This window comes from Nyctibius grandis, chromosome 3 (genome assembly GCF_013368605.1).
Source record: "Nyctibius grandis isolate bNycGra1 chromosome 3, bNycGra1.pri, whole genome shotgun sequence".
NCBI classification, from domain to species: Eukaryota; Metazoa; Chordata; class Aves; order Nyctibiiformes; family Nyctibiidae; genus Nyctibius; species Nyctibius grandis.
In genome coordinates this window covers 87,256,386-87,328,474 of record NC_090660.1, presented here as the reverse complement: position 1 = coordinate 87,328,474, position 72,089 = coordinate 87,256,386, and the positions used below count along the sequence as shown (strand labels likewise).

Here is a 72,089-nt window from a genome sequence, read left to right as displayed (position 1 = left end):
CTATACTCTGCATTTTTCTTGCTTTTTCTTTCTACATCTTCCATTTACAGACTTTTCCCGTGACTCTCCTGAGCTGAGGAACTCTACAGATTCCTTAGTGAGGGACCAGGACATGCACGTGGATCTGCTTGCTTCTTAGATTCATGGACATAGACCTTCTTTATATTCGGAGAGGTTTCTTTCATGCCTCACAGACACCTTTATTCATCTGCTGTTTGTGGACTACAAAAAGAGGCATTTCAGAACAGGAGAAAGGAGTATCTAGCCCAGGCCTTGCTTCTAGCAATGATATTTTGTTCTTCATTACAGTATAGGAGGAAATATTTCTGTTTTCTCATGGGATATGAAAGCAAAACACACAGTTTAATCTTGCTCTGATTAGCCTTCCTGAAAGATCTGAGGATTCTTGTCCTAAAAGAAGCAGGAATGATCTGTGCAGTAGGGAGATAAGCTTTCTGAGCAACTGTGTGATAGAAGGGAAATTTAAGAAGCCTATAACCATGACATGGAAAAGTGGTGGTGACGTGGGCTAAGGGCTTCAAGTGCTATATGGAAACATATGGGGACCAGGTCAGACGGCTATCAGAGCTTCAACAAACCTCCCGTTTCTCTTCTTCCAGTGTTCACAAGAGCTCCACAGCCTGGATGCAGGGGATGCCTCCAATACATGGGCTCCATGTCACAGAAGGGATAACGGCAGCAACCTGGAGCAAGAGATGTGCTGCTCAGTGGGCACAAAGACGCTGGAGGTGGCAGAGCCAGTAGCTGCTGGACAGCACTGCCACTACCTCACTGCTCCCTACATGCCCTGCATGCTGCTCGGCAGCTTACAGGACCAGAGACCAGCAGTAGCTGGTGACACCTGGAAGACACCACAGCTCCTTATCTTGTGTCTCTGGCTGCTGTATCTCCAGCAGCAAGTGAGACTGTCTGTGCATCTTAGGTTAGAGTCTATTTTCAAATGCACCCCAGTAACAAACTCATTACTTTGGTCCCAGAGCAAACACCTTTCAGGAGAAATAGGTCAAAGAAGTAATTCCACTCAAAGTGCTTTGCAACATATAATACATGAAAAAATAAATTTTGATAATTTTGGTGGTGTAGCAAGAAGTTATGACAAGAATGGTGACAGAAGTTTTAGCTGAAGGTGCCTGTTCTTTTTGACCTGCTTGAGATGTGATGATTGCTCGTATCCCAGACACCGTAAGTCATATGGCAGCAACCTCATCGTCACCAGCATTTTTTTGTCATTCCACCAGAAGATGGTGATAGATTACTGGATTACTGGCCTGAGATGTTTCTGTAAATTCTTTAGGGCCACATTGAAAGACCCATATACTTATGTGAGAGAGCGTGGGATGTCCTAGCAGTTGCAAAACAGTACAGAGAAGGGTCCTTAAGGGGACAAATGGGCATGGGACAACAAGCACCAGCAGCATCTGGATGTTCAAAAATTAAAATAAAGATTACAAGGTGATTTAGCTGATGAAAACTAGCCTGTCAGTAATCTCAAACTCTTTTTCCCTGTATTTGAGAGACAAACAATATCATCAGACCCCAGGAAATCAGAGGATTAAAATGCAAGAGTTAAAAGCAGATACAATTGACAGAAGGCTCATGTTTATGTGGTGCGAGACAATACTAATGCTTCGTGGATATTGAGGTAGCTCTCTGTCCATGAAAAATACAACAGGCCAGGGACCTTTATTTTTTTATGGGAGGGTACAGACCTATTCGTTATGCAACTTAGACCTAGGAAGTGGTATTGGGTTGGTTTGGGCTTCTTTGACATGGTTTTGGATAAGATTTTGATATGTGGGCTTAAATGGAGCTCAGATTGCAAGCTTCAAGAATTCATCATTTTTAGTGGCTTGCAAAAGTGGTCCAAAAATGAAATCCTGTGGGACAACTCATGTTTGAAGAAACACCGCAATTAAAAATGAAATAAGGAACATGAAGTAGCTATTGGAAAATGTGGTTCATTTTATAATGTGATTGAATAATAGAACAAACACTTATGAATCCGCAACTAAGCCTGAAAGTGTGGGACACGGTTTTAGATAGAAATAATATGCAGCCAACTGTTTCAGAAATAAGTGAAGTGCTGTAATTGGTGAGGTCCTGAAATACGTGTGCTGCCAGTTTTTAAATGCACTAGGCAAACTTGAATTTGTATTTGTTTTGACTCAACCCCCTGAAATAAATTTGGATCAGATATTTAAAATCCAATTATGCTATCTGCCATATTTCGAATGCTAAAATAAACCCCCCAAAAGGAAATAAGGTCTCCTTACTGCTTTCAAGTGGGTATTAGTGCTGGGAACAACTGAAGAACACTATCATCTTGGTATCCTCTTGGTTAACACGATGGTTTCACTTCACTTTTGACTCCCACTAAAGCAATGGTATATTGGAAAAAAAACACAGGAACTTCTTTCTCCCCAGTAAAAATATACATGATGCTCATTAAAACCCAAATGGGTTGCCAACGCACCCACATGCTTTACAGTTTGTTTTGTGTTTTCCAAGTGAAAACTTCTCAAGCATTTGAAATTGAAAAAACAAATTCCAATTTTTATTTTTTCTTTTTTTTGGTAGTGGAACTCAAGAAAAAACAAAGGACTGGGGCAAATTTTCCGCAGTAAGCCTATTGCCCCCTTGCTTGAAGTAGGACAAAATTTATCATGTACCTTGCTGCTTCTTTGGGACCACTGGTTCTCACATACTTTGATAATACTGGAAATAAATAGAAAAACATGGAAAACAAAAGGCAGGTGTTTCATCCCTTTCCTTTCTTTTTTTCTTTTTTTTCCAGCATGGCTCTCAGTGGGATTCAGTGATGCTCCTCGGGAACTTTTGAGCATGGACATGAAGAGGACACTAGTGAATGCTCACTAAAAACAGCCAGATACACAACTGAAGTGCATCTCCCAAAGGAGCATCACATCCGTTGCATTCTGCCAGCTTGGCAGGTAGACCTGGAAGAGCTCTGGGGTGGAGACCATAAACTATTCTGTTTATCCTTCCCAGTGCACTTGGGAGCATTTTGCTGTCATGTAAGCATTCGTCTCAAATGAAAATCTCCTATGAAAAATCATTTTACTAGTGATGAAAAAAATACTGATACCTAATTCAGTGTATTAATTGTAGAGGTTTCACTCAGACTAAGAGGAGCTCCAATTGTACTGCATTGAATTGGTTGCTTCAGCTTTCCCTTAATTCTCTATTGTGAGTGGAACAAAGGATTTTCCAAAATTTTTAATTGCAATTTTCCTTTAACATGGGCTTAGCAGGAACATCATCTTGTACCAGCAATTTGCCAGTTCTCACAGTCGTCTCTATAGTAGCATTGATGGCAGTCTGAAAAAATGTGAGGTATCTCTGGGTTTAAGTACTTGTATCAGATTTGGACCTGTCTGGCCTCAGTTCTGCTGCTGTTTGCCTCCCCTGCTTGGCTTTGTGGTGATCCTTCTGTGGATGGAGCCCCAGACTGAGAGCACCCTGCTTGGTCAAGGCCCTACCCCACCCTCTAGGTAAATAATTGTTTCACCCCAACTTCTCCTATTATTTATTTGGCGGAGGTAAAATTCTCCCACCTTCTTTGGACTAATAGTCTAAAATGTTTTGTTTCATGTATCCACTTGCACTGACGAATTCGTCCTTAGCTCCTGCATCCTGCTGGCTCCAGCCTGGCCTGTGTCCACAAGCTGTACTCCGTGTCTGGGCTGTAAAATTTCCTTTCTTTCCTGACATTTCTGAGCAGGCTTCTCCTCAACTACAAGAAATCCACTTACCGTGTCCCAGGCTTTAAGAAACCAAGGGACCCAACTTCCCTTTGGCTGCCAGTCTTGTTGCTGGAGCTCTTCCTTCTTTCCTCTTTCTTTTTTGCCCCTATGACCTGTGGAGCTTTTAAGTCTTGTACTGTTCAGCTGGGGTCTTAGATATCAAACACCAGACCATCTTTAGCATTGTGTTGTACCTAAAACAGCATCATACTCTTTATTTGCCCTGTTCTGGGTACTGAGAGCTGTAGTGTGGAGAGCAAATACCTTTCCTAGTATTTCTAAAGGTTGAAATAAATAATGAAAACAAGGTTGGAAAGGTTGTCATCCTCTCCCAGACTTTCCACTCTGAAACAGTGAATTGTTTCTTCTGTTTATTCCATAAGAAATCTAGGCAGAGATTTTCTGCAGCCTTCTCCCAACACCTCGCAATCCAATGCTTGAGGCATGTCACCTAAGATCTGGGCCACCCACACCACCATCCCAGCTGCCCCAACACTGCTTTCATGTTTTCTCCATTCCTACACCAGCACTCTTTCCCGTAAAGAAATGATTCTCCTGCAAACTCAGTGTTAGTCCCCCCTGAAACCGAATGACTCCAGAACTACATTTATTTGAACCTTTTGTACATGCGTAAGGATCAACCTTATGACATTTTTTTGCTATGTCTTTCAGTTTTGAATGGACATGCAAGAAAAACACTGCACCAGTGCTGGCAGCCTGTAATCACAGATAGTCCCCTTTATGTTACCACTTCCTTCCAGATTTTTGTCATTGTTGGGCACAAACACAAGGAGCGGGTTGTCTCATCATTTGACCTTCCACATCTCCTGTGACAGTAATTTTCATCTGACCCACATCTAAACATGTGGGTTGGCATCCAGCTAATTTTATGCAAAATTCGAAAATTCCTTAAAGTAATTTCATTTCCTCTGGAGCTGAGCCAGTTAAGCCTCTCCCTCTGTTTGTCTTGCTCATCTTGAGTGCTCAGATACTTTTCTGCCAGTTCCAGAATGGGCAGAGGAAGGAAGGAAGGAAGGAAGGAAGGAAGGAAGGAAGGAAGGAAGGAAGGGAGGGAGTTTGATCAAACTGTACAGTAACATAATGCAAGCAATAATTCTTCAGAATATTAATCCACTTCTGGCAATTTTTACTGAGCAAGAGTAGGACCCTACTAGCTGGCTGCACTCGGGTGTTTTGAGGTGATGTTTAATGTCTCACGGGTTGAAACCTTTTATGAAGGGTGAAGGCGTTTTCTACAGTGACTTGACCAGGCTTATCTACCCAGATGGTGTTGAGAGTGAACATGCCTGATTTTAAAGGTAGGGCTTAAGTGGTCGTGGATTTAAGAACCTCACAGCTTTAATGAAGCCTGCTGCATAGAAGTACCTACATCATACACATGTATTTCATACCTTCCAATTTTTTAAACTTACTTTACTTCAAATACCTAAAAGAAGCAATTCCCATGTTCCCAAACTTATTTTAACATTGATACTATTTTTTACCCAGATAAAAGTGAAGGCTCTTTCTGATCATTAAGAAGAATAAAAAGTATTGGCACACATTTAAAACCCCGGGAGCTTTCAAGTAATACTAAATCATACCTTTAATAAACTTGTGATTTCTCTCAACTGACTTAATTATCTGAGGACTGCCTTACCTGAGCAACTAATCAGAAGCATTATTTTAAAAAAAAGATCTGAGTTTCTGCACTTCTGACTCACCTTTTTGTGAAGTTCTTAGGACACGCCACAAATGTGAACTTCCGCAACGCTGTAACATCATCACCTGCACATTTTATTGCATCCATTTCACACAAGAGCACTGACACGAAGAAAGTGTTAAGTGACTTGCCTGGTAACAGAGAAATCTTTTTTTTTGGGGGGAGGCGGGGTGAGGCAGGAGTAAAAATACAATTAATTTATTTCACTGTCAGTAAAATAATTAATCGCATTCTTTATCTTAAAGTTATTGCTGACTTTAAAGGATTACTTTTATCTTTGCAGTCAAGTAGGTGCCCGAGTTGTTAGCAGGATCAGGCTTCCACAGTATAAATCCCTTAGGAGAGGGTCCTATAGCGTTCTTTCTTTGCACTCGCTTGGCATGGCAGAGACAGTAACTGGGCCCCAGCCAAAGGCTCCTGACTTCCAATTTTTGGCTATGTGTGAGACCTCACCCTCTCCACAGAGACTGGGAATACTATGGAAGTGAGCAGCGAGGGATCTGTCAGGAATGCTGAGCGTCGTAAACGCAGCCAGCGCTCCCTCATTCTAGGGATTGAAACAAAATATTTCTTCATCACTTCTGAATTTTAGAGCAAATACAGAATAAGCACATGGTCTCTCCAAACCTCAGACAATTTACTTTGGCTACCAATACACCCACAGAAAGAGTTTTGCGATTTATATATTTATCCTTTCCTTACTTAGTATTGATTCTAAATAAAGAGGAAACCATGCTTGACGGGAAACCTATGAGTAAGGACATATGAATTAAAGAGTTTGTTTTATCTACCCACTTTCCTTTTACTGCTGCCAAAGAAAAAGTTTTCTTCTTTGTAGTAAAAGTAATGGTGCTCTGCATATAATCACTATGATATAGATTGAGCAGAAGCTTCTTTCTCAGATATTGAGTACTGAAAAACTATTAAATTATTATTCATATTTCATTGATCTTACCAAATCTTCCCAACAAGGAACATTTACTGACAAGCATTCATAAAATTCACCTTTCTTATTTGCCTATAACTACAATCTGTCATTTTATACGTCTAATATATTTAGTTTAAATGTGTCAGATTTTATGTCTGCAGCAGAAACAAAAAGGAGATACTTCTGTGACAGCAAGTGTCATGGAGGAAATCAATCTGAAGAGACAACACTCATGTTTCTAAAGTTCTAATAATTTTCATTTACATCCATATGCTTCTATCAGTGGTAAAATGCAGCCATTTTTCCTCAATGGATAAGTTTAAAACAATATTTTTGTTATGTCTGTGGAGAACTATAATAACCTTGAACCAGCACTCCAGATGCAGGTTGCACTATATAATTAGGTACTCTAGATAAACATTACTGTAGAAGTTAGAACTGAATGAACTTTTAAGGAATGGAAAGAAAGGGAATTATGATCCAGTGGTAAGAATACACTTCGGGTGATGGTCATGTAACAATGTTTTCCTGATGATAGTTTTACCCATTTGTTTTAGTAAATAAGAAAATATGCTTGGAAAAAGAATTAGGACCTTTTTTTTTTATGCATGCTCACTCCTTGTTTTCAAATTTCAACACAATATGTATTACTGCAAGATGGGAAGAAAAAGCAGTTCAGCCCCTAAGCACTTGTATGCATCCAGTTTTCAGCTTCCTTAGAAATTGCCGTGTAGTTTCACTGATATAATTTCAACATTTGTCACTATTTTACCTTATAGAAATGGCCATCAGGCATATGTGGGACTTGATGATGGGGCTAATGGGAAGAAGAATAAAAATATTCCACAGAGAAAACAAAACACCACAGGAAGATGCTAGCGGGATGCAGAACAGTCAGTACATTTATACGTGCCAAGTTATCTATTCTCCATCCAGGGGTATGAAATAAGGGTGGCTGCTTCTGTGCCACTGTGGCTTTGGGGTCTAGGCGATACACTTGCTCATCTAGGCAACAGAGATGAATATAATGTAATGTTGCTCCATGCAAGTAAAAAGAGCTAGAACTATTGCTGTGGCATTGCCAGTCGTATGGGCACACTTGTGTGGAGGCCAAAAACCCTGCTGAAGTCAATCCTGCTGATTTCTAGAGGTTTTGGAGGAGGCCTCGTGGTTAAACAATGCGCTGTGAGAGATCTATGCTACACAGATGAATGGTCCTTCCATGTGTCTGGCCCAAATAAATAAAGAGGTAATTTTTTACTCCTTGGTGTGAGTCTATAAAGTCGAAACTCAATTTAAAAAATTATTATTTCCTCCTATGCCAAAATAAAGCTGCCTTTGTGGCAGCTCTGAATCACCTTGTCATGTTGATAATAAGGTTTCACTGGTAGTAATGGAGGGCATCTACTCCTCACCAGTGCTCATACTCCTCATACCATTTTCCTTACTCATGCCTTCATTTTAGTTCTGGGAAAGTGGCCCATACCTAAATTTGACATGAAGGAAATGGGTGCCTGCAACTGAAATAAGACTGTAGAAGGAGAGAAACTTGAAAGTTTTCTTTTTAAAAAAAATGGAAAAAAAGAGGACAATGCTTGTGGATTAGACAGTGCCAGAGGTATTCTCACTAAACTTGAGCAGCAAATGTAAGAGGATTTCTGAAGTGGATATGAAACTTCCAGTTTAACTTCTGTGAACTGTCAGGGGAAAGCTGGTCCATGGCATAAATCTAGAAGTGACACATACTCAGTTCAGTTTTGGTGGACGTTTAAGGATGGATGCCTAAGTCAGTTGACTCCAGTGTGTTAACATGTACTAGTTCAGCCAGGACATGGAGTGTCCTATAAACTACCTCAGGTCCTTAAATTAGTGAAATTAAAAGGATTTGTTTATGGTTGAGTGTCATTTCAAGATCTTTTTCCAAGAGAAGAGCAGTGAAGTTAGGGGCGCCACACACAGACCATCTGCCTGCCACAAAAACTTTAGTAACTTACATACCCAGCCTACATCAGACAGATACACACAAAATCAGGTACTTTAGCTATAGAAATTACTATAGCAATCATCAAAGTTACATTGCTGTGTTCCCCTTCTTGTACAGTAAGTAGCCTGGATAATCTAACATCTCCCAGGTGCCCCACAGTGCTGGCTTTCTTGCTTGTTTTTTTTTCCTTTTTTTGTGTTTTTTCTAGCCAGATTACTTGGAAATGGATCCCTGAACCTTGATGTATATGATCCTTGCGTGATGATATATAAAGGCTTTCTGAAATCATCTCTTCTGTTTTTTCCCTTGGAGAAGCAATTGTCATCCATCAGGGCCCAAATTTCCTTTAAATCCTATCACACCACTGCCAGGAGAAACAGCAAAAAAAAAATCATAGGTTTGGAGTCTCTGAAAATCGTTTTCAGAGTCTTGCTGCAGTGACAGGAGCCTTTAATGTTCATTCCACCCTTAACCCTGTGCCTCTCTGAGTCATGATTCCCTTCAAAGGAGGTGATAAAAAGAAAAGTATAGAAATTGCCTTTAGATCAAAAAGCAACTGGAGAATCTTTATTTCTCCTGTGGGAGATCCTTCATTTTCAAGACAGGCTCATCTGTCAAAATAAACTATGGTGGCATTTAAATACTTTTCATTAGTAATTTGTTTCACTTTGCAGTCTTGTAATTAGTTGTTATTTCTAATATGCAGTGGCTGCAAAATTCTACATGCTCATAACTCATGGTAGAGGTCTTGACACAGGACGTTTCTTTGTGTGGAGGGGAAACACAACTGCTTCTGTCTTTCCAAACCATAGGTTTGGTGAGCAAGGAGCAGCAATTTGTCAGTGACTGGAATAGTATGGCCTGAAGGTGAGTTGCAGAAAAGGTGATCTGAAAAACGCAATGTACATTAGTGTTCAAAAAAACCCTTCATAATTTTTTAATAGACACTCCAAATATCCACAGTGCAAATGATTGGACTATAAGTAACCGTACAACAGGAAGCAAAGTATTGGCAAAGATTTAGAAATGGTTACACAGGGGGAGGTCTGTTCCTTAGCACAGAAAAGAAATAAACCGTGGTGTAAAGCCAGGGATTGTTTCTGGGACCAGGGCTATCTCAGGCGCTGACGATCTGTGAGAGGAAGCAGGCAGCCACCAAATTAAAGTCTGCTGATGACTAAGTTGTTTTCAGTAATAAAAACTATGGAGGCTTGTGAGATGCTAGATGGATTTATACACATTGGACATTTCCCACATGATTGACTTGTGTAAATATATTGATGTCAATGTGCTTTAAACAGAAACACCTTTTCCAGAACATAAAGGACCCATAAACTGTCAGAAATTTTTACAGAAAACCTCAAGGATATCGTGACATTCTCCTTGATGATCTGAAGAGCAGACCTGGCCTTTACAGGTGCAGATCAAAAACCAAGATGAGTGCCTGTGTGCCTGAAAAACCAGGGTCTCTTGCGCAAGAGCACATCCCCAGCCACAGAGCTGGAAGGAAATGCCTGGTGGGGCAGAGGGATACCCTGCACCGGTGGCTGCTGGTGTGCTCCACACCACCTGGGCTTACCCACGGCATCCCCACAATGGCACCAAAAGCGGAATCATCGTGGCAAACAGAGAAACCCAAAGACCACAGTGTTTACCTGCAACTTCACTGTGCAAGTAGTGATGCCACAGTAAGGTCAAGCGAACTGGACATCCGTTTGGCTGCCTGCCTACTCACTCAGGTAGAGACCCATCACCTCAACCTCAAACTTCAATACCACATTTAGCTGATGTCAACGGGAAGCAGCCTCTGACAGTGAGGTGGCGTTGAAGAAGGAGGCTATATATAGGTGTATACTCAGAAATGGTGTGTACTTTTGAAGGGCGGGTTCAAGGAACCAGGGTAAAAGTTTCCACCAAGCTAGGAGGAGATGGGGAAGCCTGCAAACCAGTCTGAGTCAGGCCTTCAGAGAAGCCTTGGGGATGCAGCCTGTGGACACTCACATCACTTTTCTCTCTCCTTTGTTGTTGTCAGAAGAAGGTTTTTCTCCACAAGAGGTGGCCCTGGAGCAGACAGCTCTGGCCAAGCCCTGGCAGGGCTATGCCTGCCAGCAGGGTGCCTAGGGCAGCCGCAGGGCTCTGCTGCCCACAGCGTCCTCCAATGAGTCCCTTTTCCAGTGCCCCTCCTTTCCTCATAGCCCTTTGACTACCATCCCTTTTGGTATGACCACCCATCTCGTTTCCACCGCTCGATGATCCATTTCACAAGAGTTTCCGTTTCACAGATTTCCAGTTTGTGTTTTGTTGCTTGTATCTGGAGTTTCACTCAACTGGCAATGCAGTCTGTGCAGGGCACTTATTAAAGAAACCTTTACTAACTCCTTCCCTGCTGTTCTCATGCAAAATAGCAGAACATGAAATATAAACCCCTGTTTAGTCTTCATAAGTATAATGCTTAAGAAGCGGTAAAGCATCGAGAACATTGAAATCACTGAAGAAGATAAAGAAAACAGACAGGACTTGTTTTCCTTCATAGATACCAAGACATTTTCATTTGCTTCTTTCTATTAACTGTTTTTCCTTGACTGTGTCCACAGCGATCTCAATTGTAATTATGTAGCAGTTAACCTGTTCCCCATGCCTAACATAACCCATAATTAGTTGTCTTGTGTCCACAGTTTATGACTCAACTCTGTGTGGTTTTTCTATATCAAAGGCTTGGTTACCAGATTTTTTTTCTTTACCACAGTACTTGTGCCTGCACTGGCAGAGGGCAGCAAAACCTGAGCACATCTGTTTTGTTTGAGGACAAAACCACCAGAAAACCAGTTAGTTTTAAGAAGATCTTACTTGGGTGCTTTCCAAATGCTACACAATCTTGTAGGAGAAACTGTTTTCTTGAGGAACGACCTGTATATTTATATATTCAAGTCTTCACTTGGACATAGAAGTAAAACCTTCTCAAATCAAATGCTATCTTTGTGCCTTATCTGGAGATGAGAGAGACAGAAATAAACATCTTGGGATGGGGATGAGCTATTCTCCATTGACAGGCAAGTATTTTATATAATGAATTCATAAACCTCTACATTAATTGTGTTTCACTATCTCTTAGGGCTCCTCATGTGGACGGATAAGATCATTCTGTATGAGAAAACAGATTACTTTGATAAATAGATAGCTTTGCTGAATATGAGTGAACATTTTAATAAATGTTTAGGCAAGTTTTCCATTTGATTAACTTTGTGGTGACAATTGGGCACAAGAGGTGTGCATATAACAAACAGGTCATTTAGAGTAGTTTGAGAATACAGCCAACCACTATTCAAGAATGCTTAGATGAGAACAATTAAACGAACTGATCGAAATGTTAGCTGTATGGTCTGTGTTTCAAGGCAAGCTTTCAGACCACCCCAGACACTGCATGCTCAGCTGCTGCATCCGAGAGGTTGTTGCAGCAGAGGAGTGGTGTCATTGGCACTGAACTATGTCCTCTCCACCAGACTGGAACAGATACTGCTGGGAAAGTTTCACGTTGTTTATCTTTGCAGGAGGGATGTATTTTCTCTCATTAAATCGCAGCTGGGGACATTATCTCAGAGCTGTGATGTAGCCATTGTCGAGTAGGCCTCATTAACGAGTCTTGTGGTTAAAGGAACAGAACGGTTATAAAGCTCCAATATCAGATAAGAAAGAAAAGTGCCCTGGGAATGACTTCTTTTTTTCCAAATGAGTTGGCAGTTTATATGAGATTTGTTTGTTGAAGTCTCCCATTTGACCGTCAAGACTGTGTGTTTTCGTTCAAGGAGATGATAAGCAAAGTCTGATGTATGCCTTTGGTGCTTTTGCAGATTGGGCAGTCTGTCTTGCCCTGACTTTCCATTTCTTGAGTATAGTTCTTCTGGCAACAGAGCAATGAATACAAAGACCCTTGTATAGTTTTCCTGGCAGCAGGGAATAAATGATGTACTAATGCTTTGGTTCTTGAAGGATTATTGATTAACACACATGAATAACTGAAGTGTACTTCAATAGAAAGGGAAAACATCATGGCAGATTATTCAGTTAACGTGGCCCAAATTATCTTACCCCAAAATATTTATAAAAAGTTTAACCCTGATGAACTTTATGTGAGTTTAACCAGATCAGAGCTAGGACTATAGACTTGCAATTCTTCCAGCTTCTATCTACACTTCAATAGGACGCACTCAGAAGCAGTGGTCCAGAGGGGAGGAGTTATTCAAGTGCAAAATCTACTGCACATTTCAGATCCCTTTGTAATGAGGGAGGGAGATAGCAAGCTGACCAGACTTGCATCCAAGTTAAGAGTAACCAGAAGGACAGACTCTTTGAGTTTGACCTATGGCCAGTTTCTGAAAGAAACCTACGGGCAAACTTCTGAGAGCTGCATGTTACAGAATGAGCAACAGTAAGGTCAGCGATGTTTCTAATTTCTCTTGAAGAAACTACTGCTGTTTTTCAGTCAGTTTTAGTATCTGTTTTAATAATACCACATAGTTGCTTTTCTATTTAGAATGTGAAGTGAGGGATTGCTGGTGCTCCAACTTTTACTGTCTCAGCAAAAATGGATGTTTACTGTCAACCTCTCGCATAACATGGCGATGCAAGGCATCCATGTATGCGTAAAGGACAGCGTACCTTTTCACAAATAAAAACAGAAAAAGGACTTCCTCATGTAGAAATTTTGCAACTGTGGCTTTTAAAGAAGTATCTAGTTCTGCCTGTTTCCTGGTTAGCAAAACTGAAAGTAGGACTTTCCATTAAAGTAATGACAGCAGGAGTTCAAATGTCATTATCATACAGTTTTAGATCAGCCCTCTAATATCTGCTGTATTGATTCCTACTGGCTAAAATAAATGTTATTTATATCCAGGGGAAAACCTATGAGAAATCAGACATGACTCTTAGAACTTCTTTCCAAGGGAAGATTTTTCTTGTAAGGTTTTCTCTTTGTTAGATCATCAGATATTTTACAAACAAAACCAAATCAAACAAAAATCAGGACCCATATTTTTTCAGTTGGAAAAGGCTAAGAAATCAAACCAGCCAAGAAATGGTAAGAAAGCATTTCAGACATAAAGGCAACCAGAAGGCAGAAATTACTGGTAGTTCATGAATTTTTACATAAAGTAGAGGAGCTAGAGGAGCATGAATAAGACTAATAAACTATAAATCAAAAAGACACATTAACATGAGAGATTTTGGGCAGGAGAACTTAGGCTCTAGGAGGTATTTTTTCACTAAAATAGAGTTTGGTGTGAGCTTGGAGGATGTATTTTAACAGTTGTGTTTTCAGCCTTTTGCAGACAGCATTTGACCACAGGTCAAATTTTTTTGACCAGATTTTATTCCTTTGCAGTCCTGGAAATGAAGGACAAGGTACAACTTGAGCTCATAAGTATGCATTACATACCTAACCTAAGTCATTTTGTCCCTTTTCTGTGGGTCAGCTTTCTTATGGGGAAATGGAAATAACGTTTGCTTTCTTCACAGGAGTGTGGTGCATCTTTATATATAAAAACACCTTTACAGTCTTGATATGGGGGGAAATTGAGAGTAAAAGTGTACGCAGAAGGAGAAACATTCATGAGTTGGATCCAGCTCACCTAACTTAGGCAACTAACTTGTGGCTAAATTTTGGAATCTAACACCTTTTAGGTGACAACCTTGCCTGTACAGTAAATGGAGAGAAGCAGGTTTTTGAAGGTCTCTTGGATGGAGATCTTCCTTGCTTAACATTATGCATCTACATTAGATGGAAGAATTTTCTTCTGAAAGCCTTCTGAGGCATCTCCTTTACTTCATGGACAGCTTAGGCACTTAAGGAATAGCTTTTTAGGTGCTAAAATTATAGCACAATTTCAAGGTTTCCTGATTGTGCAGGATGGATCCTACCTAGTGTTTTCACACTTACAAAGAGAACTGCTAAGTCTTTGAATGTTTGTCTGTGAGTTGGGTTGATCACAGCAGAGAAATCACAAGCAATAGCACCTGGGATATTTATTTCGGTATTCAAAGACCTGAAGTGAAAACTGTTCATTTGAGTATTCAAAGAAAAGCTTGAAAAAAAAGAGCATCCTGTTTTATTTGATCATTGAAGTCTTCATTTCACAGGTGGCTGCTGCAATAGGCAAACTCTCCTGTAATTGTGGTAATGAACAGTCACTGCTCTCTCAAGCTGGTTGGCTCTTTTGAGATGGGAGGCAAAGCATGCTGCCTGTTTTAGCATTTAATCCCAATAGTTTAGAACAACCACAGTCTTATAAGCATATAATTCATCTCAGTTCCCTGTGAAAGTTTTAACGATTTTCATGGTCATCCCAGTTTTCAAAGACGAACTTTTCAGGCCACTAGAAGCTTATATGAACACCCTTTTGTACATCTCCTCTCCATATTTTCCACCTCCCAGATTAGATACTTTCTGCTGTGTTGCTTGTTGTAGAGGTCAATACCATCCAACTTCTCACTTAGCCCTCTATTTAGAGGTCTATGTTGGCCAGTCTCTCTTTCAGCAGTGATGCAACTTCATTATAATAATAATGCATTTTAATTTATGGGCATCCACGCCTGAAAGATACTGGGCATCTTAACAAAGGCAGAAGGCCTATAAAAAGAGAGCTTGGAAGCCAAGAGCTTAAAATCCCTGCACAACAAAACAGGAAAGAAAATGAGAAAGTCAGAAGCCTTGCCTGCAAATGTGTTCTGGCATATGTGGGAGACGGCACATTTCTGAGGCAAGGGAGGAGACCATCTCTTTTGACCTTCCAAGTGGAACCGACAATGACGAACTCCATCAGCCTGAATTGCTGAAAAAGGACACAGAGCTGCTGGAAGTGGCTTCCTGTTACCTCGGAACAAGGAACTTCATGCAAAAAGCCACGCTGTTCTTGAAGTTATGTTATCTCTCTTCACTTCCCTGAAAAGGTTCACTGAAAAAGTCTCTTACTCTCCACGTTTCCTTCCATTTGTTTGAGGAGATGGCACCTGATCTCTCACATGGCTGCGATGGTCCTACAGCATTTGAGCTTAAATTGGCTAATTTTGGAGACTAACTAACTATACTATATATGCATACACATAACTAACTACACTACATATATATAAAACTAACTACATTGTATATACACTAACTACATCAGAACCCAAAAGATTAGCAGTTTTAAGAAAAATGCAGAAGGCATCTTAACTTAGCTTTATTTTTGTCTTTTCAGCAGCCTTTTTTTATCAATCTTATTATTTCTGTTCTTCAAGTGGCTGATCTGTGAAGTGAGGATACTGATCTGGCCTGATGGAAAATATCATAGACATGCTAAATCTCCTCTTGCTCACTTACCTCTGCTTGCAGCAAATCCTAGTCTTGGCATGGATATCTGCCTTGTGGCACACTAACCAGTCTGGTCTGCCAAGGTCCCCACCAGCACCTTTTGGGGTACATTGCTTTTCCTTGGTCTATTCAAATTTGAACAAAGCCCTTGGCTGGAGGTTTTGTCCCCGCTTTGGAGGAACTAATAGCAATTAAAAAAAAAAGTCCACTGAAACAACTTTAAAAAGTGGGGCTTTTGTTTTTTTAGTCTGTAATTACAGCATCAGTTCCCTTTTATGCTTCTAAATTACGGAGAGGCAAGCTTCCCTGTTTTCTGATGTTTTATTATTTTAAATTACCCAGTGGTTTTGTGGGGAGAGAGTAACTGAATATTTTTGGTGGTGTTACATAGGCGACGCCTTCCCCATTAGCTCTTGTGATTCTCTCTCACTCCCTAAGGCTCGCTTCAGAGGGAACGGAAATTAAGTTGCTTCAAGAGAAATGGTAATAAAGAATGTCCCCTTTTCATGGTTTAGTCAGCTTGAAACAAACTCTTAAAAATGCGCACATCATTTTTAACAGAGGCTTTGCGTTAACCAGGATTAAGCCGGCTCTATTCTTGCTTCAAAACATAATTTTCCAGGTAGTCTTGCAGCATGATTGGCAAGGACCTCTGCGCAAGGAATGAACTGGGGCCCTTGGGCCAGCCAACCACAAATGTCATCCGCACCTACCCCTACCAGTTCATCCCAGCTTGGCACCACACGGGCCTCGGTCCAGCTGCGTCACTCATGCAGACACTGCCGTCTCTGCTGGATCCAGCCGTAGCCTAAAGCAACATGTTGGGATGTTTTTAGAGGTTATAGGGATCACTGATCCGTCTTTCAACAAAAGCTGGCTATGTTTCAATTTTCCTTGGAGCTCTTGCCTTCTGCTATTATTTTCCCTCCATTTCTCCAGTTTGAGAGTGTCTGTCTTTCAGGTTTTTCCCTTTACACTAAGGACATGAATTTCAGCTGATTGCCCATGACAGACCATCTCACAGTTTGCACCAGCACTCATCCCTCCAAGTCATAGCACTGCCACAGGAGAGCAGGGTGTCAGAAGTTGGGTTGGTAATGAGACAGTGAAAAAAATTTACGGTTTAAATACTCAATCACTGCATCCAGAAAATGTTCTACCTGAGGATCTGCACGCTGCTGGTAACGTACATGGCAGGTTCCCTGAGAATCCATCCCACTGGTTCACCAGACTGGGTAGAATAGAATAGAATAGAATAGAATAGAATAGAATAGAATAGAATAGAACAGAATAGAATAGAATAGAATAGAATAGAATAGAATAGAATAGAATAGAATAGAACAGAACAGAATAGACTATTTCTGTTGGAAGAGACCTACAGTGCTCATCTAGTCCAACTACCTGACCAATTCAGGGCTGACCAAGTTAAAGCATGTTATTAAGGGCATTGTCCAAATGCCTCTTAAACACTGACAGGCTTGGGGCATCGACCACCTCTCTAGGAAGCCTGCTCCAGTGTTTGACCACCATCTCGGTAAAGAAATCCCTCCTAATGTCCAGTCTAAACCTCCCCTGGAACAGCTTTGAACTATCGCCACGCATCCTGTCTCTGGATACCAGGGAGAAGAGATCAGCACCTCCCTCTCCACTTCCCCTCCTCAGGAAGCAGAGAGCAATGAGGTCGCCCCTCAGCCTCCTTTTCTCCAAACTAGACAAGCCCAAAGTCCTTAGGCACTCCTCATAGGACATGCCTTCCAGCTTTGTTGTCCTCCTCTGGATGCATTCAAGGGCCTTCACATCCTTCTGCAATGGTGGGACCCAGAACTGCACACTGCACTCAAGGTGAGGCCACACCAACACTGAATACAGAATCACAGAATCAACCAGGTTGGAAGAGACCTCTGGGATCATCGAGTCCAACCTTTGACCTAACACCACTGTGTCAACTAGACCATGGCACTAAGTGCCACATCTAATCTTCTCTTAAACACCTCCAGGGACAGTGACTCCACCACCTCCCTGGGTAGCCCATTCCAATGCCTAATAACCTTTTCTATGAAGAGATTTTTCCTAATGTCTAACCTGAACCTCCCCTGGTGCAGCTTGAGGCTATGTCCTCTAGTCCTGTTGCTAGTTGCCTGGGAGAAGAGGCCGACCCCCACCTCACTACAACCTCCCTTCAGGTAGTTGTAGAGAGCGATAAGGTCTCCCCTCAGCCACCTTTTCTCCAGGCTAAACAATCCCAGTTCCCCCAGACGCTCCTCATAGGTCATACCCTCCAGACCCTTCACCAGCTTTGTTGCCCTCCTCTGGACTCGCTCCAGCACCTCAATGTATTTCTTGAAGTGCGGGGCCCAGAACTGGACACAGTACTCAGGGTGCGGCCTCACCAGTGCCGAGTAAAGGGGGACAATTACTTCCCTAGACCGGCTGGCTACACTATTCCTGATACACGCCAGGATGCTGTTGGCCTTCTTGGCCACCTGGGCACACTGCTGGCTCATGTTCAGCCAGCTGTCCACAATTACCCCAGTTACAGTGGGATAATCACCTCTTTTGACTGGCTGGTCATGCTTTGTTTGATGCACCCCATGATGCAGTTTGCCCTCTTGGCTGCCAGGGCACACTGCTGGCTCATATGGAGCTTGCTATCGACCAGCACCTCCAGATCCCTTTCTGCAGGGCTGCTCTCCAGCCACTCCTCTCACAATTTATACTTGTGCCCAGCATTACTCCACCGTAGGTACAGAGTCCAGCATTTTGACTTCTTAAATTTCATCACATTAATTATAGCCCGATGCTCCAATCTATCTAGATTCCTCAATCTATCTTGTCCCTCAAGAGAGACAACAGCACCTCCCAGTTTGGTATCCAGCAAACTTGCTAGTGGTGCATTTGACTGGGCTAATGGTGCATAGAACTGGATATTAAACACAAATCTGCCAAAACATGTTCTCGTGCTGTCTGCCCATCTGATTGAACCACCACACATTTCCTAATTTTTAAAGCCAGTTCTCTATAGGCCTTTGTAACCAATGGGTTGTATATGATGTTGCTCATATGCAATCATGGGCCCGTAGCCATGAAATTGTGCCTATTTGTGATTTTTTTGCCAGCACGGGAAATGAGCAGCATAGACTTGTAAAGTGAAGAGTTGTCTCAATTTACTGCTTGGTTCAAAGAAAACATGAAGTGTTTCAGAGATTCTAATTTCTAAATAATTTCTACAATAACTCATGGACTAATATTTATTTATGGATCTATAACTATTTTGATTCATTTCTGCTGTTTTTTACCCAAGCTGTTCTGTTGTACCTGGAAGATGATCCAGCCAGGCCACTGACTTTAATAAGGTCTAGGATTGTCTTTGGACCCCAGACTTACCAGATGGCAAAAATGAACACTTTCCAACACTTTCAGATTTTAACTTTGTTGGGCTATAACACACATTTGAATTTACAAAAACTACTAACTCGCTGATTTATGGTCAGGCTTCCTTATTCTGTTACTTTTCTTTTGATTCTAAATTTACTTTTCTTTAGATTATTGTACTCAGTTTACAACAATAAGTGTAGATATAGAGACACATGCTGTTAAGTTGTGCTTCCTCCCAGAACTAACTTAATATTGTTTTGTTTCAGCCTCATAAAAACAATGCTGGATGAAAACTAATCCAATTGTTGTTACACACAGGTCAGGAAAATCTCATAGGCTGAGGAATTCAATTTTTTCTGGGATTATTAGAATTGCATTAAGAATGATATTTCACTGTGTTGAATCATATATTATTTGTAATGTGCTTTTGATTGCCTTTGTATGACTAGATATGTGGTTGGGCTAGTTTCATATATTTTGTTGTTGTGGAGTGGAGCAATAAAATGTGAAAGAAGCAATCATTCTTTATGGTATCTTTAATAAAATTTGATTTTTCCTTTGAGATCCTCAAGGAAAAAATCACTATTCTCTGTCCATCTGGCTTGCTACAGCAAAAAACAAATCCAAAACACCTTCAGGTCATTATGGTCCATTGTTGCAACACTGGGATTAAATTTTGGTCCAAATAGCAATTGTTCAGTCCCTTGTAGAAAACAAGAAACAAGACAGAGGTTTCACAGCTCTAGGCAGGGGGGACATTTGAATTTTGGCCTACAGAGTCTGTAGAGGTGAGCATCCCCCCATGGTGACCAGTGCTTCCATAACCAGCACTCTGATGAAAAGGGTGATTTTGTCTGCCCAGCCCAAACATCCATTCACACTGTACGCATGTTCACCCTGATCACACGTTCACGCACTCAGGTATATCCCTAAGATGGGCATGGTGGGATGCAGAACTGCTGCACACTGGGGAGAGCAGACATAAGCAGGGCCAAACAGCAGCCCTGTCCTATGACGGCTCCACCAAGTATGGCACTGGCTGAGTACCTAAGGGCTATTTCAGCTGAATTGAGAAATAAGTGTTGAAAATGCTATTTGCTTGGGTGATGCTTGACTACTCGTCCTCATATTGATCCCAGGGGAGGTTGCATATGTGGGCAGGATCTCCAGTGGCAATGCAGGATGTAGCCATCTCTCCTGTGCAGAGTGAAGGACGGTGGTAGAGGAGGCAGCTGGGAGATAAGAAATGTTGTAGAAAGACAGATTTTTTGGGGAAATTTGGGTTAGTTTATCTGATTTACCATGACTAGTTTATTTAGATATTTGGGCCTAGGGATTTGGTTAACAACTAGCATGTACGGAGGGAAAAATGAAAGAGGAGAGAAGCGTGAGGTGTATGGGGTTCATCTGGGCTTGGGGATCAACACTGCAAGTAAGTAGCTGGGCTACAGACCTGGGGAAGTTCGTAGGGCTTGGACACCAGTATGTGGCTGTTCCCACTGCTCATGGTGTCCCCAGCATGGGGTTAGCCAGGGCCAGCTGGCACCCACCCAGCCGAGGCCAGGGCACAGCTCAGAGGCCAGCACTGCCAGAAACCATGCCCATGCAGGACCGGGACACCTGTTGGCACCCACCTGAGTGGAGCCCGGGGAATGTGGTTGGGCCACTGTCAGCGGCAGGAGCAGGAGGGCTGAGCACGGCCCAGAAGGGCATGGTATGGACTTTGATTTTTGAGTGTGTGTTCTTCATTGTTCTGGATGTTTTTGTTTCTTCTGCTTTTCCTCTGGGCTTTTGATGCTGAATTTGTCTCAAAGGCATGCAGGAGTGAAGGGGAAATGCAGCAGGCACTAGCAGAGAAAAATGTTTCCGAAGAATGGCCAGTATCTGTGAGAGGGCATTTGTCTAATGGGGATTCACACAATCTAATGAGGGGAAAAAAAAAGCCAACTGCCAAAGATGCTGGAGGATGGGAATGTACAAAACATTGGTAGAAAATTTATCACCACTCTACTCTCCCAAATTAATTGTAGGTTCCTTTTTCTCAATAGCATTGCTTTTGTTTATAGGCAGGCTTAATGCTTGTGAGAGGGGAAGCATAACTTGTTATGGTGTCTGGGGAAATATCTAATTTTCCCAGGTGTGTGGGTGGAGTCATAGAGTGTTTGTTAATTTTAACAGAAACCCCTTGGTATTTGCACCTGTCCATGGTTACTGCCAACGGACTCCACACGTAAAGGTCCTGAGAAACATTCAGTCCCTTCAGCCTCTGTGGCAGAGAGAGGAAGTGTGGAGCTGGGAGCCATGCTACGCTGCCACCTGGAACATGGAAAACCATGAAAATAGCTTCACTTTCTGGGGTATTTTATTCCACCAGTTGCATTCAGAGTTACTGTACAGCACACATATATGTCTTTGCACATTCCTCAGTTAATGGGCAAGCTGAGTAACTAAGTGTTTCATTGTCAGTCTCACGTTAGGTTCAGTAAGGATAAAAGCTTGCCATGTCCTCTTCCACCGTTGTTAAATCCAGGCATACTGCAATGCAAGAAAAGAAATGGTATGAGTAGGAGACTACGCTGTTACAGGGGTTTTCATTTACAAAATAGGGCTTTCTGTAAAAAGGGTAAGACAGGTCATATACAGTATTAACACAGCACCTCCTCCTCCTTTAGGGTCTTATCCCAATTATTTCAGTAGCACTACTGCTGACTTACAATGAAAGCATAACTAAGCCCTTTTGTATTCCAGGACATACAGTGAAAGAGGTTATTTAGTCATGTTTGGGGGATGTGGCTTCAAGGAATACCATTAAGTCTTCTTGCAATGTGATACTCAGTCATAGGTGAGTATGACTTGCCACTAATAAAACCAGCATTACTCTCCATTATAGTTCTGAAATACAGTTTAAATACATGTTCAGACCAGTCTCTCATTGCTGATGGAAGCCACAGAGTGGAAGAAATTGTCATCGGGTGCTAGGAGCATGTCTTGATTCCAGTGTGGTCCAAGTGTTCCCTGAAAGATGCACCTTCTGTATCTTTTCAAAGAGAAGGTTTTGACATGATATGAGATCAAGAGAGAGAGATTCAGATGGAAGAAGTAAATACTTTCTTCCTGGGAGAAGGGAGATTTGTTTTGCAGGATGGCTCAAACCATGACTTTGTCATCAGACCTTCATGCAGTAGTAATTGGCATAGTCTGTATAGACTGTGACCCCCAGTTTTGACTGTCAAGAGGACAAAGAGGGAATATGCAGATAGCTTGATTTTTCCAGGTCTACAGAACTAACAGAGCTGTCAGCAGCTCAGAAAATGGTTTTATTGGTTTCTTTTTTGCTGTAGCAATTATGTTCTTTCAAAGAGTCAGACAAAGTGGATGAGATAAACAGAAGTAACAAAGGGAGGATGAGATAAATGAGTGAAAGGAGGAAATTGCAAAAGACTCCAAGTCATTGTTTTGGATCTTCTCAGGAAACAAAGCCTGATGTCTACCTTCAGCTTAATGGTGGTTGAAGGACCCACTTGGTTCTCAAAGCATTCAGGTATGGATATTTTAAGGAGATAATGCAGTGGACAATATGGTGGAGTCAACAGATTGTGTAGCCCTTCGTGTTAAAGGAAAATTTTGTGATGATGAGTAGATGGATTATCATTTGCATGTGAAGAAAATTTAATAGACTTATGTTTTGCTGTTGTAACAAATGGCTCTGAAACAAGCTATTTGTGTCTCTGTGCAGGCATGTGGCGCTTTGACAACAGTAATCAGTACTTTACTGGGAGCTGAGTAAAATAGTACAAGCGTGAAAGGTAGTGTCATGGCCTCTGGATGGTTTGGTTGTTGGAAGAGCTGACTGGATTATTTTTGGAAGGAGCTTAGAAACATGCAGACACAACCAACTCAGACTGAGACTGGCACAATAAATTAAGGCATGCTGCATTTCTTGAGGGCATCTCAATAGAAACTAAATTATAGAATCATAGAATCATAGAATGGTTTGGGTTGAAAGGGACCTTAAAGATCATCTAGTTCCAACCCCCCTGCCATGGGCAGGGACATCTTCCACTAGACCAGGTTGCTCAAAGCCTCATCCAATCTGGCCTTGGCAGCTATGCCATTAAGTTCAATTAAATTTAAATCAGTTCTTTGTGAAATACACTGTTTTTAGGACTGCCTAACTAAAAAGACTATGTTAGTAACATCAAGGCTGATCTAAAAGCTTTGTCATCACAAATACATCTAGCTCTTGGCTCTCAGTGTATGCTGTTTCTGAAGTCTTGCCTTCTTAGGCAGGAGTAATTTCAACTGTTGTCTGTTTTGTTGCTCACTTGAGTTCTATTCTTGCATAGAAAAGACATTAAAACCAAAAGTTGTAGTGCATGGTGGGCACCATAAAGGGATATTGGGGAAGGTTATATTGGTAGTGTAGAGATGCATTAATATCATCGCTTTGCACAGCTCAAACATTATTTTGCATGCTAGTCATGCCCGTGGAGGTCAGTTAATCCAGAATTATAAGGGGTGTTGAAGTTTATTTATGTTCTTTTCTCAAATGGACTACCATAATTCAACACCTTGGAGCCTAGGGAGTGCACATGAGATGGGGCAGACTTCAGTGAAGTCTCTATTTTGTACTCATACCATGGACTTGAAGCTTGTTCTTTCCCATTGTAAGTGCCTTTATGCCACATTATTGTCTTTCTTCAGTTAGGGCTCTGTCAGTCTCTCCTTTCAGAGCTATTTTGCTTTGTATCAGCAGTGGTATCTTTCTTGGAGCCAAGAACTTGATTCTGGATCTCTCACACCCCAGGTATGTGCCTTGACAAACAGTCTGCCGTGGAGACTGAGCAGGCTGTTTTCACTGGAAATTCCAGGTAGGCGCTGTGAAATTCTTCCTGAGGAAGCTGGCATGTGTGCTCCCACTGAAACTGGCTGGTTTTGACAAATACACACTTTCTAACAAAATGGAAAATTCCATGCCTGTCCTGTACTTGCAGAGATGTTGTTTAAGTGCAGTTTGCTTGAGTAGACAGTGCAGTAGTGCTCAGCACCCCAAGAAAATGAGAAGAAGAGAAAAAAGAAAACCTCAAAAACCAAAACCAAACTGAAATGCAGATGCAGCATTCATAACATGCAGATCCAAGAGCATTGCTGTCAACCAGCAAGACTAGGTGTCAAGTCACACTTCTATATGAACTACATGCTCACTTCTGATGAGCAAAATCACAGTGTTAGTCTGTTCCCACCCTTATTTGTCAGGGGTCCCTTTGCACCTGTTTGGTGACCAGATCCTTAGATCCTCCTTCACCAGGCAGGCAGCAGATCTTTCTGCTCTTCCTTTTTGTTTTCCCAATTTTCTAATTTCTGATCCAGTTTTCTTTGCTCTGCTTCTCTACCCCCCTCACCAGAGGCTACCTGCTGCTTGGGTTGGGGAACATCCATGCAGTGACACCTGGAAACCGATTTTATGTCAAAAGAATATACAGGGAAAACCAGTTTGAACGGACAGTCATAACCTTTCTCCTCAATACTTGATCTCTCTCCAGTCCATTTTCCTCTTCTCCTGCCTGACTCCACTGCTCTAATCTGCAAATGATCTTCACGGGTTATGCAAAGCTCTACAGCATTAGAGCAAGTAGTCAGAGGACTGTTTAATTTGGAAACAAATAAGAAAGGACAGTCAGGTAAAGGACACCTTATTTGCTTTCTTGCAAGAACAAGGAGATATTCAATCATGTTTAAAGCAGTGTAGTGTAAATCTTACCAAAGGGAAATGATTTTACATTATGCAGAAGCACTAATGCACAGCCACAGGATTTAAGTAAAGCCAAGGTCAATAGGAATAATGAGGGGAATTCAATGTTTGTATGAGTAATAAGACCATAACATTATGTCTGATGGGAATTTGTGTTTTGTTAAAGAAACATTAAAACAGTATGTTTTTAAATACCATCCAGGGGTGTTATTAAATACAAGTCATAAAAAGAGCTGGTGAGAAATGGAGGAAAGACTAATATACAGAGGGGGAAGTGATCTAATTCTCTTCCATATCTGAGCCTATAGGCAGGACAGGACAGAGCTCTGGACTCCTCACATCCACCTGATCTGTGGTGCCAACCAAAGAGTTGGCACGAGCCGCTTGGTCACTCTGCGCTGTCCTACGGCTGTCGCAGAGGGCTTCAGTCCAGTCAAGGTCACACTTGCCATGGCTGGTTAAGTGGGGTATATCCCTACCACCAGATTAGAGCACTTGGGATTTGGGGTCACTTTGCCAGACAACAGGATTTGTCACATCTTAATAAACAGAAATTTCAACAAAAGCTCCATGACATTGCTTTCTGTGGCATCTTACAGAGCTGTTTCACATGAATTCTTAAACCATCTTAATTCTTGTATTTCATTTGTTCTCCCTGTAAACAGATTGGCAACACTTAGCCGCCTAATGAGGTAGAATCCCTTAATCATAAATCTCTGGAAGATTCTACTGTCTGGAAAAAAGGCTTTTGTGGGGAATTATTTAATTCTTAATTCATTTTTATCACTACTTTATCTTAATAAAATAAAGAAAACATGAAAGTAGTCTGCAGATATTTACTTAAGCTTTTTACATTTTATGCAAGTAAATGAGGGTTTTTCTTGTAAATTATGCTCACCAAAACTGAAAATTTTAGGATTATTTAATAGCAGAATCAAGACAAACAATACCCTGATTCTGAATATACCTAAGTGTGTATTTCTGAATGTTGAGCTGAACGCATTAGATATACAGTACAATTGCATCATTTGAACTGGAGAATTAGAGACTGCAAAGTTTAGCAATCACTCCAACTGATCTGAAATTTCACATTAGCAAAAAAGTGAAAAGCTTAAAATAAAGCCAGGCTGTATTTATCTGTCTACTTTAAAGCAGCTTTTGTGCATGTGTTAACGAAGCATACAGTGCCGTCAGAATAACAATCATTGTGAGTTCTGGGTGTGTAACAGGAAGGAAATACTTTTTTTGTGTGTCCAATGGAGAAAATAGAAAGATTTGCCCACCCTGATGCTAAAAATACAGAATAATTATCAGCTGAGGCAAGTGCACTTCTGACCTAAGCATAGATGCACACCATCTATTTTCAAGTCCTCTTTGTTACAATAAACAGAAGAATTTTTCCTGAAGTACAGACTTTAAAAGCAAATGCAAGTGGCTTTCCTGAAGAAGGGAAAAACAGTCCCAGAGAGGCAGAGGAAAAGGGAGTCCAGCCACCTTCAACACCTTGTTGTACTATTTCTTCCACAGCAGGACGAGGGCTCTGAAACCTGTACCGCTACCTCTGTGGAGATGGTCCCAGGTGATATGGGCCTCAGTGACATAGCCCGACACCATTTACAGCCTCTTCTTCTTCTGGCCAAGGTCCAACAGGTTTCATTGCATGAACATACCTTGTGGCATTCACAGAATCACAGGGTGGCTGCCGATGGAAGGGACCTCTGGAGGTCACCTGGTACCACGCCCCTGCTCAAGAAGGGCCACCTAGAGCCGGTTGCTCTGGACCGTGTCCAGACATGTTTTGAATAACTCCAAGGATGGAGACTACACAACCTCCCTGAGTAACCTGTTCCAGGGCTCAGTCACTGTCACAGCAAAAAAAGTGTTTCCTGGTGTTCAGAGGGAACCTCCTGTGTTTCAGGTTGTGCCCATTTCCCATTGGGACAGTCTGTCTGTTATTTTGCTATTGTGAAGACTTTGAGTAATCTCAGCTATTAATGGAAGGTGATTCCTGATTTTTGACACACTGTAGGGCAATAAACAGCTTTTCTGATATCCTGAGTGGATGCTAAACCTTCAGAAAACCAGGAGTCGTATCATAAGTGAGTAAATATAAAGTCAATGCATACTCAGCTTGTGCATGTTTGGTGAAAGAAGATGAAATTTTCTGCTTGCTTCCTTCTGCTTGGATTCTAGTTCAGTTTGTCATTATGTCTCACTTCTGCTTTCTTCCAGGCTTTCCTTCTCAGGGTGCAGTCGTGGTCTTCACCTCTAAGCATGCAGGTCAACAGCCCCCTTAGGAACAGCTCTTATGACCAACATAAAACCAGACATGGAAATGCAGGGTCTCTAACATGCATGAGATGTGCCTTTTGAGAGCGAGGACACAGCAGACTACACCAAACCGCTCCTTTAATTATACTGTTTTCTGCTTTATCCTACTTATTCCTTCACCATTGCCTACTCCTCTTTCTTAATCCCTCTTTTTGTGGTCCCACTCTCCCCCACTTTCCTCAGTCCTCTTGCTTCTCAGACATATTATAACAGGAGATCATTTAGCCGTGGAGCTGCTGTTCAACATGGGCAGTTGGATGAACTGCCTGCAGAAGAGACATCTCGCACTGCTTCTCCCTGAAGCAGTGAATCTTCTGAATGAGTGCTTCTCCTCATTCAGTCTGTGAATCCAATGAGGCTTCAGACTAGAAATACGGATTTTTTTCTTTCCCCACACTGAGGAGAGGATGGGTGGGAGAGAGAGGGGAGAGCGTTTGGTGTACTTGGTCATAGCACTGGAGTAGAACTGAAAGCCTGGACCTAATCATAGTTGTGCCAGAACCAGAAGGTGATTCAGATCCAGGACACAGGTCTGGGCTCAGCTCTCTTTAGTGTATCGGCTCTCCCGAAGCCTTTCCTCATTACATCATTCCTCACCATCTATTCCAGTGCCACAGGAAGAAGGACAAGTTACACTCCCCAAGTGTAGAGGCCCTTTTTGATGCAGGACCATATGAATGCACACAGGCTGCTAAAGCAGGAACTTCAGCAATTATTAAGAAATGAAGGGCCTTTCTGCCAGAAAGGGCTAAATAACTGATTTCCTCCTTGACTGCTCTTTCCAGAATTTCCACAGAAGTCACAATTATTCAGTTGTGCCATAGAAAAGAGCTAGACTTCTGAGTAACAGACAATCTTATACAATGTCAAATAAAAGCTGCTTTCACGGTTTGTTGGACACAAATCAACTAATTTTTGTCTGAAAAAAAAGTAATGGATAACCCAGGTGAAAAAAAGCCAAATAAGCATGTCTGTCTTTGAGCTGTTTTGAAGGTAATCACTTCAACACCCGGTTGTTGCTGTCGCTTGGTAAGAAAAGTTCTTTTTAATACCTTCTGCCAACTCTCTTAAAAGTTTGGCTTCTCTTCTGAAGAGATGCAGAAGTGCAGGCAAAATCCTTCTTACTTTGCAACTTTGGGCCCTGTTTGTTTTGGATATGATGATCAGTGGCTTTGATTTACTAACCTGACTTTATTAAGGGGCTGTACACAGCTATCCCACAACGAACAGCCTGCAAGGCAGAGAAAGACAGGGACGCGCCAGGGCAGAAAGTGGGACAGCGGACCTATACAAGTTGAGTGTACCCTAAGGTAACAAATTGTGGCCTTTTCGAAAAAAGGGATCTAAGCCAAGGGGAAAATGAAATTCGTTTTGTTCCCTCCCATCCTTTCAGGCAGAAGATGGAGGCAACCAATAGAAAAGGGCTGCTACAGTCAGGAACCTACAGATGCTTTCAGTGCCCATTTTCTCTAGTGTTTCTTCATAGCAGGCAGTTTTAGGCCAGTACTTTTTGTCCTTTTTACACAGAGGAATTAAGTAGTTCTGTCCCTGCACCACAAATTGTTTGTGACAGTGCCTGCTAAAGGAAACATTTTCTGCATCTGTTTAATCTCAGAAAATCTATCCACAATATATATGCACAGTGTAAAATAACACTTTATTTTCTGTCCTCCAGTCTTCTAAGCAATCAGATCTAACTGTTTGTTGTATAACCATAAATACATGATTTAATTATTTCTGAAAGTTTAAATACTTTTTTTCCTCCTGATTTTACAGGCATGTACAGCTTTTGTGTGAATTGGAACCATACCGCTTACTGCAGTCAAGTGGGGTTGACTTGCATGTTAGTTCAGATCAGCTCTTTCATGCTTAGAAAATAAAAACAGGATTGTGAAAAGAAATTCTCTCTTGTTTTAATTTGAAATCCTTTAAGTTGAACATATTACATTTGCTTTTGTTTGGTTTGAGCAGGGGGAGACAGAATTGCTTGTTTGACTTCAAATAAATGCGTCTCTTCAGAAGGAAAAGCTTAGTTTAACCCCTGGTTTTGAATTCAAGAGTGGTTTCAAATTTTCCTATGTGAATGATCTAAACCCTTTGACTTTCTCAGCTGGGGTTCCCTCAGCCCTTCCTGACAGAATAAGGGGAAGTTTCACGTTGGGTGAAATGCTTAAGTCCCTTTGGGCTCTGTCCGTCGGTGGCTGCAGCAGGTTCTGTAAGGAGGTGGCTTTGTGGCCATGGGAGAGGGAAAAGAGCAGTGTGCCAGACAGATGCCGTTAGTGAATAACCAAGCCAAAGCTTGCTCTCTTGCCATATGCAAACAAACCACAATGCCAAATCTTTCTGAGCACAAAGGCATTGGACTGAGCACCAAAACGTGAAGTGTTAACTGTAGTTGACAGATACAATATGAAATACTTTGCTTCTCCACTTGTAGCGTATTGATGTTGTTTTAATCAAGCACTGAAAAGGAAACCAAACTGTTGTCTCAACGTAACACTGGAGAAGTGACCCATGGACTTAATGAGATTTTTTTTTTCTTCTCTTTTGCCATCAGGCAGAATGCACTAACCATTTCCCTTGAGCTTCCTGCTGTTTCCAGTAGCAAGTAAGCCTTGGTAATAGGAGTTCCCAGATTGCTGCTCCTAGTGGTAACCCCTGTTTTCTCCTCTAGCTGGAAATGCATCTCCAGGATCTAGGTATCTCAGTTGCTACTCTTTCATATTGTCCGAGGCCCCTTTTCCACTGGTGGAGCTGTAGCAGCATGGAGAGGTTGGTCTGGGGTAGGCTGCAGAACCCAGTCATTCTCTTATGCTTTCAGTGAATAAAATAAAACTCCAAATCAAGCTACACCGCAGCACAACACCAGTCCAAACAAGACCAGAATCAGGCATCCCCTGAAAAATTCAATTTCTCCTCACAGACAAATTCACAAGAAAAGAGGAACCAAAACAGGGTTTGCAGAAAATCTGTGGAGACCAGACTGAAACCAGACACATTAGCATAACCCAGAAAGTCTTTGGGCAATCAGGTGCCTGTCTCTGTGGGCTCAAAATTCCCCTTCAGCACAACCAGCAAATGCTTGCCTGGGAGGGAGAAGTGAAAAGCCAGTGGATCTGAAATCTGAGCTTCCCCAAGAATTTCTCTGGTTGGTGCTCAGCGTTGTATTTGGGGGACTAAAATGGCTGCAAGACAGGATGTTGGGTGGCTGGGTTGGCTCCCAATGGCTGTGGTTACTGCTCGGGTAATCCCGCACGGTATAGCTGAACTAAAGCTAAGTTGTATTCCTTTCTCCTAAGGCCATCTTTCCAGAAGCAAGAAGATTTTCTTACTCTGAATAAAGACCAAAATAATGTTTTTCCCTATAATTGTTTGTCTGAAGACTGTAGCTGTCACACTGAAAGCATTTTCCTCCACAGCAATGACTATCTATGCTGGCAGTGGTGCAGACTGGCTCTATTTTACTTGCTTGTGGCAATTTAATTTTTCGGTATCACTTTTCTTTAAAGCATTTAGAAATCCAACAGAAACAAGTATGCTTTGGACATGCGGAGAATACCAGGCATAAACCTTACATCATAGTTAAAAAGAAATGTAATAAGACACACATATCTTATCATGCCTGACACGGGGCTGAAGATTGCCTTATACTTGTGGGCATAAGCTGTTCGACTGAAGTCACGAGTGACACCACGTCATAAATCCTATGCCCTCCCACAAAGGGTAGTTCTAAAATGTCCATTATAAATCAGTGTTTTCTCACCCATTTCAGGTTTTACTCAGAGTAAGGAGGATTACATTGTTTTCAAAGTCTGGTTAGAGAGAAAGGAGAGGAAGATTTAATTCATGACTTTGGATAAGAACAGAGCTAGATGTCCCACAATTTAAAATTTAATATTGAAATTGTATTCCTTAGGCACAACACAGAGAACCTGAATAAAAGAAATTCATGCAGATCAGCTAAACCCATGTATGACAAATGAGTCTAAACTCACCCTTCTTACAGTATGTCAATCATAACGAAACATAAAATTGCCTTTTGCTCCCTCTTGCTTTTCCATTTCTATACCTTTCTTCTTCCTGCCTGAATAATGCAACTGTCCTACTTCTTTGTGTCAGAGCTCAGTGTTGAGCCATCACTATCAGTGAGTCAGCATCCTTTGCCACAGGATTCAGTACTAGGGATTTTTCAGGGAAACACTGCCAGCTTGTTATGCCTCAATGGGAATTCTTTTGGAAAACACCTTACATTTGGAACATAAAAAAAACACCACTGAGCATTACGTAGATGACGGCCAAAGACCCATTATCTCCTCAAAGGATACCTTACCAAGAAGGTAGTAAACAGATCTGGAGGTGGGGAAATTACTCCAAGCCTCCCTCCAGTGTTGGCAAGAGGTTCCCTCCAGGCATGTCTGAATTGAACATTAACTTTGATGCAAAAGTGAATAATATCTCCAGGGCTGAATTTGAAATCCAGTGTTCTCCTACAAATGAGGAACACAAGTGGCTATTAAAGAATTGTAGAAATTTTTGTTCTTATTCTTATTATTGTAATTATTTTAATTTATTGTTTAATTATCCAACTCTGGAAGTATATGTTTATTTCTACAGTTAAACTTTCCATGGGAATGGTATCTCTGGGGCATGAGAGCAAACCCAGGAAACTGCTGATTAAGTACTCCCCATGTTGAATGGGCTTGTAGGTATTTTAGCCTTAGCTAACCAGGCAACAGGCCTGATCCTTTTTTTTGTGTGTGTGCATGTGTGTGCGCGCGTGTGTGTGTGTGTGAGAGATTTATTGTTGCTCCAGCAAAACTGGAGCATGTGTCTTATAATACCTTCACCGTGGGAGAAATGATGATTCTTCACAGGACTGTATTTTCCTAGCTTAAGGGTTTTCCTAGTCATTACCCTTCATATAACCCAGGCTTTTTGGTTGTCAGAGTTCTTTTAGTCTGTATTCTGTGGGTGATTGAGTTTGTCCTATATCCTTCAGGATTACATTGTGGGATGTCACAGTAACCACCCTCTTACTGTGGTGTCAGAGAGTGCAGGGAGATTCGTGTGGGACCAGGTGCAATTTCTGCAGTTCCAAAGCAGCTTGTAAATACAGCGTAGCACAGAGCAATAACACAGTGCTTTGCCGTCCTATTTGCCGCTGATGGAGCCTTTGCACTGACGCAGTATTTTTAGTAGGGTTGGTTATTTAAGGTGTGATGGCTCTGGGGCTGATGCTGCCCCTTGCAGTCTCAGTTTGTGCCTTGCAGGTTTTCTACATGGTGACAGTAGGATGACAGCATGGCTGGGCAGGAAAGGGGTAAAATGCAGTGTAACAGCAGAGCCATTTATTCTGCCAAAGCAGAGGAAGGAATTGCATCAATAAACTGTGAACGGCAAGAAAGCAGAAACACGGATAATGGGGCTATTGTGTGATCAGAATGGTTGTGAGGGAACAAGGATGATGGGACCTGAACAGTCAGACCTGTGTGTGTCTCACTCAACGTTATTCTTTTTGAAATGCTGCTCTTTGTGCACATGGAAACACTCTGCAATTAGTTTAATTGAAGAGAACCCTAAATTAACGGTAGCTGACTCAGAGTTTGAATTCACAGTGCTTAACAGAGGGGTTTTGATACTTCCTTAGGCAGAACTCCTACAATTAAACCTCGTGCCTCATTACAGACTCCCCTAGTACTGCGTGATTCGTCCATCAGATTGCGCTGGTGTCAGTTTGACGTGCCACAGGATTGCAGAGAAAGATTCGCTGCTTCTAAGAATTTTCTGGAGTTATTCTGAGGTTATTATGATTAAAATAAAAGGAGGGGTTTTTTTCCTTCATCTTTGAAAGAAAAAGGGCCAAGATGTAGGCCTTAAAATCCTTCTAGATTTGTGCAGTTGGGTAAAATACAGCATTCAGCCCCTTGCTGTAAACCCCTAAGTTGGGATGTAAGAACTCCTCTGTGTGTTGAGTAAAACTTCACAGGCTCCCTTGAACAGGATATGCTGTAATTCATGGAATTATTAATAAAAATGGAATATGTGTGATAGTTTCATGTTTACTGTCATAGTAGGGTTACAAAATTAGCTACAGAATTGGCTGTTTACTCTGGCTGATAAATGTATCCACTCCTCCTTGAGTGAAAGATATCTTTCCTGCCTCTGAAGAACCTCTGGCTGCCCAGGCTTTCTGGGATAATATTTCTGCTTCACTTGTTTTTCTTTTTCCACTGATTTGTGCAGAGTCACTCCAGATTTCTGCAGACACAAACGGTGGGGGAACCAGGCCCACAGCCTCCAGTGGTGCACAGGGGATGAGCAATGCTGTCCTGGAGACGCGAAGCATTTTGGGTGAGAACATGGTGCCCCGTGCACCCACTGTCCCTACACAGGCTTGCTCCGTACCCACCAGCCCTATGGCTTGAGTCCATCCTCAGGCTACAGGAATAGAAAGCCGCTTCCTTACCATGGGGTCAGTGGTCACAGCCCTCCATCCCTCTTTTTGGAGGCTGAGCCACTGCACCGGCGTAAGCGTGGGTTACGTTGGGTGGGACATCTCATAGCCTGCATGCAGCTGCTTTCCTCAGAGGCTGGGGAAGAGGAGGGAGAACATTGTGGGTCCTGGCCATCACTTTTTTTTTTTTTTTACCAAAACCTTGCCACACAAACCCAATACATCCTGTTTAATGCAAACACAGCCCCTGCTTGCACTTTTTTCTATGCCTGTTTAATGCAAATGCAGTCCCTGCCTGCTCATTTTTCTACAACTGTTAATACACACTCAGCTGCTGGTGTGGCCCTGTTCCAGGCTGGAGGCTAGTGCGTCCTGCCCTGTCTCCAGGCGGAGTCAGGACCTCTTCCCAGCAGCTGGTGGGTAGGAGCCCTGAGGCTGGGGAGGAGGGAGTCCACCCCTGCTGCCGCCTCCCTGCCTGTCTGAGCTGTTGGGCAAGGAGAGGTGGGCACCAGCAGCTCCAGGTGTAGCAGGGAAGTGAAGCAATTTTCTGCACCCAAAGGGATTACTTGGATGCATCATTCCATGAAGGAGAGCCAGGCTACAAGACCATGTTTCACAAAGACGTCTAAGCCAGTGATGGGGTGGGGAGGGAGGGACTCAGTTTCAGCACAGACCTTTGCAGCATTTTCCTTGGTGGGGCTGGGCATCCTTGTGCTGAGTTTAAAGTGTCTGAGCCCTTGCAGAGTATAGAGAGAGCCTGGGAGCATCACTGGGTCACCACTTTTGCAGCTGGGCATTGAACTGTTGTGGTGCTGCCATTGCTTTTCTGTGAGCATCCTCTGCCAACACAAAATCACCCAAATACTGCTATGGGGTCTTGGTCATTAGCTGCCAAAGAAATATCTTCCTTTCAAAGAAGGTAGATTTGTTTTCTGAGTACTTGGTTTTGGTGATTATTTCAAGAGAGAAAGTCTCATTTTGAGTCACAAAGTGTAGTTTTCCTGCATCGTTCCTCTGGCTTCTTGAGGTTTCCACATGTCAGTCTTAGACTTTCAAAACACGTCTCAATAGCAGTAACTACCCTTTGCTTGTATCCCTGTGCTGGCTCCCAACCCACGCGGCATAAAACCAAGCTGCTCTTCTCTACCTCCCGGAGACTGGAATAGCCCAGTTTCCCGACGGCTTCACTGGCCTGCCAGCCACTCTCAGCTTATTTTGTTGCAATCCAAAAAATACGCCCTTCTTCAAGCATTGACACATCTCCCGAGTGTGGACACCCTTCCCGAAAACGTGAGTCTATGTTCGTCTTCCCTCACTCTGGCCAGGAAAGGCTACTGCAACCCTTCTGGTATTTAGGTACCTTGATCTTTGACGTATTTGCCTCCCCTCTTCAAAGAACACAGATAAGATCAGTCTCTTACACACAGTAAGATCCGTCTCTTACTGATGCTGAGTTTCAGTAGCATTACGTAGGACTAATCATCCTTTAGGACGTATCATTTCACTCATCTTAAGTGCCATAGGCAGAGCTGAAGCACAATACCAATACCACACCATCAATACTATCAATAGACAGAAATCTTGTTTTGTGTGCTGACAAAGTTCTACACATCTGGAATGATGTATGTCTTAGTTGCCAGAGAGTTTATTTCTTTATTTAAAAGTGGATGAAGACTTTCCTTCTTAGATAAAGAAAAAAAGGAGAAAAATATTCTCCAGAAAGTTCTGTCTTCACCGTTATTGAACCACGCCCTGTCCTCTTCATATAAGAAATATTGCCAAAGCCACAATCTTTCATCATGTGGTTCCTTTTAAATAACCTCCTAGGTACTAAAGGTCAGGATGATTTAAAAAAAATAACCTGGTAGTATGAAAGAACTTTTTTTAAATGCGAAAAGACAAACAGAGGAATCCTACGCAAACTTGCCATAAATACAAGGGATGAGGATGATGATGAGTGGAATAAACTATGTTCACATTGCGTTCACCTGCTTTACTTTGTCTCAAGTTTTGTTCAGTTCAAAACTCTAATATAAAAATAGAATTACTCAATTCATTGCAATTATGAGTCTGCTCTTATAGCCCTTTCCCATAGATTTGTCCTTCGACTCAACTGGGAATAGTCACTTACACAATTGCAGCCTTAGATTTGTAGATATTTTTATCCATTCTCACTACTGAGCTTATTGGCAATATTGGTTCTACCATCTAATTAAGGTGAAGGAAGAAAAATGTAAACCTCTTTTTTTTTTTTGTTATTTTTGTCCATTTTTTTTTTGCTTCTCCACATTCCTTCAACAAAAAATTTTTTGGAGGGTACGTATTTCCTATATTTGACATTTGTCCAAAATTGAAAAGTTTCTAATAGTCTGCAGAAACTGCTGGTTCTTTTTCCACAAACATTTGCTTATTTCTGAGCCACGGTTTCGAATTACTTTAAGGCTGAAAATTTGGGCACTTTGAAGGTGATTCACAAGCAAACCAGATACTTCTGCCTTGGATAATGTTGACCCGTACCAGTATGGGCAGGATGGGTGTCTGAGGGTGATGAAGGGTTTGGTTTAATTGAATTTATCACCACTGCCTCTCGAACCCCCGGTATGAGCTGTATTCATGGTGTACGGTGTGTATGAGTGTGACTGTGTACATGTGTGCATGTGTATGTGGTGTTCGGTTACAGACATGTGCACGTTCCTAACCAATTCTTTGAACCTTCATTATCCAGCTCTCTAAACTTTTAAAAAGCTATGTAACACCAGGCTTTATTTTAAAATGTCCAGTCTATAGCAGACTGTATTATTGATTGGTAGTTTTACTATGAGAGCATCCATGCTTCACAGTCAGGGACCAGGAACCTATTGCGCTCGGTGATGTGTATAGTGTAAAGAAAGATGATTAAAGAGCTTAATATCTAGTTTCTTCTTTAATTTCCCTCTGACTCCAAAACATTGTGTGTTTTCTGGGGCCCGAGAGACTGCCTTGCTGGAGGACAAATGCGTATAAAAAAAGAGCTAAAAAATGGGGTTATAGAAGATTTTGAAATCATAGGGTTCTGCTTTAAACCCACGGTATTTTTTTTGATAACTGAGGGTTGTTGCTGCTGTTTGAGAGCATAGCTGGACAGACAACAGATGAAGAACCTACCTTAAAGCCTGTCTCACCATCTTCCTCAAATATTCCTGAAACTGCTTTTCCTTTTTCTCAGCAAAGAAGAAGCCAACACAGCAGGACAACCCCTGCTCCTTCCCAGGGCAGCAGAGGCAGTGGAGACAGCACGCTCCTCTCTCCTCCCCATTCCTCTCCTCCTTTCCACCCCAAGGCAGGGCAGCCTCACTGCTAGCCAGCAGCTGGCAAAACGTTTGCCTTCCCCTGAGTCTGGTCCACAGCCAGGCTGGGAGGAGGGCAGGCGCTGGTACCCCGGCAGGTCAGGGTACCCTGAGCACAGCATCCCTCTTCGTGCCACCCCCAAGGCCCAGCTCTGGCTGGTTGTTCCCAGCCCTCGTGTCTCCCTCCTTCCCCCCACCTCTCCCTCCCCACAGCAGCATTTCCTCTGTGCCACAGACACGGGGACCCCTCTCCCACCTGCTGCCTGCCGCACACCTCCTCTTTCCTCCTGCAACCTTCCCTGAAAAACAAACCACCACCCCCAAACCCACATTTTTTTCCAAGCAACCCTCCCACTTTCTGTTTGCCTCACCCTCTCCCTCATTATCCTGGATCTTGCTTTTGTTTGTCTTGGCTATTTTGGGCTGGAGGCTCTTTGGGGAAGGGAACACAGTTTAAGTGTTGCCTGCTCAGGACGTGAAGTGTTCGATTCCTTCCAGCTGAGCGAAGCTGAATTGATAAATGAAGCATAAACTGGCTGAAAAGTGTCTACCTGAGTGTGGGCACCTGGTTAGCTGAATGAGCTTTAATAGGTATAAATAATTAAACACGTGTAACTTTATGTTTAGGAAAAGAAAAAAATCCTATTTTAAAAGACACAGGTAATAGTTTAATGCTAAAGTTTCCCAGGATGTCCAGTCAAAGCTATGCTCTACTGTGGTGAAGTGTAGCATGTTCAAATGGTAGCTATAGAATAAACTATACTCTGTGGCTCTGAGCACCTTCTTCAGTAGTCATTCATGAAGGACCATAAACATTTAGTGTTATTTATGATGACAGTTACATATAATTAGTTGGAATATGGAAGTATAAATGTATAAGTTAAAAACAGTACCATGTGCTAAGAAGCAACTGTGCTTTTCTCTAGCCAATTGCTCTGTAAAAGTGATTCCACTGATACATTTTTTAACTATATTGCTACTTGTTACCAGAACTATACTATCAATTGCTAAATTGTTGTGTTAAACAGAGCTAACATCGAAAAGATTAGGATGGAAATGTTTGTAAGAGCTGTGTGGGATTCCTCTTCGTTTTGCTGCCAGTAAGATGTTTATTCTCATTTTAATACCTACAACACCCAAACCTCCACACCTGGCAGAGTCATGGAAACATCTGGTCTCTATTTTGCAGGTTTGAGACCCTGTTGTTATCATCTTTTAAGCCTCTTAATTATATGGAAAAACAGTTTCTGTTGTAAAAGTATGTAAATTATTTCAAATGAATCAACACAAAAGTAGGAATTTTTTGTGTGTGTTCAGCACCATTTCTCAGCTACACTGATAAATGAAATGCTAATATATAGCACGTGAAATATTAAAGGGAGTTTATTACTTTTGATATAAAAAGTGATGTGAGAATTCAGTGAAAAAACGAAATCCAAGTTTTTTAAAGCAATATATCCCATTTGTACTGTCTGTAAAGAGAGCACTTCTGATGAGCACCTAACATATCTACCAGGAATCTCTTTCTCAGTCTTTGATTAAGATCCTCTCATCTATAATAGAGGAAAACAGAGGAATATTTGTCATACAAGGCTAAATGCTGGTGGCTTTTCCTTCCTTTAAACAAGGGAAAAGAGTATGTTGAATACTCAAGCTCTGTTCACGTGGTCTAAAGACAAAAACAAGAGTACAGTCTCTCTCTGCAGCCACCGAAGTCTTTGGCTTGCACTGTGAATGACCACTGGTCCTTAAAATTATGTGAGCGTCTCAGAACAACATTCATACACTCTCTGTTCCCTTTTTTGTTGGGTCCCATCTCTTTGCAGGTGCCTCATTCTGCATCTGAGAGCAATGGTAATTTTTTTTTTTTTTTATGTGACCTCTCTGTGCTCCCTTCCTTTAAACATAGTGGCAATATGTGAGACTTTCCAAGTCCATCAGGGCCATGCATCATCTTTCCTCCATGAAATTACAAGCTGTGGTTAGGGCAAAGGTTGTGAGCTCTCCAAGAATGAGGCCAGGCCAAGAGTGATGGCCCTGTGAACTAGAACCTTTAATACTTTTTACCTTCTTTTACACCTGTACAGTGACCATGAAAATCCAGTGCTGGTCAGTATTTACTTGGCTCACATATTAACTACTAGACCAGACAGGGAGCAGCAGAAAGGCAAGCCCAAGATAAGCAGCAAAATCCACATGGTCTGTCTTCGTTATTAGTTCCTACTTCAGAGTCAAGAGTAAACAACCAGTCAAAAAGTAAACTGAAAAATTTAATTGTTTTATAAAATAAGATTATGAAATTCTAAGTAAAAATCCAGCTTCTTAAATATGGTACATTCAATTCCTCACAGAATATTTAAATATTCAGGTCACTTATGCTATATTTTCACGGTATTTGAGTTAAAATCATTGGATAAATTAAAACATCCCTACCAAAAGATACCACAACTTATACAAATAAAACTAAACAATAATACTTTTTTTTAAATACAAAATGTAAGGAAATTAATAACTCTTAGAGCATGCTACAAAATTTTACCAGAAAAATATATGGGATCATTTTTGTTTAACTAGAAAATATACAGTGTGCTTTTCATTTCTCTTCCTAAAATTCATTCTCATACAATTACCATTTAACTTAATAAATATGTACAACAAAAATGTTTATTCCTCGAAGAATATAAATAGCAAATACTGTAGTAGAGCCTGGTCCGGCATTCTTTCTCATCTAGTGACTATAGTGGGGCTTTTCAACTCTGAATGTGCAAACATGCAGAATCAGGCTCTTAGTGTTATCAACAGGTTAATAGCTTTTATAAAAGTGATTTTATTAAAAAAAAACAACTCCAAAAACACTGCAAAAGACTTAGAGCTATTCCAGTCAGGCATTTCTATAAATAGTAAGACACAATATAGGGAAACAACGTTCCAGTTTAATTACTGCTGGCAGTAATTAGGGAAAAATAAGTCAGTGGAGAATGAAAAATATCTTGAATTAGACACATCTTACTTTCACTGATTTAACTTGGTTCCCTATCATTTCTAAAAAGAGTTTCTGGTACAATCTGTACATTGTAAATCTGTGAAGAAACTTAATCACCTTCTTCAGACTTTGCATGGTTGGTTTTGGGAAGTGGTATGTTTTCAAGTGCTTCAGTCCATACATTAAACCTTTAATGGTGTCTTGGTCGCCGTTCTTTATTCTCCACAGATTGAGAAGCTTCAGGACTTGCTCTGTAGGTTGACATAGTTTCATTGTGCGCTCGATATCTTCTTTTCCCACTTTCTTGCCTGGTAAGCTTGCCATCAGTGTGTTGAGATGTTCAAAGGTGAGGTTCGGGTGGCCAATATGCTTTAAGACACTGTTTTCACAAAGATCGATATCTATAGGAAGTGAAAAGGAAAGAGAGGTAAGTACAATGCATTACAACTTTACCATGGCCTGCAAAAAACCTTCCAAAATTTCAAGGTAAATATTCCTTCCCAAATTTTTTTTACTTTATTTCAAATAATTCTCTCAGCAATGCTGTTTTTTAGGCTCCAGTTATGAAAAGCACTTAATAATTTAATTAAATTTGCAAATACAAACAGCCCCAAATTACAAACGAACTTCATAGCAAGTATTTATTGCTATACACTTGTTTCATCTATCTTGTAAAATGTTCTGTGTATGTGATAGGAATCCTAATATTTGCTTCCAGTGAATGAAAATTTTGCTCTTCTTCTTCAGAAAAGTCTAAGCAAGCTTTGCTAAAATAGTAATTTTGGTTTTTGAAGTATTCTAGACGCTTCACAGTCTGACATAAGCATACATACTAAAAAGGAGAGGAAAAAAACAGTTCTCAAATCTATTCTGAGGGGACAAAAGGTCATGTGAATGTGGCAGTTGCTGATGGTGGCTTACACGAAAAGAGTTGGCCTGACTCTCATAAAAACCTTGGTGTTAACATAGCAGCACTATTTCACCTTTGACACCTGTCTCGGCAGATTCAGCACAAAGCAAGCAGTGAATTGCCATGACAAATAGGTACCAGAAGGGAAAAAGAAGCGAAAGCCTGTCGGTGTATCTCTCAACCCCATGCACCCCCATTCCATGAATAGATGTCCTAGTCCGAGCTGTCAATCTCCACTTTACAGAAAACAAATTGCACTCTCAGTTGGAGGCATCCAGCTCCCTCTAACTTCAACAGCCACTGCTCAGATATAACAGTGGGAGACATTTTCCCCGCTTGATCAAAATTCTTCATACATTGTGCAGTCTCAAAAGAGGATCTTGGCGGTGACACTACACACACTCCCAAGGGGACTATAAGTCTGGGAAGAATTCAGTCCTCGACTGATCAGAAGCTGAATTCTCTTCCTGCTTCCCCTCAACTTCACTGTGCTTACTGCATCAATAAATCTCAGTTAAGCCCTGCAGGTTCTCCTCAGAGCATATCACATCACCAGGAGGTATTTGATCCCAAGTAATTTTTAAAATGCCATTTAGCCGGTTGCTTTTAATATACACGTTATCAAAGTGAAGTACCTTGAATAATCTTCTTGACCATATCCTGTTCTTTGTTTTGCTGCTTCCATAACTTCAACAGCTGGAAGGTCTGCTCTTGAGAACTGTGCCTTTGTTTAATCCTTTCGATATTTTCTGTGCTAACCTTTGTCCCAGGCAAACTGTCTGCTAGTATGTTCAGCCAGTTAGGCGTGAGCTGAGTAGGAACAGCAAACCTGAAAAAAGCCTCCTCGCACAGGGTTACATCTGAAATGAGAAAAAGAATATGTCCATTGTTCTGATGTCTGTTACTCCGCTTGTCTCTGGGGAAAAAAAAAAGCAAGTAGCAACGATGATAAGAAAAAAATGCTTAAAAAACAAACTAAAAGGTGGTCTTTACAGTGCTGTCACTGCCTGTGCTTGAGTTCCATTTGGTCTGACCTACAATAATTAAACCTCTACTATGGCCATCACCATAGCAGGCAAATGGCTAACAAGCTAGATATTTTTATCACAAATGCTGATACATTAATTTTAACTGTAATTAAAGGTGTGTTTTCAGAGCACTCTTCCTTAGTATGATACATACCTATTCCACATTTTTGAGGTGCCGTATCTGTATTTTCCTGACAGACGTTGTCACGAATGGCATTTCCCTTCAATGCTATTTTGAAACCCAGTGCACTACAGTTTGTGTGCTTTAGACAGGCTGTTTTGGATGATGTTTCATTTGAGAAAAATCCTTCTGGACATCTCTTACATACAGTGTCACTCTCAGGGGTACCTATGGAACAGGAAAACAATGCCTCCAATTACATATAACCTCAGCTGTGAAAAGAAATACAAGAATAGAAAAATAAAAGAAAATGTTCTTCCCAAAATTGCATTGGCTTCTGCTTTTCACATTTCTGCTCTATGAAGGAATCACATTCAGGAAAAAAAAAAACACAACACTTTAATTTTTAAAACCCAAAGAGAGTCTTTAAGAGAATGATGTTCCTGGTGGAGTAAAAGAGTAGATAGTAGTCTTACATACACTTGTTACCAACTTTAAAATCAGTAATTACTGATTAAATCAGTAATTTAGTAAAGTAGTATCTTTAAATCAGTAACTACTTGAGTCTGTTCAGACATTACATGATGCCTGACCTTCAACTGTACAAATATTCTGTAAAATAATTAAATGGCACAATAAACTTCTCTAAATTGTGCTCTGTAATATCTGCCCAGAACCTTACTCAAATGGGTTATTTAGTTCTAGGTAGAAATGTAACTCAACTAAATGTCAACTAAAGACTCTCTGAAAAGTACGTTCCCTGCTCAAATATTAAATTATACAGAAAAATAGAATTTCAGTAACATTTCTGAACTTTCGTCTGTGCTTGAATAAAATATTATTTAAAGCAAAGAAAGTAGATCATCCAATACAGCAAAAATATTTAACATATATATATAGATTTTGCTTGGTGTTTTACTTTTATAAGGCATAGTTTTACTTCAGAATCAAATATATGATACAACAATAGAATGACAATATATGGTTCTATGCCATTGACACAGGAAGACAATTAATGCATGAAATCTGACACAATGCAAACTGTCTAACCACCAGTGGCAGGAAAATAACAGCACCAATACATGCTGATTATTCACTCTTAATTCATCTTTATTCAGCCAACATTTAAACAAGTGCCTAAAGTCTAATATCTAATATTACATTATTGAACATGAACTTAAGCACATGCTTAAAATTCTTTGGAAATAACTAGAAATTATATTTGAATAAGAAAATGCCTCCATCTAGTGTATTTTGGAAGTATTTACATGTGGATGCTTAATTTAATGCTAGCTTTTATGTAAATTTTATTTATTTTGGGCATTCCCTTAGAGAAAAAGAGTATAAATCTGCAGTTTTCAACCAGCTGTGAAATAAAGAATACTTGCACACCACCCAACCTAGCACTTCTTTCATTATACAGTGAGTGAAAACAAAGGAGGATTTTTTTTAGTTGTGCATCTGAAAATCAGAGACCCTGTATATTGCCAAACGGCCAAAATCCTCTGTTTTGCACAGCCAGCGCCCAACCTGCAGCAGCGGCGTCTGCCCTTGCGTTTTCTTGCACAATGTGCACTGCCTGCGGCTCTGGGCTGTACGAAACTCCAGCCAACGCCTGCACTTGAGCAGGCAGCAATTAGCTTTGCTGAGAAGTCTGAATTTTTAGCACCTTTCCCTGCTACAGACACGCTGCTCTTATGTTGCAGCAGCGAGGAAGGGGAAGAAAGGAGAGTCCCTGCAAACAGTGCGTCATTCTGCTCAGAGCTTCCCGTATAACCCGTGTGGCACAAGAGGGGAATAACCTGGGTAATCCATCAGTGTTCTCAGGGTTGAGCAGAGAGTCACCTCCCAGCTTTGCCAGCTTCTTCTTCGCTGCTTATCTATCAATCATCTGGCCGCTCTTGTCCAGGGCACACACCGCCGCAGCCCGGCCGCCCTTCCGCCGCTCCCTCCACTTCGCCTGGAATCCCTCATTCTCCCCAGGGAAACGGCAGCTGCCACCGGGGAGATGGGGCAGCCTCATGGCAGTGCTGCTTCCCCAGCACATTGTTGCTAAAAGCCCTGCCACGAACAGGGCCAACCGTGGCAGAAAGGAACAAAACCTGAATCTACACTCACAAAAGGGGACTACCAAAGTAAAGCGATCTGCCCGATGTAATCATGAGCTACTGGCAGTGAGGAAAGAGAGTTCTAATGCTTTAAGCTTTAAATGAGACACCAGACCACACTATCTCCCTGTGTGGCAGTGGAAGCACATTCTTCTACGCTTAGCGTTTATTTCACCTGAATTTCCATGGTTACAAAGTTCAAGGCTATCATATGGCGGAAAGTGGGAACACAGTGTGGTCCACGCTTATTAAATTCTTAGTCAACGCCTCACCTCAAAAACTGACTATTGACACAGGGGGATGCAATTATTTTTACAATGTTTTCATTCCTTGTTTGAGGTCTGCTTGGGTTTAGCTGGTTCATTCTGATGGTCTTTTAGAAACCAACTTTCCAATAAATTACACGATTCAACAGTTTATCTTCTTCCAAAGTTTGTTTCATTTTGAACTGAGGGATTCAAATTTGTCCACCACAGTTTCATTGTGATCACAGGGATGCAGGGGGCTGGTTGCTCAGAGAATTTATACTACTTTGTTCATCTCCCAAATGGTCTTTCTGAGAACTTTGGTTTCTGGCCCCTTTTGACTTGCTGCCAAGATACCGTGCAACCTCATTAACCCAAGCCCCTGGCTGTAATGATTTAGGTTAATGAAGGTTTATAATATGGAAATGCAGTTGCTGCCAGTGCAAATGCTTAACAGTGGTAAGGGCATCAGGGTAATGCTCAGGTAACCAATTACCTGGGGACTAGTGAGCAGCTACAGCAGCGACATTACTCCTTACGTTAAGGTTGTTCTCCAGTGAGATGTTCATAACCCAAGAAAGGACTCCCAACCTGTCATTCAGCATAGCTCTACAACGGACAGGCCAGTCCTAATGTTTCTCACTGCATATATGTAATTCCTAGGGAAGTAATTCTGTAGTCTGGAGGTCGGTTGCCTAGGGGTTCGTGTCTGAGACACTTTGATTTTCTGTATTCCCTTCCCCAGTGCTCTTCTCCGGGCAGTTATCAATCTCCGGTACAATGACAGTTTACAATTCTTTCAGGCTATATTAAATACTGGAGCTCAACTGGGCCATGACATTTGCCAAATGATAAATGATGTATTTTATTTTGAGAGAAGTACTTGTTATTGGTGTAACAATTTATGTTGTCTTAAATGAAGAATACACTCCACTGAAAAGCGCCGCGTCGCTCTGTATCCCCACCAGACAACAGCACAATGCCAGCCTGCTTGACAAAGAAACAGTTGTTTGTTTGATAGTAGTAACAGTCTCCCTAAGAGTTCCGCTTAGCATGCTGGTAATTAATTATTACCACATATTGCTGTGATGCTAGAGCTATATTAATACTGTTATAATTATACACTTGGTGTCAAACACGTAGTGCTCCTGGTGTTTGGTCAAGATATACAGTTGCTTGAAACAGCAGATTTCAAAATGAAAAACATTATTTATCACACACACAAATACTACATTCCAGATAACGTTCCTTTAAAAGAGGCAATCCATCATGTTTCTCATTAGAGTGCAATTTGCTACATTTGCTACTGCCATTAAGTTATATATTACAGTAGGAACAGGGTATTCCACTGAGAAATGTTCCTTTGGCTACAGTCCAAATGATGCGGAACAGGTTCAATTGGCTTTACAATTTAGTGTCCTGTAATTTCTTCTGGTCGAGCCTCTTTCCTAATCTTGTAACTGACACGAGTCGTCAACATGCTGTAGAGCTCTAATGAAGTAAGTGCAAATTGAAAAGAGCTACATACCTGGCTGTGCAACACCGAATCCAGGAGGACACTCCGTGTGCTTTAAACAAAACTCGAGCTCCAGGTATCTGCCTTCGACGCACTCGCAGACGCGGTCCTGCGTGCTGGTGCACTCCTGCTTGACGTACTGCAGCTCTTTGCAAACCGCGCTGCAGTACTGGCACTCGTCGTTGCTGTTCCACTCATCGGCGTAGTACTGATCCGGACACGGGGCACACTGTGTCGGGCTGGTGGCCGTACAGTGCTGCTTTACGTAGCTCCCAGGAGGGCACTGGTCACACAGCAGTTGACGAGATGTCCCTGGGTCGTAATGGCGATACTTGGGGGTAGAGCTGTCCTGGATGGTCCACTTAACAGAAATGTCCAAGAGCTAGAAACAGGAAAATCAAATATCGCTCACTTTAGTTCTGGGGAGTACCGCCGTCACACAAACCTACCTTTTACTGAGTTTATGAGTCTAATCATGTCGCTACCTTCAAAAAAATGTTTGCATTAGAAATTTATAAAATATTAGCCAGCTTCCAGACTCTCCCATATCTGTCCTAGAATGGGAAAATTTTAGGATCTTACCCAGCAAACTTTCCCAACGCAAGTACTTTCTTGTTCTTCCAGAGATGTACATCCTATTCTTCTCCCATTTACACCCTTTTAATATCACTGGGCAGTGACCTTTTGCCATCTGGCACCAGAGAACCCAGCCTATTAGCTTCACTGGCATCATGCTCAATGAACAACAAGGCAGGGATGATGCACTCTTTGTGTTCTTAAGTATCAAGTACTTCAGGTGCAAAAGCAATGGTAAGTGTTCGAGCGCACAAATCTGACCAGCGTACTGCACCGTCACCGCAGACACCTTTAAAGGGTGATTCCTTACAATATTTCTTTTAATCAGCAACAAATGGCTAGAACAATCTAGGTTACTTTTTAATGCCTTCCATTTAATCTTGCACTGAAATGCAGCAGCTCTGGGGATAAAATGTGGCAGCTGCGTCAAGTATGAAGATGCAGCTTCAGGCAGAGGTAAAGAATGGTGCAGTTTATGAAGGGTACGTTATGGACTTAATCTCATGAGCTGGAAGAGGTCAGGCTAATGATTTCACTTCCTATCTAGAACCACAGGCTTACGGCTGTCGTGAGGACCTGGTTCAGTACCAGCACACATCATCACCACTAGGCTCCTCCTGCTTCCTGCAGCAGTCTGCTTTGCTGGTGCGATTTGGGATCTAGCGATCTAAGATGACCCTGCCCTTCTGCAGACAGCCTCCATATCACATCATTTTGGTCTTGTAACTGAAAATTTGGTTCTATGATTCCACCAGCCTGTCAAAAAATAACTCTCAGGTTTACTCCCTACGTACTGCCCCGAGACCCACGGGGTCCGCTGGCAGCTCCCTCTCCCCACTGAGAACCTGGCTCTGTCCCAGTGCTGCGTGACTGATGTGCCACTACTCTTCTAAAACTTGTACGTTCCATAACGATGAAGTAAGCTGGCTTTGAATGAAGATTTTTTTCTATGTATCCATCCAAATTGTATTCCAACTGACTTGTCTTTGTTGCTATTTTAATCCCAGTCAGCTAATACACAGCTGCCAATTCAATTTCAAGAACGTATTTTCCTCTTTTCAATGCAGATGTCCCCAACATGTAAGTGGAATTAACTCTTTTTATTCATTCAGACTCTATTTCCTAAAGAGGCTTCATCTAAGGGCCTCACTTCTGCCACAGCATGGCACTTCTTAAGTGATAGTCTTATTAAGGTTGGAAAGGACAATTTAATTGTTCATCTGCATTAGCACAAGTCACAGCTTTTGCACCAAGTAATATTAGGTGCCTAAATTAGGAACACTTACTGCTAAAGAAAATATTCTTAAGTGCATTCTCCTGTTTCCTGTCTATGAATCCAGTTTTTATACAGCTATACTTAGGCTGAAGAATGAAATGCAGATAGTATGGATATTCCCCACAGCTCTTCTAGCTACCCTTGACTAAGCCCTGTAACCTCTCCAATTTCTGATTTCTACAGGTGGAGATCCCACTTTTTCTTGTGGTCTCAATGCTCAATCTCTTCCATTGTGGGAAATTCCTTATTACTCATTGAAGTTTGATGTACTGCTCCATTTTCCTTAAATGACTGGATGTGTTTCATGTGATCTATTTAACAAGAGGGTGCAGCACATTTTTTAATAGTGAATGACTTTCCATTGAAGAAAAATGCACCCACCTTTGGTAAATCTACAGCTATTACTCTAGTAATAAGGAAATCCTTCTGATCCCATTAATTGTTGATGTGAACAGTCAGGTTTTCTTCTACGGTTTTTATTCAGTAATAGATAATACAGCGTCCCAGAGTCCAAGACTTGCTTGGACATACGCATTCCCTTCGCAGAACACAACAGACTGCAACACGTGGCACAGATGCTACAAAGACAAGCATCACCCCACATTTTGTGCAGATGTCTGTGGAAACCCAAGACAATACCCAATGCAGATGAAAATCTGACACTGTGAAAATGATTAGGGACAGCAACCAGACACACGGGCAGCACGTCCTTGTGCAGAAATGCCAGTTTTCCTTCTCTGCAACGCACAGCTCTCAATAAATCCCAAGCTGTCACTGCATCACAATCTGCACCTCTGGGTGATGCCTCTGCCCTTGGTGACACATTTTCAGGTGCTGAATGGTTAGGTGGACCATTTCATGACTGCTCAACTCCCCTCTGCAACATGCAGGTGCAAGAACAACACGATTTTCTCTATTTTCCTTACTTAATAATTTACATTGGAAATCATATATGAGGCAAGTGAGAAGCTTTGCTGCGGGAATGATTCAGGATTAAAAATAATTCAAATTCAATAATCAGGGTATGAAAGCATGGGGTTTTGTAGGGAAAAATGGAGGCACTTGCTTCCTGAAGAACCTACAGCTATGTGAAGCAAATCAATAAAAATTGAAAACAATTCAACACAATTTGAGAGGAATTTAAAAACTGAGCAAAAAAAACACTTGAACAATACGTGTGTGAGACCATGCAAAATTTTGCCTTTGGAAGTACCAATAGCTATGAACTATTAATGGCAACCAGAATATTATTAATCGAAATGAGCATAACCAATAACCATAATAATAGAATTAATAAAATAGCATCACTAAAAGGACGATCAGTCTTCACATTTGATTTTTTCTTTGTGTTTTTAAAACAAAAGCACATCACACCTGTCTTCCCTTCTTTCCCAGGAACACATATTATGCAGCTGCAGTAATCCATCCATCAGTGGCTGAGCCGTATGTATGCAGGATCCAACTCTTTTATTTAGTAAACGAAAGATTCTTCATCCAAACTACAGCTATAAATGCAATCAGTATCTCAGTATTTTACCAGAACATTCTATACATCATTTTCAACATAGAGCTAGATTACCATTACTATTACTGTTTGACTGCTATGATCCTGTGAGTATGTGCAACTCATTGCCACAGGATGTTGTAAACAGTTGAGTTCAAAATGTTACTTGACATCGAGGAAAATAATAAAGGGCTATTAAACATAAACATCACCTTTTGATCAGGAAATCCCAAACCACAAATTGCTTGAGTCTGGAGGAGTGTTTTGGAAAAATATCATTATTTTTCTACCTTTTTCTTCCATCTCCTCTATGCATCAGTTATCAGCCCCTGCCATAGACAGCATATGGGGCTTTTTAGGGCATTTTTTCTGGATTATTTTTTTCTTAGACCCAGGACAGCCATTAGTATGTTGTTAAGTACATTTCTAGACTCCAATCCCCAATACCACACTTCTTCATAACACTACTGAAGGTCCCTTAATAATACTTAAGAGAATAGATCTGCAACATTGTCTTCTATGTGGATTGAAAACACTTAGCACATGTGAATATTCTGAATATTAATATGCAACCAGAAAATCAGAAGTTATCCTTGAACCTACATCAAGTGCCAAAGTAAAAGCAATCTATTTTTCAGAAGTTTTGCAAAAAAAGCAGGAGGAATGGTGGAAGGTAGTTCAGTATAATTTTTACTAGTTTTACTGCAGCATCTAGTCACAAACAGAATTAAAAGACTCTTCTTGTCCGTCAGCTCATGGAATAAGCTAGAGGGGAGCATCAGTAAATTGTTCTTTCTCCTGGCCTAAGACACACTGAATTTGTGCTTACTTTAGCAAGTTGGATCACCTATTACAGCAGATTTGTAGAGCAAAACAGATGGTGCCGAGCACCTGACATCCACATTATGCATGATTCAGAGCGCGTATTTTGGACTAACTTCACTCTGCTCTCATGGACTGAGCATGCATTAGTGGTTACAGTGCATCTGGTGCGTCTCTGGAGTCCGTCTCCAGATTTACTTTCATCAATCCAGTTTACTTCTGTAAATCCACTTTGTGCACTCCAAGTCTGCTCTGATGTGCAAACTAAAATACACTAAATAAGAATGATCAGGAGAGGCCCTTCAAACGCATGTTCCTAAATCAAATTAAAATTGTAATTCAATGCATTTTGTATCATTCCTGACATTTCTTCTCCTAAACTACGCTATGACCAAATTGGTAGCAGATTCTCAACCACATAAAACCTCTGATCAACCTGAATGCCCATACTTAAAGGTGGGCTATGTACTAAACACCTGAATCTCTGCTGTAAGAAACAGCACTATCTGAGCACATGAAAATGCCATGATCAGAACTTACTAGTTCTGAACATGGTCTTCCCAAAAGCTTCACAGAAATGAGGATTTCTTCTATAATAATGCTGGCACTGGCCTGTTTTGCTCTTGCTGGAGAAGAAGGCATGTTCCAGTTTGAAAGGAGGAAGAAACTAGAAGTCTGGCTTCAGTTTACTGGAATCAGAAGTAGGAGCGATGAGTATGTTCGCTCTTTAACCCTTAAGAAACCAAAGCTGGAGTCTATCAGTGCTACACTTGGCCAAAGCCATGGATTTGTCATTCAGAAGATTGTGTAAAATTCCATTCATCCTTGTTTAGGAAAGGTTAATTCAGCCTGGAAGAGGTACAGAGAAAGTTCAGAAGGAAATGGAGAGCTTCATTTTGAAGAGGCTCTTGACTTGTTCAATAGCTTGGCAAGTCAAAACAGTACCTATAGATTCAGTACAGATAGACAATGGACACACAGAGAGAGAACTTTCTCCATTAAAGGATAATGCTGGCAAATGAAAAGGGGATTCTCTCATCAGAGGAAGTTTGGGAACAGCCTTTTACTGAGAAGCAGGTGCAAGAAACCCAGGTAGTTTAAATATAGCTCTCAATGCTTTTCTGAAAGCAAATACACCATTAGGTTTCCTGGAAGAGCTGGGGAACAGACTGAAAAGATCTAGGCATTTTCTTTCAGTTGTAAACTCTAAGCAAATCCTTTATATCCCAACACTCATGGAAGCCAGTGATGATACTGACTATCTTGTTCATTTCAACAAATTAACTGTTAGTGTGATTCAGGGTGCACTCAGTTGTAAACAGTTTTCCTAGGGGTAGCAAAATGCAAGGCTCAACTGAAAAAAACTATCCCAAAGGTTGGGGTTTTTTGTTCTATGAGTGTGAAGTGCTATCAATAACAAAATAATCACAACAAACCAAAACCAAAAAAAATCTAGTGTCATTAACTACATCTATCAACCTACTGGGTAAAATCCAGTTCTAGTGTCATGGGCTCAGTTTGAAAGGACTGAAAAACTCAGTCCTCATCCATCTCCCTGGGCCAAAACCTGGGTACCTCTCAGGATGGCTGTCTCCGTGTGAGGAATTGGGATGAACTGTAAATACTGAAATACAAGTAAGTCAGTGTCATGCAAGTAAATACTGAGAACTTATTCAAAATGAGTTACCCAAGGTTAAAAAGCAATTCTTTGATTGTGTCACTCAACACATTAGGCCTGAAGCTATATTTTTCCGTACCATCTTTATGTCAGCATACACAATGCTAACATAAAAGGCCTGTGCAGTCCATTTATTTGAGCCCTTAGAAGATGCTTTTGAAAGAGAAATAATGTGATTGTAAAATTTCATTTCATTTCAGTTCTTGGGCATGAAAAAAGTACACACCCTTTTCTTTCATCTTTAAATGTAAGGCAAAGAGCCGCTTGCTTTTTCTTGTTGAATTAAAATGAACTGAAAGACAAAGCACATAAAGCAAAAATCCTTCAAGCATTATCCCCTTAAATCACTGCTTTGTGAGAGAAAAGAAAGTGGCTTTTCAGCATATGAAAATATTATTATATAGCTTGGCTTTGTGGTTTTGAGTTGCAGACCAAAGGAGAATGTTTAATTTGCTGAGAAAGATAAATCTGTTTCTGTTTTGCATTCCACAACTATTCCGAAGCATATTTTCCTGCGTGATAAATAATCATTCAAGGCATCTGTCAGATTGCTCCTAGTGTTTGCATTGGGTTCAAAGTAAAACCTCACAACTCTCCTACTTTGCTTTCTACACAAGGTTTTTGGACAAAGCTAAGGCAGAAGGCCTTCACTTACCCTCAGCCCTTAGGCAGAGTGCCTCACTGAACTCATGCATAGACCCCAGAGAAATCCCAGTGGCAAAATATAGCACTGAATTATATTAACTAGTTCCTCCTAATCAATAGCTTGTCAAATCAGTGTCTCTAGATCCAGTACATGACAGTGTCATGCTGGATCAGATCCACAGCCGCCTGTTGCAAATAACCATTGTAAAATATTTGTCATCTAGGGAGAAAGGATTCTCATCCATCTGGGAGATACTCAACTCTCACCCTCCTCACCTTGCTGTTCTGGGAGCCCCGTGCAATCACTGAATTTAACCTCTTTGGGCAAACAACTACGCAGCTCGTGACCCCATGAGCTGCTGCAGGCTCACTTAGAGCACAGCCCAGGCAAAGCACCTTTTGGCAGACCAGATGAGCATCAACAACACACCAAAAGCTAAAATAGAGTAATTTTCGCTGGTTTGAGTTTAGCTCATAAAGCTGTTCCACCATTCTGCCTACTACTTCAATGCAATCCACTCACTTTGGACATAACGGGACCTGCTTTTGTATGGAAGATGTTTTATAAAGTGGAGGCTGCTCTTTTATATAAGGAATATAACTAGTGACTCTCCTGAGCCACCTGTATGTGAAACTGAGGCTATCAACCACTGTCTTCATTTCTCTGTCAGTAAAGCAATATGTCAACAATTCAAATCTCACAGAGACCTTGTAAGGCACCATTAATTGTCATTCATAAAACAATTTAGGGGTCGAAACTATTGTTTCATTTTCAGTGGTAGGACAATGACGTTCAGCTGAAGAGCAGTTTTGCATCTTACCAAAGTGCTAAATTGTAAGTCTTTGTTTTATGTAAGTTAGATTTGCTTGGAAGCTTGTGGAGGGAGAAACAGAAAAGACTAACTGCTCACCAAAAGACGTGTCTTATCCATAACTCAAATTTTGGCACTTTATTCACCAGAGTGACAGCAAGATTTAGAGATAACCCAAAACTTGGATGTTACCAACATGACTACAGGCTGCCTTTGCACGGAACAGAATTACTAACAACTGATCATCTAGCCAGAGAAACAATATGTCCAGTATTATGTGCAAACAGGTGTTTTTCTCCAGGAAGACCATCAGAGTAGCAAATCTACTAACATAAAACTTAAATACAGAAGGAACAAAATTTAAGTTTCTGTGAGATTTGAATGGTGGGTGTTATTTAAATTGTGACAATATCTTTTAAAAATCCTTCTGGTAACCTTGGTGGTTTATTTTTAACCAACACACATGCAGACAGACAGACAGAAAGTCAGACAGAAAGATAACTCCTACTCTCACAGGCTGCAAAGCCACTGCTGCCTACACACAGCAAACCCAACAGGCCGGCCAGAAAAAGCATGTCACATGCACCCAGAGGTCCAAAATAGAGAAAGGTCAAGTTTAAGGGTCAAGATAGTTACGTGACAAGTAATGAGATCCAGCTCTGGGGAATTTCTTTCAATTCAGTCTGATTTCATAACGCTTGTCCGTTTGTAAGCAGTTTTACTGTTCCAGTAAACAACACGTACACGCATGCAGCACCACAGCAGGACCCCTTTCTGAAACCTTAGCAAAGAGGCCAAGGCTGAAAGCACATCATGTTCAAAGAGTCTTTTTTAGGTATGGTGTCTCCAAACCAGGTTTAAACTATGTGAGCCAAACACACACAACTTTGAACTGCTGTTGCGCCTCTTATAAAACAGGTACTAAAAGTACTTTTCTGAGCTCTAACACATCTGACAGTACTTAAGCCTCACTGACAGTACTTAAACTTCACAATAACTTCAAGTAAATTGCTTTTAAATAATAATAATAAAACAAAGAGTTGAATGATGAAGCGCTCTGGTATGTACTCCTGCCACTGACATATTTCAGCTCCAAGACTCATCTGCCAGAGAATTATTCTGAACTCCAGCAAACGCTATTACTTTATGGAAGAACAGGAACAGACACATTACATTTAATCAAAATCAAAATACTGATGTGATTATTTTATGACAGCCACAGATAAGAAGCCAAGCTGATAACAGGCTATTGCTGAAATTCCCAGATTAACTTCCCATGCTTTCATATAGACAAAGAAGGCCCAACATCATACATCAGATGAAAAAGTTGTCCTGCATTTCAAATTGCTAACCACGAGCCTGACAATTTTTTCTTCCCTTGCACCATTAATTACTTTGGTTTGTTTCTCAAAAAGCTCTTTCAGAAAGCTGTACAGAGAGTAATAAACATGCATTACTCATCAGATCCTGGAAATCTCATTGCATTTATAAAAAGCTTTCAAAATAAATGGATCTCAGTTCTAATGCTCTGCCACAACATTAATGCCACTGTACTCATCAAACAACCCAGGAAAAAGTTACCGCACAGGCATGCATAGCAGCCTGCTCTGAATATTATTTTTTAATGTTTTTCTTTGAATTTTTTCTTATCCAAAAGATGAACAGCCTCCAAACAGATGTTACACAGTATCTGTCTGTACACAGGTTTTAATTAATCTGACATCATATACAATTCCTAAATGGATTAAATGACATTTTGAAAGATTTACTGCACTGCTAACATCTCTAAATTTGCATCTGGAAGTGTCTTGCTAGATCACCAAGTAAACAAAAACTTATTAAAGCAGGGGCTTATACCGGATTTAATAACACAACTTTTCTGTAATAGCTACTGACACAGCTACTAATTCATCACTTTCTTGCACATGAAGCTGAATTTTCTAAGCCAAAACCACACGCTTGTGCTTTTTTTCTGGAGTTCACAGTGGTTTTCCCAGGTAAGAAAGTCAGCCCAGTTTCTGAGATACTGATCAGTGCCACTGCAGCAGAGATTAGACAGGCAGGGATGGAGCTTTTGTGAATCAAAACCAAACATCCCAGCCTACAGTTTCTAAATTCATTCCCGGATAGTGTTTTGTGTCAGCCCGGTATGGTGAAGCCTTACAAAAGGAGAGACGAAGATAGGAAAAAAGGCAAAAGAAAAGCAAATCATGCCACTACCTTAAGAATGGGATGAAAATCCCTGCTGCGTCCCTGGAGCTGGATGTGTCCGTTGCACTCCAAACCTCACCAGGAAAGCTCGGTGTGATGAAACAAAAAGGGTTTACCAAGAAAACGGAGAGAAGGCAAAAAAAAAACCCAAAACCAAAAAAAAAAAACAAACAAAAAGAAAAACAAAACAAAACAAAAACAGAATAAAAGCTGTCTGTCTTTACAGCCTGATCTCTGAAGCTGTAGTGGATCTTAAAGCCTATCTACCTCTCTGAAGGGACTTACCACAAGCGTACAGCACAGGAACTTGTTCATTGTGGTCGATGGAAGAAACCTCAGCGAGCTGGGAAATCAGGCAGAGAGTCAGCTCCCGCTCCAGTCTCCTAGCAGCCTGCTTACATCCCCCAACATTAAAGACACGATATATATATAGTCCCGGTGTAACAGGAAGCTTTGGCTCAGCTTTGATCACTCAATCCGTACCATGACCAAACTTTTCTCTCGCACTCTCTCTCTCCCCCCCGTCTTTTTTTTTTTTTTCAAAGGAACCTGTAAAACTTGATGACTTAATGGAACCCTTTGAGTGCTGTAACCACAGACTGGAAAATGAAGGAGGGAGTGTCAGGGGCTGGCCAGGGGAGGGTTTAATTGGGCTCTGTCTGTCTGGCTGCCTGTCCCCCCCTCCTCTCCCCTGAGCAGCTGTCATGGAGGGCAGACACGTGCCCTGGGCACAACAGCGGCTCCCTCGGTGCCCCAGGCTCCCAGGGGACACGGTTAATAAACCACTGCTGGAGGCTGAGCCCCGGGGCCCTGCAGCAGTGCGGCTGCCCGCTCACTGGGCCCTCAAGCACACGGGGGCTGCCATTTCCCCGGGAGGAAGAGGGCTCCTTTCGGCTGGGCTCCCCAGGGGTTTCCAGGAGCAGGGCTGGCTGGGAAGCAAAGGCCAGGGAGGGGATGGCTGAGGGGAAGGAGGATCCCTGCTGCTTTCCCTTCCCTGCTGAGGAAGGAACGCGAGGAATGGCCTTGCTGCCCGCCAAGGCTGGCCTATGAGACAGGGCTGGTGTCGGGCTGCCTGGGCTGCCCACCAGCCAGCACCAGCCCGAGGGGCTCTGCGAGGAGGAGAGACCTGTGGGAATGACATGGGGCTTTTGCACGTGTGGTTGTAATTTTCCAGTGACATTCGGTGTCCGAAAAAAGGGAAGGCTTAGTGTTTTCAGCAAGCCCTTGTCCACAGGAGGGGACCCACTCAGGGGCCTGTTCTTCCTTCCCCCACTTGCCATGCAGTGCTTTTATTTAGAAATGGGCATTTTTCTAAAGCTGTAAGGATTAAACCCTGCTGCTCTTGCCTCCCTGGATTTCTCAGAGGGCTCCCTGCAAGCCCCAGGGAACCTGCATGTTCCAGGCACAGAGCTGAGCACTGCTTCCCAAGCAAAGGTGCGGAGAAAGGATTTATTTTCCCAACCTGCAAATACTGAGAAAGTGATTATGGGAGGCTGTGGGATCCTGGGGTAGAAGCCAAACCCAGATGTGCCTCCAGTTTTCACAGATGGTTTTCTCTCCCTTTTCAGAGGTCAGACCAAAACCTCAGCTCTGGATATTCCAGCTCTTGAGCATTTGAAACCTGGGGCCCACGTTGGCTCTGGGTTGGGCAGTTTTGGCCCTTTGAGTCACAAGGCTGTACAGGACTGGCAAAAGAGTGAGGTGAAAAAAGCCTGCATATTGCTTCATAAAAATTCAGCTACACTAAGTCAGGAAACCATCGTCCTCAAGAAGGACAACCTCGCGCATTCCTCCTTACACATCTGTAATCATTTGAACACCCATCAAGCATAACCTAAGATTGAAACAGATGCTGATTACACTTGTCAGGACGATAAAAATTCAAGACACTTGAAATAGTGATGAGTTCTTTGTAAGAGATGATGTGAAAACTGGCAGGGAAACCCTAGCACCTGAGGGAGTATTGCTGGCATCTGTTGGGAGTAGTCACCATTCAATTACTATTGCACCTTGAACAGATGCTGTAACTGTTCCTGTAATCTTTTCAGAGCCTTTTAGTACTTTAGCATCTATTCTTAGATATATTTATCAACATACTGCCCACATAAAGGGACCGTAGTGCCAATAAACAGGACCTACTTCTGCATTTCTATGTTTTTGTGGTAGGGGCAGGGGGAAGAACTATTTGTCAAATGGCCATCTTCAACCATGTAAGGGTAGCTATGCATGAGCACAGTATTCTCCATATAGGGGCCAGCTTTAAGTGTCAACCAGAATGCTACTGCGACTCCATCAGCAGAAGTTATTTAAGTCAAACTAGCTTTATTCCCTCAGAGGCCAAGAGGTGGACATGGCAATGTGTCTCTTCTCCTGATTGGGAAGCGCAAGCTCCAGTGTCAGCTCAGAGGTGCCTAGGAGGTGGGGGAGGCTGATTGCTTCCTGCTCGGATACAGTAGAAAGAAAAGCATCAAACCTATAGCAAGCTCCTTGTGCTTAATTGAACAGTGTAAAACTGAATTTCAGTGGGTTTTGGATTGGGCCGTGTCTTCTCATTGCTGGTTCTAGCCATAAACACACAACAGCTGGCTCTCTAGGGAAATAAAAATGTAGCTCATAAGTCTGTGTTTAAACAGGTTAATAAGTATAGAGACTATTGTTCATATCAGAATTTTCTAGAGATTAAATATTTTATGCTGCGAAACAGACCAGAAAAATTAAAAAGCCATTAAAATTCTTTAGCTGAAAATGTGGCTATGGTTAAGAAGTGGCATCTTCTTCACCACATCTGCTTTGTGTATATTTATGTTCGGAGTTAGATTTGCTGACTTGCCTGAAAAGACGTTTTACTCCCATAAGCAGTGAAAAAACTGACACAGGTTAATGAGAAGAAAACTCAAGATCCTTCTTGAGCTCATTCAACTAAATGGAAGGGTGCCAAGATGTATCTGTTTCAGTGAGGACAGCAGGTTTGGACAGATGCTAAGGAGACCGTCATCTTAATGATACCTGAACATGAAAGTTTCAACTGCCTAATCTCATCAGAGTCTGTGGAGCTGGCTGTGGATGTTAGGAGGGAACTATATAGTTGTACTTAGCATGTTGGATCTGGAAATCACAAATAGACAATAAATACAGGATCCCACACTGCCATTTTTAGTGTCACTTTTCAGAGAAGAACTGCTCTTTAACAAGGTTTAAACTGCAGTTTGAATGTTTTCACAAGTGCTTTACAGTGTTGCCACTTTGCCTTTGGGAATTAGTTAAGATGTGCTTTGCAGAGCATGGAATCATAGGACAAGGCAGTAAACCCTGTAATAAACACTTGTCCATGCTACAACCAAGTTGTTCTCAGCAGTGTTTAAAAGAACCACGTTTGTGACTACATGCCATAAGAGGGAAGGAACACAGCCTGAAATTGTTTTTTAAAAGTTAAGTTCCTTTAATTATTCATTATCCGCAACAGAGTTTACAAGATGTAATAGGAAAAGAAACTAAAAAAAAAAATAAAAATCAGGATTTCTTCATTTATTAGCAAACCTAAAGTGGTGAATATAGGCATTAAGTAGCCCGTTCCACGTTACAGGAATATGACTAGCTTGTTTTAAAAGTGATGCAGAAACAGCCCTCTAGTTAAGAGAAATGTTTCATCGCAACTTGTAACAGTACATAAAACTGGAGAAAAAGGACCACTTTCATCGGGCAAACCGAAAGCTACTAATACCACATTGCTTTCAATCTGTAATGACGTGCTTTTGGTAGGACATCAGCTTATTGATTCAGTAGTAGTCATATTTCCAGACAGGTATTTATCTTTCACTGGTTTTTATCCTCACTATTTGTATTGCTGTCCTGGATGTTATGATTGTTATAAATCTATTTTTGTTCCCATGCATCATTATAATCACCAGGTCTATAAATGGCTTTGCTCTTTCAGCCTGTCTGCTATCTGGAAAAACTCACAAGTCCAGACCAGTGAGTTGGTGCTGGCAGGTGAACGCTGCATGGCTGAGTCATCTCAATATATCAGTGTGATGTTTATTGAGCCCAAGCGACAAACAGTGGGAAGACTGTGGCTTCAGGCTTGGGACTCAAAGTTCACCACACATTGCATTTAGAGAACACTCAGAGCTTCGTCATTAACAGATTTCTGTCAAACTAAGGGGAAGAGGGATCTCAAAAAAGATCGATTGCCTCTGAAAACAAACATATTAGTAGCTGCAAGAAAGAAACAACCTGGCATTCTACCATGATATTACAGCAGTCCCTTGGAAATTAATCTCTCTGTTTAAATTGTAAGAGCTGATGATCTGAACTATTCTGGGAAAACTTTGAAAATGAAGGCTTAAGGAAACTGATAATATGTGGACAATGTCGTGGTTCAGGTAGCAGGAACGTATGTTTCAGATTTTGCCTAAGTAGGTGAAAACCCCCTGCCATATTTCCCCATCCCTTTTCTCTCATATAACCCAGAAACCCTGGGGAAAAGTTTTCATGCCAATATATGCTGAAGGAAGAGAAAAGGTATTTAGTTAATAATGTTGTCAAAAGAAAACTTGTACCTAAGTGGTTATCTTTGTTTTAACTGTGTGGCTTGGTTTATCTTGTAAATGGTTTTGCCTCATTTTTTTTGATTGAGACCTTGTCTCATTTTGAAATCTGAGGCAGATATGAGGTGCTAATATACTGAAAGGAAAACCTCATTTGTCAAACTATGTATCCAGAGAAGGAAAGATGAAGCTTGTCCTATCAAAACAGAACTTGATTTGGATTATGGGATTTGAAGGTTGCAACGGTGGAACTGAAAAATTAGAGTCACAGAATGTGTATAAAGTTACCAGGCATAAACAAATACAAACATCTCCTCCAACTTCAAAGTGAAGAAAGCCATCATATATTCTTTGCTGTTCAGGCTTGCCTACCTAGGGAATTAAGTCAGCTTGTGAATATGAAAAGTGCTGCTTCCCTGTGTGGACACCCTTAGCTTGCAGATAACATTATCTTCTCTAGTCCCCTTTCAAAGTGGGTTCATACCACAACACTCATCTGGATTTGTGAATTTTTCAGGTTGTGTAAGCAACCTGAACCAAGCAGGATCAGACTCCCAACTTTCAGATGGCAGAAGTTGAGAGTAAGCCCTGTACTTCTGTATGGGGGCCACCAAATTGCTGCACTGTATATTTGCATCCCAGCCTGCTTCACAGTCACTCTGACCTACAGGCAAACAACCTCAAGCACAAGGGATGCCGTAGGGCTGGGAACTGAGAAATGGCGGTTTCATTTAGTCATTCCTGCCTTGGCTTTTTTGGCCTTGAATTTCTTCCTGACTTGACCTCTGTGGCATCAGGAGGCTTCTTGCAATGATTCAGACCCTTTAAGCACTCAGAAAGCTTTAAGGTCTTCTGAAAAACTCAGTCGTAAACCCCAACCTTTTGATAAGAAGGAATTCATTGTTACCAGAATCAACATTTCCAGTTAACACCAGTACTCCAAAAGAGACAGCACATACTTTACCGAAAGCTACGGAAACTGGAACTGAAACAAGACAAGCTTTAGCCAGTAAGATTTTCTGGCTAACAGGTTTTTCTTTTTTGTCTCTACTAATTTGCTTGCTACTCTGTAATTGAAGGTCACTGGTTAAGGAAAATGGTCCCGTTAGCTCATGAGGAGCAGCTGTAATTTCATTGCTTTCAGTCTGACTTCATTGTGTATATTTGGGTGGTATTAACATAGCACCAATTTTCCCTCCTTCTGGTTTTCCACATACGCAAGGATGGCAGGCCAGCAATGATGCTGTGCTCAGCCTTCAGTGAATTTTGCATGGACATCTGAGGGGTTTTTTCTACATGCTTAGAATTTAAATCTCTCAGACACTGGGTTCATTCAACTGTGAACCAGCTATTGGCTTGTGCAGCTTGACGGACAGCTGTATCATTTACTTCCAAATGGCTTCACGACCTGTGGATTTCTAGGCTCTCCCCTTCCAAACAGAAAAGTAGTTAAAGGCAGTTATCATCTATGAGAAGAAGCTGTCTGCTCCTTGGCACGGGACCTTGGCTGCTTCTTGTGGCAGTAAACCTCTACAGTACAGCAAGGACTTTGAATGCTGAAGAATCTGAAACAAGGGTGAGATAAGAGACTGGAGCCTCAAGTGTAGACTTTATGGAGGTTGGACAGAAGCAGCACTGTGAGAGAGTGCAGCCTTTTAAGAAAACCAACCAAAGTAAGAGTATTGGGGATAAAAGCGGTATTTTCCAGCTGCAAATATCAAGCAATCTGTATGTCAGTCCTGTGAAGTATGTAGATAACATTACAAATCCAGTAATTTCAGACACATACAGCATTCCTCTTGCCCTTTTTATAAAAAGTTCCTGACCTTGCCCTCTGGCATATCAGTACCATGCTCCTTTGAACTTCAACAGCCTCTCCTTTTCCCACTGAATTGAGTTAAAGCATCTTGTCCACACTTTTGAGAGAGACATGGTCCTTTCCCTTCCTAATTATCCTCATGTTTCTTTTCATGTGGCTTCTGTTTCCTTCACCATGCCACTGAGGCCAGCCTCAGCTTGCCCATTTTCCCACAACCATCTCTATGTCTTCATCAGTACTGTCCTCCGTTCATAGGTTGCCCTTCTTGAATGAAGTTTGAAGATTCTACTTTCTAGTACATCCACCCTCTCTGTGAGCAACCCACTGCCTGTGAGGGATGAGTATCTGAGGGGCAGGACAGGCTAGTATAAAGGAAGATTTTTTTAAAGGGTATGTAATATATGCATGGATACATGTTATAAAAATTGAATGTACTTCTCTGCCGTCTACTTGCTGTACTTTTAAAAACATTTTGAAGTTTCTTAAGAAAGCATGCTGCCTTCCTCGGACTTTGTACAGCACCACCCACAAAAAGCCCCACTTATGACTCGCACAGAAACAATCACAATAAAATAACAAAATCAATAATGAACACCCGATGTTTCCTCCCCAAAACGGCTATCAGAATTTATTTGAAATTCCTTTCACAATGTCAGCTCTGCAGCTTCTGGCTTCAAAGGAAGTACAGTGGTGCAAGCCAAGAAAAAAAGGAGGGACCTTTGTGAAGTAACACAGAGGGAATATGCAATTTGTGGATGATGGCAAAAGTCACTCAGAAAGCCTGCCATGTCCCTGCAGAAATAGCACGTGCACATGTACTAAATGCTCTGAAGCACCTTTGAGGTACTTTTGCTTGTCGCCAAACTTCAGGCATAATAAAGTTTTTGTCCTTTTCTTGGCAGAGAAGGTTGAAAACCAAAAAAAAGGAGGGGGGAGAAGGTGGAAGGAATTTCAGCCTCCTTGGGAGATGCGTTCCAGCCGGCATGGACTGCACTACATCCTCCCTCCAGCACATTCCTTCGTTCCCTCTGACCAGACATTTTCTTTTGTTTAGTCCATTAGTGCCCTGCAAAGTATGTTTTACCTCCTCAGCAATGTGGAGTGCATTGCACAGTCCTTGTCTCCCAGCTCTGAAGTTTCCCCAGATTTAGCATTTTTATCATGTGCTGCTCTTTACTCGCTGTGTTAAAAGAACTATTAATTATTGTTATTAATTTCTCTTATTCTGCGCTGACAAGTGAGCTAAATTAAGCTTTGGTGGAAGCCAAACTAACTGTCGACTTCATGCATATTTATTCTCCATCACCATATGCACAGCAGGGTGGCACCCTGAGAGCAACAGCACAAATTCCAGCGCTTCACCCAGTAGGGACCAGGGCTTTTAAAGAGATTGCCCAGGGACAAGTGGCTATTGTCCACAAGAGAATGCTGTTGATGTAAAGATTTTTCATCTACCACACTGTGCCTCAGTTAGCACCGTGGGTTTGCTGTATTTCATGAAATGCGAATTTTAAGCATTGGACGTTTGACTTCTCTGTATGTATGTGTGTGCGCAAGATGCACCTCTTCCTTGAATCCACCTTTATTCACCCCACTAAAAACTTCTAAGCTTCCCTCTCAGCTTTCTTCTAAGCTTGTCTGCTCCCAGTGTTTGGGGGGATTTTGCTTTTGATGCTTCCCCTCAACTTTCTAGCCTCTGCTTTTTTTTTTTTTCATTGAGATCTCCATACACTTTCATATTTTTAGAGATACAAGAATTCTTCTGACCTGCTATCAGAGTAGGCAATACAGCTTCGTACTGTGAGACAAGTTTGCATATTACTATGTTCTTTTTGAATCAGGATTCAAGAATATCACTACTAGGACAAATATTAAGGAAGGAGCCTAGAGTCAGTGGTGGTGGGCCACCAAGGTTGTCTCAGGGAACAAGAAATTAAAGATTCCTCCCTCCAAGCTATTAGTAAGAAGCAGATTTTTTTAGCAGGAGCAAAGCAGAACTTCCTTGATAAAGCCATGTATTGCAGGTGACCCTGCCCACTTGATCTTTCATGAAAGTTTGCAATAAGTGTCCCTGCAGCTATGATTTCAACTCGAGGAGATGGAAGCATGGCTCCTTGGCCAGGTCGGCTCTTGGACTGGCTTAGGACTCAAGAGTCTTGGGAAGCGAAAAATAAAAAGAGAGGAAGTGAATGTTCACCCTATTAAGAAGAAGTGAACATACTTTTTCCTACGTAAAAGCAGATATTGCAAACTAGAAAGAATAATAATAATTTTAGTGTCCTTTCAGTTAAAGAATTAAGTGCTGCTGCTTTAAATTAATGCTGACTGCACAAGGAAAGCTAACAGCGCTCTGATTTGTTGTGAGAACTTCTCTCTAAAATGTAAAAACCTTTCTTATCAGAGAAAGCCTTTCCCTTCTCTGCTTCTGCCATCTTTTTTCATATTACCATAAAAAGGCTAACAGAGTAAATGTCAATGAAAATGAAGGCAATGTGGAAATACATAGAAACTGCAGCTCTGCTTTTTTTTCGCTGTGAATTCTTTTAAATAATTTTGATCTGTATCCAGAGCAGTTTATGGAGGCACAAAACAGTGATGTGGAACAGCAGGCAAGAATGTGGAATGAATACTAATGCATTCCAACACCCTCCTCCAAGCTCTCTAAGCCTGAAAAATCCTCCTGCAGCATAACTACCAGTTCCTGTAGGGCTTGCTTATATCCTCTTGGAGGAAAGTCCTTTAGCATTTAATAGAAAATTATTATCTTTTCATACACTTTTTGAGCTTTTAGAATTTTATACAAAACTATATCCTTGCTATATAGCAATTTGGAAAAAAAAAAAACAACCTACAAACTATCACAAATAAATTCCAAAAGGTTTTTAGGGCAGATTTTGCAGGAGAATAATGCTTTTTTATAGGACCTGCCTGAATACCTCTTTTTAAATACAGTGGGATTTCTTCACAATAGCAGAATCTTGAACTATATAGATTTTTACAGATAAATTTACCGCGACAAATTTTGGCCCTTTAGTGCAGAAGGAGAACAGAAAGGGGCCGCCTGTGAAAAACAGAAGAAAATTGAGAAAATAAAAAAGTGATTTTTTTTCCCCCGAACATAATATCAGTTCTGGAAGCCTAAATACATAAATTATTTAAACCTATTCTGCACAAAATGCCACAAAAGGTCTTTCTTTTTCTTCTAATTTCAAAGGCCTAATTGCAATCTGACATACAACCCAGGGATGCCAGCTGAAGTCAATGAGGTGCACAGGACACAGTTTGGGGCCAGACTGGTATGAGAACTTTTTTATTTCACTAAATGATTAATTTTTTGAAAGGGACCGTGTGATGTCTGGCCTGCAATAGCAGATGACTGCAATCAGTGACATCCTCTTTTCCTTTCCCTCCGCCTCAGATTTCTCATAAATGGGGGGTTCATTTTTCCTCCCGTTCTGCCTATAAAATGATTTTACATGTTCAGAGTGGAAATACCCTTACATAGCCACACAGAAGGACAGATGTAAAAATTTCAGTATAAGTGTGCACTAGATGCCTCTCTTCTGTATAGACTCGAGCAACTCCGAGGACAAAGCGGCCGCTGTTCCTGCTCACATGCGGAGTTTGAAGTTGTAAAGGGATGAAAAGCATTGCAGTTCCATAACCAAATGCAGCAAATTTCCTATTTATAATATAATTCCAACCTCACATGTGGGTGGCATGGGCTGTTTGCAAATGTTTGCTAAATCGAATGTTCGGCCTCGTGCCCACGAGGACTGGGACTGCCTGGGAGTCTGGACATAAAAGGAGAAGGGAGAAATTGCACATTACTTCCCCAAGGCCATTTCTCCACAAAAGGATGGGTGGCCCCGTGTAAGGCTCTTGAAAGAGCTGACTTCAGTTCTCTGCTGTGGCACTGCCTCACCCACGCACTCCCAGCAAGACAGCTACAGTGATCTCCAAATTATTTTGGCTCTGGAAGCTGAGACGGGATCTGACTGTCTTGCAAGATGGAGCCTGTCATTTATTTTTGCCTTGTTTTTTTATTCTGTTTGGGTAAAAAGCCATAAACTGTGATTGCTAACAGATTAATACCTCAAATTGGGATGCACTTGGATTCTGCAGTGAGAAGAGCTATATAATTACCTTGGGTAGGTAACTAAGAAGTGGTGCTGACAGGCCTTGGCATTTAGTGCACTGACTGTGACAATGGAAAGATTTATTCAAAACTACTGTGTCAATTAGAGTCTGTATTTTATTTCACTGCAATATACTTCTTGGTGTTTTGCTTTGTAGCTTATTTAGCAAAATAAGCTCCCTGTTGAATACATCAGCTGACTGTTAAACTAAGTCAAAATCCATGGCCTTCCACAACAACACCGCACAGAAAAGAGAAAAGCAAACTAAAGCCCAGACATGAAGACAAGAAGGGTGGAGGAGGAGATTCATCAGCCACTCTGGCAAAAGCAAAAGCTAGACAGCAATGGTTATCTCTCCATCTCCCCTCTCCCTGCCACGCAGCAGTAGGGGCTGGATTCAACAAGAAGAGGAGAGTGAACCTGTCCGTTTGGAGCAGAATCCAGATGAAGGACCTCTGAGCACTCTTGAGTGGATTTCCATTGCCCCACAGTGAAGAGCTGTTTTTTTCCCACCCCTTATCTCCATCTCCACATCTTCAAGCAGCCTTGCTGCCTTTCCCTCATCTCACCCCTCCCTCCCCAGCCTTACGCCATCTTCCATCCAAAAAGGAAGAGTCATAAAGCTATGATGTTGCTTGCTACTCCTACCTTATTCATTTTCCCTGCATGTTGTGACATTTCTTTTGGGGCCTGTCTTGATTATTTGCATTTTATACTTCCCTGTTTTACACTACTCACAATGGGGCTATGGCCTCTTGAATGTTACTCGAATAAATAAGATCAAGATAAGATCAAGCATGAGGCAGTGGCATCCCACACACCAATTAAGAGCAGCAGGAACTTAGACATCAAATCAAAACTTAGGTGAGACTCAAATCATGTGCGGGTCTGACACACACCAGCTAGTTTCACTGTATGCCAAGCCCTCCTTCCTGAGATGTGTAAGCACATGTCCAACTCTAAGTGCATCAGCAGCCCACTGCTTTGAATAGGGTTAACTCACACTATGAAGTACCTTCCTGAACTGGAGCTTCGGTATTGAGTTGAATAGCAGGGAAAAAAAGCTTTTAAGAGCCATTGAAAAAGTGCTAATACAAACCTCATGTACAATGTGAGCTAGTCTGAACGAGCTACATTATTTCTCAAAAAAAATATACAGCCCTCTTGGCAAAGCTCACTTGTTATTCAATTCATTTTTATACTGCAAGTTACGGGAAATTAAATAATACCTCACATTTTTCTTTGTTATGGAAACAATGTGAAAATATTTCAAGTTAACAAATGCTAACACCCTTTAGTAGTCTTCAAAACATAACTAGAAAATTAACATTTTTCTTTATGAAGGCCCTAATTAAACATCACAGATAGATAGACACAACTTCTTTCCCCCCGAAACAATGGGAAAGCTTTTTGAGTAGTGTATATCAATGAAAGAAAATGCAAGTAGATATAGATCAAATAACATTTTTGTTTCTTTTACTGCCAACCGTTGTGAAGGTTCTTTGTTTTCTCACATGCTGGATGGTTGCTTGGGCACGTCACTCTTTCTGAATCGTGCACGTTTCCCCACCATTGCATTTGTCCCAATGACTTTTCTGTGAAACCACAGTTTGTGGTACTTCCTAAGGGTATTCACAGTGAAAACTTTGTGCATCATTTTAGGGGTGTTGAAATGACTGAAATACAGAGAATAAGAGACATACAGGAATTTCCCTCCCCAGCAGGAGATGAAGTAAGCAAATAAGAAAATACAATTTCATCACAAACCCGTGGAGGTCGGAGCTGGGTCACCATGTCAAGCAGTATAGAAAGAATGCTGGGTCTCTTTAGCTTAGAGAAGAGGAGACGGAGGGGTGACCTCATTAATGTTTATAAATATGGAAAGGGCAAGTGTCATGAGGATGGAGCCAGGTTCTTCTCAGTGACATCCCTTGACAGGACAAGGGGCAATGGGTGCAAGCTGGAGCACAGGAGGTTCCACATAAATATGAGGAAAAACTTCTTTACGGTGAGGGTAACCGAACACTGGAACAGGCTGCCCAGAGAGGTTGTGGAGTCTCCTTCTCTGGAGACATTCAAAACCCGCCTGGACGCGTTCCAGTGTGATATGGTCTAGGCAATCCTGCTCCGGCAGGGGGATTGGACTAGATGATCTTTCGAGGTCCCTTCCAATCCCTAACATTCTGTGATTCTGTGATTCTGTAGTAGCTTGGCTTCCATGTTCATTAAATACTCCTTCTCTCTGATGAAACTGCAAGCAAGAATGCTAATTAGCACTTGCCACTCTACATTGGACTGACATTGTGAGATGTCTAAATGTTCATCTGGCTGAAAATCTGTAGTTCCTTGTGACCTAAGTTATTTCTGAAGCAATTATTTGGAGGTAAACAGTTCTGTTTCCCCTTTTCAAAACCTCTCTCTCTGTCTTAAGCTGTTCTAATTTTACAAAAAATGCACAGTTAATTCTTCTAAAAACCCCAATCATTTATGGCTACAATAATGTATTGCATGTTGCTCAAAGGATCACATGACAGCTGTAAAATTTTGCAATGAAACTATCGTATAGGCTAGATGAATCGTATTGGCCAGATTAATGGACTCCAGAGCCAGAGAGATCATTCTGCTTAGCAAACCTGACTGCTCGTGTAATACAGATGACGCAAATGCTCTGAACTGCCTTAGAGAAGATCATGTGGAAATACATCCCATTCTGATTGTAAAATCACTCCTTGGAGCCTTAAGGTGTTATTCCACTGATTATCTGCTAACTGCATATGAAAATGTGTGGCTTATCTTTTCTGCATACATACAGCATCAACTTCTCTTTCATGCCATGCGTTCACAGAACACCACTCCGCTACCTCAGTATTGAACCCAGTAGCTTTTGTCCACTTTTTCCAAAGAAACATCTAGTCTGTATTCAGAGACATCAAGAAGTGGAGAATACACCAGTATTCTTGGTATTTCGTTCCAATGGTTAACCACCACCAAAATTGTTTCCTGACTGGTTATTTTCAGTATCTTCTGATTTAAATTATGCAGACAGCTCTTCCTGATGTCATTTTGAACAACTGAAGCCCCAGTTCAACACCTATTTAAATCACGGGGAACATTCCTATTGATTACAAAGAATATTGAACCAAGCTCTGAATTATATATAACACTTCTCTGTGGTTTATGAGATGAATGCTAAAGAAAGTCTCTCTTAATTTTCCAGCCGAAAGAGAATATGAATGGCAGAGAGAATGCTGCCCTCTCATGGTTTTATGGATGAATGTGTTCTCATAATATATTAAAAATACATAAAATAATATTTTTAGGCTGATCTGTACTCCTTTATGTATTGCACTGAAAGGCAAACTTGTAACAGGCATCACTCCTGTCATGATAAATGATATAAAAGCACTGAAAACACAGTCCATTAATGGCAGACATGAAGGTAATCAAGCACAAGGAGAAAGGGTGATGCAAGAGACAAGTTTAGGATCACTGTTCTCCAACCAGCTTTGTAAGTTGAAGAATCACAGAATCACAGAATCACAGAATGTTAGGGATTGGAAGGGACCTCGAAAGATCATCTAGTCCAATCCCAAGAAGACAGGAATGCAGCTGGGTACTCATTTTGTTCCCCCTGCCTGAAACTGTGGAACCTCACATGTTCCCAGGATGAGGACTCATCCAGTCTCCAGGTGAACTGTTTCACACACCATGCTTTCCCTGCTGGAGAAGTCCTGGGTGTCACTGAGCAGGAGGTACAGGAAGAACTTTTCTAGTTAAAGAGCAAGGCAGTTCAGCAGTGTACACCCAAATTACCAGAATCTTTTTCCCCTCCAAATGAGTAATCTCCTGTGCATGCATAAAGGAACAGAAATAGGTACAAAGTGACTGCAAGCAAATCAGGGCTTCCTACACGTCCTTGGTAGCTGTTGAGCAGTATGGAACGTATCCAGCATACCCAATGTATCCTGTGTATGCAGGGCCCAGAGCAGCTACAGAACTAACCACAAGATCAGAGCTACCGTTGGCCTTCTGTGCTCTCCATGTGCACTCTCTGCCCAGTTGATAATTTGACCTTTATTGTCTTCATGACCAGTTGAAATTTCACAATGAAAAACATGACATCAAAGGAGAAGACCTCATGCAGTGATCTCCTTGGAAAAGGATTCCTACAGCTTATTCAAAGAAGCCATCTATGTTTTGGTAAGAACTGGATACTATACTGTATAACATCAGACCATGAGCTCAGTCATGTCCCACATTCTGTGGAGTCCTTCATGTGCAAAACCATGAAAGAAACCACATCAAGATGTGCAGACCATTGAAATCTTCAAGTAAACATCACCCACATTTATCTATCAATCACTTCCTTACTAGGAATAACCAAATCCTATCTTGATTAACTGCTAAACTATGTTGAATTGGAAAAAAATGCATAAAATAACTAGCTATATTTAAACAATTCATAGGCCAGAATAGACCATTAGGTCATGTAGCCTTGTCTCCTGCATAACATGAGTCATTGAGTTTCACCTAATTACTGCCAATAAGTTATGGTTGACTATAACATAATCCTCTCGGAAAGCACTGGTGTGAAAATGTCAAGAAAGAGAATTTCTCTCTTCCTTTGGCAGTTTGTGAAGGTTAAATCTCTCTCATTCTTAAGTGTTTGAGTATTTCTCCTTCACTTCTCACTGGAAGATATCTGTCTCTCTTGCAGTCATCATTTTATAGCCCCATTGACAAAGTGTATATTAATTTTACAGATGGATCTTCCCAGCAGGTGTTACTCACAGAATTTTTTTTTAATACAGACTTTCTAAAAAAAATAATGGCTTTGTCTCCACAATGGTATTTCTTAATAGTTACAGGTGTAGTCATGACAATATAATGTAAAGTAAGCTTCTGTTCCAATGTGGGGTGGTAAAGTCCTGAAATTATTGCACTGAAAGGGGAACACATTGTGAATGATAGGACTTAACCCATTTTCTCAAAATAGGACTGGGAAGTTTCATTCTGGCTATACTAAGGCTAAAAAATGTCTTGGATACCAATGTGAGTATTCAACACATTTCAAAGTACTTTCTTTTTGGGGCAGGTTATAACACTGTAATAAGATGAATGGCAACAGAGTAATTCTGGTTTCCAGTTGGTCTCAGGGAGGAAAACTTTCTATCACTTCTATCAGTCAACCTGATATGTCCCTCTGAGCACAGACTGGATTTTACTACTCTTGTGTCCTAGAGAAAGTGAGAGTCCAGGCTTCCCCAGTTACTAGTCTCTGTCTCTCCCTGGTGCCAGTGTTGTATGCTATGCTAAGCAATTTTAAAATGTCAGAATAAAGGTAGAACAAAAATGTACTGTAAATATTTTTTCTCCTCCATTTCTCTGTAACAGTTTTCTGGGCTTCAAGAGTCAACTTACACATAAAACCATATTCAAAAGGTCACTTGAACATGCCCCTGTGTCCCTTACCAAAGCAACTGTATCAGAAAAAAAACAGGACAATAAAAGCTTATGACTCTGAATATTTCTGTATAGACCAAAACAGGGTAAATATCTGCTTGGTACATGTCTACACAAGAAGATTCAGACTGGCTAAGCAAGCTTACCTCTTTAATCCCTCTCAAAAGACCCAAGTGGAATAGGTGTCTGGCAAAGTTATCAGATAAGGCCCACTTTGGGGAAGATCACAGACCTCAAATTTCCATTCCACGAAGAGATCTGATGGTGGCGAACAGAAATAGATGCACCTGTAGAAAATCCACAGATCCAAAGGGAAATCTTCACAGATTTGCATCCTTTTTGATCCATATGATGGTGAAAGAGGCTTGTGACTCATTCAGACATGCAGCTTGCTAACAAGGCTATCTTGTTACCCATGTACTCTGGGTTGAAATTATAAATGTTTCCCTAATAGAGGGTTACACTGAAATATGACCAGTTTGCATTTCTCATACTACATTGAAAATGCATATAAGCAATGATGCAATTTAAATAATGTTTATCAAAAACTACCCTGGCATTTTGATTCACCCAGTCTGCTGGTAAATGTTCTTTCTTTGTCTCCGCAGCTATGCTAAATACAGCATGGCACATTTTACATATTTGGGCTTGGAAAGCATTTAATTCTTTACATCATACATCTTCAG

General features: G+C 41.3%; 1 protein-coding gene across 1 annotated transcript; it reads right to left on the bottom strand.

The window, feature by feature from the left end:
- Positions 1 to 39,320: 39,320 nt before the first annotated feature.
- On the bottom strand, positions 39,321 to 55,990 carry TNFRSF11B (TNF receptor superfamily member 11b). Its single transcript, XM_068396872.1, has 5 exons — positions 55,721 to 55,990; positions 45,924 to 46,293; positions 42,076 to 42,270; positions 41,529 to 41,753; positions 39,321 to 40,384 (listed from the first exon to the last, which is right to left on the bottom strand). Exons 1-5 carry the CDS (start codon positions 55,748 to 55,750, stop codon positions 39,996 to 39,998), a joined length of 1,209 nt encoding a protein of 402 aa, XP_068252973.1. The 5' UTR covers positions 55,751 to 55,990; the 3' UTR covers positions 39,321 to 39,995.
- Between the last annotated feature and the right edge of the window lie 16,099 nt (positions 55,991 to 72,089).

Bases quoted from the DNA above. Each gene is read 5' to 3' on its own strand.
- TNFRSF11B (XM_068396872.1), bottom strand. From the start codon at position 55,750: ATGAACAAGTTCCTGTGCTGTACGCTTGTG. The intron at 46,294-55,720 runs GTAAGTCCCTTC...TCCTGTTTCTAG, and splicing joins TCCTGTGCTGTACGCTTGTG to CTCTTGGACATTTCTGTTAA. The intron at 41,754-42,075 runs GTATGTATCATA...TTCTCATTTCAG, and splicing joins ACCTCAAAAATGTGGAATAG to ATGTAACCCTGTGCGAGGAG.